We start from the raw sequence: 72,089 nt of genomic DNA, 5'->3' as shown, positions 1-72,089 counted from the left end.
GACACAGAGATTAGAATAGGAGCAAGAGTAGGCCATTCGGCCCACCGAGTCTGCTCAACCATTCAATGAGATCCTTGGCCGATCTACCTCAGCACCATTTTCCCACACGATCCCCATATCCCTCGATATCTTCAATATCTAGAAACCTGTCAATATTTGTCTTGAACATACCTGATGACTGAGGCTCCGCATTCTTCTGGGATAGAGAATTCAAAAGCTTCACCACATCCTCGAGTGAAGAAATCCATGATCTCAGCTTTCACTCTATTTTCCTACCTGTTCCCCATAACCCTGAACTCCAATGTCAATAAAATATCTGTCCAACTTGTGCTTCAATATATTCAATGGCCCCCAGATACAACTGGTCCCTGTGGAAGAGAAATCCAAAGACTAACAACCCTCTGAGAGAAGAGATGACTGGAAATCTACAACGTAGCTATATTCTTATATTACAAGAAGAGAAATAATAATATGTTTACTTTATTACAGAACGATAAATAATATATCTAATCTGTACCATATAACAACACGAGACATATCTCTGTTCATTATCAATTTACTTTCCCCTGAAATGTCAGCCATCTGCTGGGGAACCCATCCCTTTAATTGTGAACATTAGGAAAGAGACAATCCTTTTTTTAAATAAATTTCGAGTGACCAATTATTTTTTTCCATTAAGGTGCAATTTAGCGTGGCCAAACCACCTACCCTGCACATCTTTGGGTTGTGGATGTGAGACGCACACAGACATGGGGAGAATGTGCAAACTCCACACAGACAGTGACCCAGAAATGGGATCGAACACGGGTCCTTGGTACCATGAGGCAGCAGTGCTAACCACGGTGCGATCAAAGATCATTCTTTTAGTCAGACAAATAAATGTGTCAACCTGTTCAGGAGATGGGTCGGAGGGGTTGGAAACACTTTGTGGAGCTCCTAACCTACATGAAAATATTTGTTTTCCAATTAATGTGGTTCTAGTTTGGGCTAAAATCATCAATGAGGACTCTGATCTCTGGTAAAGAAGGGAACCCTGGCAGGTGGGCGGGGAGGATTCACAAACACCCGCTGGAGGCCCCAAACCCCCAATAAGACCCATTGGTTTTATTGTCAGTCTGCAGGCAGGAGCTGGAGAACTGAACCCAGGCAGACTGGGAGTGGATGAAAGAGATGGTGAGATGGGTTTGGATTTCAGCCCAGGGAGGAGGGAGTGTCTGGGACAGGGAAAAATGTTCCGGAGAAACTAGAATTCTCGGTTCAGAATTTCTATCCTGGATTGGCAGTTATGGCTTTTGCTTATTTTTAATTTTTCATTTTTTTTTTAGATTACCCAATTCTCTTTCTCCCAATTGAAGCGTAATTTTAGCGAGGCCAATTCACCGACCCTGCGCATCTTTTTGGATTCTGGGGCTGAGTCCCACACAGACACGGGGATTATGTGCAAACTCCATACAGACAGTGACCCGGGGCCGGGATCGAACCCGGGTCCTCGGCTAACGACTAAGCCACCGTACCTGCCCCTCGTGATGAGTTTTATAAATTTATTTTACAGGATGTTACAAGGGGAGGATTTACAGATGGAAACTCAAATCAAACTTCACATCAAGATTTAACAGTCACTCCATTCATCAGGACCTGAATATCATTGGCCTGTGAATGTGGAAGAAGAAATGTTTGTCTGTTCTGTCTGTAGGAAAAGATTTTCTTTTGAAAAAAATAAATTTAGAGTGCCAATTTTTTTTCCAATTCTGGGGCAATGTAGCCTGGGAAATTTAGCGTGACCAATCCAATAAAAGTTTATTGGATAAGCACATGGATGATAATGGCATAGTGTAGGTTAGATGGCCTTTAGTTTTTCACTTCCCATGTCGGTGCAACATCGTGGGCTGAAGGGCCTGTACTGCGCTGTATCGTTCTATGTTCTAATCCACCTACCCTGAACATCTTTGGGTTGTGGAGGCGAGACCCACACAGACACGGTAAGAATGTGCAACTCCACAGTGACCTGGGGCCGGCATCGATACAGATCCTCAGCGCCATAGGCAAGACTGCTAAAGTTCTCCTGACATGGGTCTCTCCGTGACTGAACAGAGCCGCACATGGGGTCAGATATCCATTGAGTTAGTGGGATCCATGGGGCACAATTTGCTTGTTTCTTTACTTCACTGTTGCTACTCTGATCAACAATTAGATATCTGCGTCTGTGCAAACCGGGGTAATGGGAGGTCAAGTACCCAGGACAAAAGTTAATGCAGTTTGCTGGCCAGTCTGTCTCCATTCTGAACAATGTGGAACAAGCTTCTCCCAGTCATTGAAAATGTTGCCCCCAACAAACATGGCGGCCGCACATGCGCTCTGTTGCTCATTGTCCCGAGTAAAGATGGCGGTCGTTACCCCGAACCGTTCACTGGACCCTCGCGGCCCCGCTCCATGAAATGGGGGAACTAGAAAGTGATTTTTCCGGGTATGGACTTTCACAACATGTTTAGAAAACGTCTCCACCCACCAGCCAGGTCCACCGCTCCCGCGTTCCACAATATTCCTCTTACCCTTTGTGAATCCGAAAGAACAGTTTCTCTCCGTCGCCATTACCCGCACTGCGCATGCTTCAGTCGAAGTCCCACCCACCCTCACTCACTCCGATTGGTTGGAGGACCAACCTCCCCTCCAGGTCCTCCAGCCCCACTCCCTCCTACTATTGGTCTGGAGCTGCTGTCAATCACTCCCCAGGCATTGTGATGTAGGGCATGCGCAGTGCGGCTCAGGTCCAGGGATAGACGCTTGTTTGTCTCATCTTCAGGCGGGAAGGAGGCGGATAAGCGGAGGCAGCGTTAGGGGCAGTGGGTGGGAGGGGAGGCTTCACACACCCAGTGGGGGCCTCAACACCCCCAATAACAAACTAGCCGCACCGCCTCAACACCCAACACAACGGCAGCTGCCGCTTTCTCCCGTGCCAGGCCCCAGTGGACAAATGTGGCTTCAGGAAGGAAATGCAGCAATGGATTTGTTCAGGAGAAATTATCTTTAACTCACTTTACTGATCCTGGAGCAGGAGGGGAGAATGGGGGCAATTTCTATCCTGCACTCACACAGATGGATTTGTTAATGCAGATGGTAGAATTTAAATTCAAGGGATAATCTGGAATTCAAAGCTGCACTCAGTATTAATGACCTGGAAACCATTGTGGTGAGTGTGTGGGAAGGGAAAGTGTGGGACTGGGATTGGCAGCTTTGGGAAACGAGAGAAACAATTATTCCCCAGAAAGTAGAATTATCTGTTCTGAATTTCTGACCTGTGTAAACTGATTTTACAGGGTTACAAGGAATGGATTGACAGAGTGGAAACTCAAATCAATCATCAAATCAAGATCTGACACTCACTCTGATCAGGGTCTGAATGTCATCAACTTTTGAATGTGGAAGGAGAAATGTTTGTTCTGTCTGTGGGAAAAGATTTCAAACATAAGTGTGACTGGAAAAGCACAAAGACACACACACACCCGAGTCAGAGTGTTCCAGTGAACTGACTGTGGAAAGAGCTTCAACCAGTTACACAGCCTTGAAAACACCACACCATTCACAGCGAGGAGAAACTGCACACATGTTCTGTGTGTGGAAGAAGCTTCAACTGATCGTCCAAAATGGAGAGACACAAGGGTGCCGGCACCATTGAGAAACCGTGGAAATGTGGGGATTGTGGGAAAGGATTCAGTTACCCATCTGAGCTGGAAACTCATCACCGCAGTCACACCGGGGAGAGACCATTCACCTGTTCCGAGTGTGGAAAGGGATTCACTCGACTAACACATCTGACTGCACACCAACTTGTTCACTCTGACATGAGACCTTTTAAATGTTCCGATTGTGAGAAGAGCTTTAAAAACAAATTTAATCTTCTGACACACCAGCGTGTTCACACTGGGGAGAGGCCGTTCACTTGTTCTGAATGTGGGAAGAGATTCGCTCAGTTATCCAGCCTTTTGACACACCAGCGAATGCACAGCGGGGAGAAACCATTCACGTGCACTGAATGTGGGAAGGGATTCGCTCAGTTATCCAACCTTCTGACACACCAGAGAATTCACACTGGAGAGAAACCATTCACCTGTCCTGAGTGTGGGGTAACATTCGCTCAGTTATGCAAACTTTTGGATCATCAGCGGGTTCACACTGGGGAGAGACCATTCCCCTGCTCTGTGTGTGGGAAGGGATTCGCTCAGTCATCCACCCTGCTGAGACACCAGCGCATTCACGCTGGGGTGAGACAGTTCATCTGCTCTGAATGTGGGAAGGGATTCACTCAGTCTGCCCAACTCGCCTCACACCAACGTGTTCACTCTGACATGAGACCTTTTAAATGTTCCGCCTGTGAGAAGAGCTTTAAAGGCAAAATGGATCTGCTGATTCACCAGCGCAGTCACACTGGAGAGAGGCCATTCACCTGCTCAGTGTGTGGGAAGGGATTCACTCAGCAGTCCCTCCGGCTGAAACACCAGCGCATTCACACCAGGGAGACATTATTCATCTGCTCTGTGTGTGGGAAAGGATTCACTCATTCATTCACCCTGCAGAAACACCAGCGAGTTCACAAGAGGTTGGATTCTGTTATTGCTGCTGTTAATCACATCCAGGACTGAGCCGTGTTCACTCGGACAGTTGGAGTTTGTTTCAGTTGATGTTAATCATTCCTGTGACTCAGCCGAAGTTTAATATTCTGGATATAGATTAATAAAATTAGCCTTGTGTAAACGACAATGTTCGAGTCCTTGATTTCTCTAAGATCGGGGCTGGTTTAGCACATTGCTGGCTTTGAAAGCAGACCAAGGCAGGCCAGCAGCACGGTTCAATTCCTGTACCAGCCTCCCCGAACAGGCGCCAGAATGTGGTGACTAGGGGCTTTTCACAGTAACTTAATTTGAAGCCTATTTGTGACAATAAGCAATTTTCATTTTCATTTTCAGATAGGAGGAGACTGATTGATGAACTGTTACCGATTGTTCCATTGTTGTGTCTTTTCTGATTTGTTCTGTATGATGTGGTAAAGTAAAGAGTAAGACCAGAGAGAAAGGTAAGAATATGGGAAATGATAAACAGACTGTGGCAGGAAGAGACGGAGAGAACACATTTAAAATTACATCAGATAAACGCTACAAAAATAATAAAAGAACAAAACCAAAGGCTCTGCAGCAAAACACAAGTAGCATTTGAAACAAAACTGATGAATTGGCAGCACCTATAGAAATAAGTAAGTACGATCTGATGGCCATTCAGAGAAATAGATTGGGACCTGAATTGTTTTATATTCATTCGTGGTATGTGGGTGTCGCTGGTCAGTCCAACATTTATTGCACATCATCCATTTCCCTTCAAAAGGTGGTGGTGAGCTGAATATTGTAGTGTATGTGAACTTTAGGAAGGACAGAAATCTCGGAAAAGGTGGAAGAGCAGCTCTGTTAATTATTGATGGTGTCCGCACATTAGACAGGGATGATCTAAGCTCAGGAAACCAGGATGTAGGAGTGGTTTGGTTTGAGATGAAAAATGGTTAAGGCAAGAATTTACTTCTGGGAGTGGTGTGCAGACCTACTACTTGTAACGGCACAGTAGGACAGAGTGTTAAGGAAGAGATAATGGGAGTCTGTCAGAAAAGGTACAGCGATAATCAAAGGGGATTTTACTCGACTTATAGACTGGAAACATCAGTTTGTTGAAGGTAGCATAGGTGAGTTCACAGAATGTTTTTTGCGATAGTTTCTACAATCAGCACATTTTGGAGCCAACCAGAGGTCAGGTAACACCAGGCTGGGTATTGTGCAACAAAGATTAATTGATAACCTCATGGTGAAGGCATCCCCAGGTAACAGTGATCATAATATGATTGAATTTGACATGCAGTTTGAGGGGAAGAAGATTGAGTCCAAGACAATAAGTTTAGCTTCAATAATTCGGTTGTGGGTAAAATGTTGGAAAAGGTTATAAGCGATAGGGTTTATAATCATCTTGAAAAGAACAAGTTGATTAGTGATACTCAACACGGTTTTGTGAAGGGTAGGTCATGCCTCACAAACCTTATTGAGTTTTTTGAGAAGGTGACCAAACAGGTGGATCAGGGTAAAGCTGTTGATGTGGTGCATATGGATTTCAGTAAGGCGTTTGATAAGGTTCCCCACGGTAGGCTATTGCAGAAAATAAGGAAGTATGGAATTGAAGGTGATTTAGCGGTTTGGATCAGTAATTGGCTAGCTGAAAGAAGACAGAGGGTGGTGGTTGATGGCAAATATTTATCCTGGAGTTCAGTTACTAGTGGTGTACCGCAAGGATCTGTTTTGGGGCCACTGCTGTTTGTCATTTTTATAAATGACCTGGAAGAGGGTGTAGAAGGATGGGTTAGTAAATTTGCAGATGACACGAAGGTCGGTGGAGTTGTGGATAGTGCTGAAGGATGTTATAGGATACAGAGGGACATAGATAAGCTGCAGAGCTGGGCTGAGAGGTGGCAGATGGAGTTTAATGTGGATAAGTGTGAGGTGGTTCACTTTGGAAGGAGTAACAGAAATGCAGAGTACTGGGCTAATGGCAAGATTCTTGGTAGTGTAGATGAACAGAGAGATCTCGGCATCCAGGTACATAAATCCCTGAAAGTTGCCACCCAGGTTAATAGGGCTGTTAAGAAGGCATATGGTGTGCTAGCCTTTATAAGCAGGGGGATTGAGTTTCGGAACCACAAGGTCATGCTGCAGCTGTACATAACTCTGGTGCGGCCGCACCTGGAGTACTGCGTGCAGTTCTGGTCACCACATTATAGGAAGGATGTGGAAGCTTTGGAAAGGGTTCAGAGGAGATTTACTAGGATGTTGCCTGGTATGGAGGGAAGGTCTTATGAGGAAAGGCTCAGGGAATTGAGGTTGTTTTCGTTAGAGAGGAGAAGGCTGAGAGGTGACTTAATAGAGACATATAAGATAGTCAGAGGGTTAGATAGGGTGGACAGTGAGAGTCTTTTTCCTCGGATGGTGATGACCAACACGAGGGGACATAGCTTTAAATTGAGGGGGTGGTAGATATAGGACAGATGTCAGAGGCAGTTTCTTTACTCAGAGAGTAGTAGGGGTGTGGAACGCCCTGCCTGCAACAGTAGTAGACTCGCCAACTTTAAGGGCATTTAAGTGGTCACTGGATAGACATATGGATGAAAATGGAATAGTGTAGGACAGATTGGCTTCAGATGGTTTCACAGGTCGGCGCAACATCGAGGGCCGAAGGGCCCCTACTGCGCTGTAGTGTTCTATGTTCTATGTTATAATAGGAGCAATTATGAGGGCATCAAAGCAGAGCTAGCTACAATGAACTTTAAAATGAGCTTGTGTGTCAGGTCAATAGAGATTCAGTAGCAGACATTGAAAGAGATATTTCAGTATAAACAGAATAGATACATTCTCATGAGAATGGAAAATTCCAAGGGGAGGACACAGCATCTGTCTTTAACTAAAAAAGTTAAAGACATATCAATGTTTTTTTACAAAGCATGCAACAGCGCAAAGGCAGATAGCAGGTCAGAACATTGGGCAGAATATAAAGCATCAAATATAAACACAAAAATATTAATAATGAGGAAATAATTAGAGAACCAGAGAAAGCTGGCTAGAAATATAAAGACAGATAGAGTTTCAATAGATATTTGTGATAGTAAATAATTAAATTCTTCTTTCTTCCTTCTTTCTTCAAGTGAGTGTTGATGCTCTCGCAAGCAATCTGGGAAATTAACAATGGAAAGTAAAGTTATGGCAAATGAATTGAACAGGTAAAAGCAAATTACTGTGGATGCTGGAATCTGAAACAAAAGGGAAAATGCTGGAAAATCGCAGCAAGTCTGGCAGCATCTGTAGGGAGTCCGATGACTCTTTGTCAAAGCTAACAGACAGAGTGAGAAATATTTAGACTGTGGGGTGAGAATTGAAGTCATAGCCACAGAAACCCAGGGAAACCGGGTGCTAATGGCCACAGATACCAATGAGAAAGAGTGCTAATGGCAGTCCCCAGAGAGGACAAAAGATGTGAAAGGTCAAACAGCAGGGAAACTAACATCAGAGGATGAACTGTAGGTGTGGGGGGAGGGGAAGGGGGAAGCAAAGAGGAGAAAGGTGCAGGAAAGAAAGAAATGGTAAAAGACAGTTAAAATGAAATGAAAACAAATGGGTTGAGGTGGGGCTGAATTCAACAGGTATTTGCATCAGCCTTCACTGTAGAGGAATCAAGTAACATTTCAGAAATATCTGTAAATCAGCAAATGCAAGGGACAGAGGAACTCAGAAAAATTACAATCACCAGGGAAGTGTTAATGAGCAATGTTTGAGTCTGCAGGCCGACAAAACCCCGGATTCGGGTCGACTTCACCATAAGATCTTGAAAGAAGCAGCTAATGAGAGAGTTGATGCACCCGTTTCATTTTTCAAAATTTGCTCGATATAGAGATGAATCCATTAAATTGGAAAATAACAAAAGTAAAAGGGGGGGGGGGCAGATAGCTGGAAACGACAGGCCAGTTAACTAAACATCTGTCATAGGGAACATGTTAGAAAAATTGACGGTAATCAGGCAGAGTCTACATGGTTTTGTGAAAGGCAAATCATGTTTAACCAATTTATCAGTTATTTGATGGAGTCACATGTACTGTGGCTAAAAGGGAACAGGTGAATGCACTGTCCTTAGATTTCCAGAAGGCATTTGACAAAATGAAATGAAATGAAAATCACTTATTTTCACAAATAGGCTTCAAATGAAGTTACTGTGAAAAGCCCCTAGTCGCCATATTCCGGCACCTGTTCAGGGAGGCTGTTACGCAAATTGAACCTGCTTGGTCTGCTTTCAATGCCAGTGATTTAGCCCTGTGCTAAACAGCCCCTATTGTAGAAAATAAAAACTCAGGATCCAACACCATAAGATATAGGAGCAGAATTAGGCCACTTGCCCCATCGAGTCTGCTCTGCCATTCAATCATGATATTTTCTCATCCCCATTCTTCTCCCTTCTGCCCGTAACTACTGATCCCCTTATTAATCAAGAATCCTATCTATCTCTGTCTTAAAGACACTCAGTGATTTGGCCTCCACAGCCTTCTGCGGCAAAGAGTGCCACAGATTCACCACCCTCTGGCTAAAGAAATTCAACCTCATCTCTGTTTTAAAGAATTGTCCCTTTAGTCTGAGATTGTGTCCTCTGGTTCCAGTTTTCCAACGAGTGGAAACATCCTCTCCACATCCACACTATCCAGGCCTCACAATATCCTGTAAGTTTCAATAAGATCCCCCCTGATCCTTCTGAACTCCCAACCAGTACAGACCCAGTGTCATCAAGTTCTTCATTCCAGGGATCATTCTTGTGAACCTCCTATGGACCCTTTCCCAAGGCCAGCACATCGTTCCTTCGATACGGGGTCCAAAATTCCAAATGTTATCTGACCAGAGCCTTGTACAGCCTCAGAAGTACATCCTTGCTCTTGTATTCTGGCCCTCTCGACATGAATGCTAACATTGCATTTGCCTTCCTAACTGCCCGTTGAACCTGCACGTTAACCTGAAGAGAATCTTGAATGGCATTGTCTTTAAGAGAGAGGGAGAGCCCTTGTCCAACCTTTCCAGAGTCTGCACCCTCACTGGATTCACTTCCTTTCCCTTCTGTTCCTGCAAGTCATAAATTTATCCCAGAACGAGAAAATAAATGATATGGAGATCCCTCCGCTGGACTGGGGTGGGCAAAGTCAAAAGTCTCACAACAGTCCAACAGGTTTATTTTAACTCACAAGCTTTCGGAGCGCTGCTCCTTCAAAAGCTTCTGATTTGAAATAAACCTGTTGTACTTTAAGCTGCTGTTGTGACTTGGAAAAGGGGCAAGAATGGATTTCCTCCGATACAATTTCCATATTGTGGCGTCATAATGTAACCTTCCTGAATCAGCCAATAGGAAACACCCTGTTCCGCGGTGACGTCTGCGCTTGCAGAGCGCAGGCCCGGTCCTCGGAGATAGGAGCCCCGCCCCTCTGAGACAGTGGCCTCGCCCCTCGGAGCCAGGAGCCCCGCCCCCCGCAGACAGCGGCCCCGCCCCATAGTTGCCCCGCCCCTTACACCTCTTCGCGGGGACTTCCATGCTCAGCGCGCAGCTGTGACGAGCATGCGCAGTGCTGATGCTGGAACTGGACAGAGTGGATGGGAGATGATCGCCAGCGCTTTGGATAATGCCGCCGCTAAGTGGGAGGAATGAAGTCTGCAGAATAACCTGAGAGAATTCATAACCACTCCGTGGAAGATTCAAAACCAGAATAAACAGTTAGTAGACCCGTGCTTGCGGCTGAGCGACCTTTCCTGCTGAGTATCCCAGGTAACGGCTGCCATTGTCTGGGGGCCATCAGAAAGGCGCATGCGCATTCGCCATCTTCCTATTGAACAATGTACATGAGGGCGCATGCGCCACCATTAAGGCTCAGTGATCAGAAAGAGAGAAATTTGTGAATTGATTCCTGGACATATTTTAAATTTGTTGATGGCATGTGGACGTCGCAGTCTGTGCCAGCATTTATTGCCCGTCCCTAATTGCCTTTGGGGGGGCATTTAAAGGTCAACCATATTGCTGTGGGTCTGGAGCCACATGTAGGCCAGACAAAGATGGCAGATTTCCTTCCTTAAATGGCATTCGTGTACCAGATTTTTTAAGAACAATTATCAGTGGTTTCATGGTCACCATTAGTCTTTTAATTCCAGATTTTTATTAAATTCAAATTTCACCATCTGCAGTGGCAGGATTTGAACCTGGGACCCCCACAGGGCATTGTTCTGGGACTGGGTCTCTGGTTAATTAGTCCAGTGACAACGCCACCACTGCCATTGACTAACATGGATTCTGGAAACTCCTATACAGGGTGAGAAGTGGAAAAGATGTGCACGCAGCAAACTGAAACCAAGAAGAATTTTGGTCTCTTCTGAATGTCTATCTGGGACTGACAGAAATTCCTTTTTCAGGGTGTTTTGGAGAACTGAACTCAGGCAGAGTAGAGAGAGGGAGAAAACTTGGAGTTGAGGAAAGAAATGGAGAAGATCGTGAGATGGGTTTGGATTTCAGCCCAAGAAGGAGGGAGAGTGTGTGGGACGGAGATTTACTGCTTTGGTGGAACAAGAGAGGAAAAAATATGCCTGAGAAATTAAAATTGTCTGTTTAGAATTTCTATCCTGGACTGACAGTGATGACTTTTGTAACACCTTTTACAGGATATTAGAAGGTGAGGAGAATTTGCCATCGGAAATCTCAAACAAAACATCAGATCAACATTCAACAGAATAACTCTATTCTTCAGGACCTGAATATCATCAACTTCTGAATGTGGAAAGAAGAAGGTTCTCATTTGGAAAAAGATTTAAAATATCAGTGTGACTTGAAGAACACCGAGAAACACTAACACCCGAATGTGTGCTCCTGAAAACTGACTGTAGCACTTACACAGCTTGAAAAAATATAACTTAATTGCTCTGGGAAGAAACTGTACACTTGTTCTGTGTGGAGAGACACAAGGACACTGGCACCATGGAGAAACTGTGGAAATGTGGGGAGGTATTCACCTTCCCCTCCCAGCTGGTAACTCATCGACGCGCTCACAGTGGAGACAGGCCGTTCACCTGCTCCGTGTGTGGGAAGGGATTCACTCGGTCGTCAAACTTAGCAATACACCAGCGGGTTCATACTGGGGAGAGGCCATTCACCTGCTCTGTGTGTGGGAAGGGATTCGCTCGGTCAACACACTTAGCATTACACAAGCGGGTTCACACTGGGGAGAGGCCATTCACCTGCTCTGTGTGTGGGAAGGGATTCATTAACTCATCCAACCTAGTGTCACACCAGCGAATTCACACTGGGGAGAAACCATTCAGCTGCACTGACTGTGGAATGAGCTTTAGGCTTTCATCCACCCTGCAGAAACACCAGCGAGTTCACACTGGGGAGAAACCATTCAGCTGCACTGACTGTGGAAAGAGCTTCAGGCATTCTAGCAGCTTCATCGTACACCAACGAATTCACAGAGGGGAGCGACCATTCACCTGCTCTTTGTGTGGGAGGGGATTCACTCAGTCATCTAACCTAGCATTACACCAGCGGGTTCACAGTGGGGAGAGGCCGTTCACCTGCTCCGAGTGTGGGAAGGGCTTCACTGATTCATGCCAGTTGCTGAGACATGAACAGATTCACACTGGGGAAAGGCCATTCACCTGCTCCGAGTGTGGGAAAGGATTCACTGATTCATCCCAACTGCTGAGACATGAACGGGTTCACACTGGGGAAAGGCCGTTCATCTGCCCCGAGTGTGGGAAGGGGTTCATTGATTCATCCCAATTGCTGAAACACCAGCGACGTCACAAGTGACTCAGGGATTGGATCTGCTGTTATTGCCGCTGTTACTGACAACTAGGCCCGAATAACATTCGTTCTGACAGATGGGGTTTGTTTCTGCTAATGTTAATCCACTGTTTAGCTGAGCTGGAATTAATTATTCTGGATCTATAGCTGATTGTGTTCTCGGGGCTGCAGAATTCTGGAAACGCTGTCTGTGATCTTTCCCCATAATTCAGAAACTCTCATTGGAAATTAGTTTACAACAATGTTCTGGACTTTTCCTTCAATCACAAAATGACCTTTGGTACAAAATCTACAATTCAGTGTCTGATTTGTTCCACTGATTAACATTTCCGATTAGAAAGTGCTGATCAGCCCTTGCTGCCAATTCTCACTGATTTGTACATTACACACAGTGAAGCCTCTGTTATCGCCCAGAAAGGGAATGGGAATTGGTGGAGAATTGAGAGTTCAGAATGTTATCTTTCCCATCTCCCATCTTGTCCAGAAATCCCCTCAGACCAGGAATGGAGACAAGTTCAATCCAAGTAATAGATTGTTAGAAATCACAGTTTAATCGACTTATGTAAAATCATCAGAAATGTATGGCATATTCCAGAAATAGCTCTCCCTCTGTATTCTGAAGAAAGCTTCTATGTCAACTTGCTGACTGACAAACACAGGACAGACCTGTTATCTCAGCCAAGGACAATGTCTTGAGCATAGCCCCTGAAAGAAGACATTTTTAACACTTATACAATTGGACATTATGAGCCAGTCGTAACCCAACTGTGTGCAACAATTAACAATGGCTCTCAAGAACAAGGAGATTTCAAAGTGATTGGCTTCATCCAAACATCGAAATCTGGCTCACACCAGTGAACCGTTCAGAGGACACTGCAGCCACCAGCCATGGACACCAACACCAGTGAACCGTTCAGAGGAGACGGCAGCCACCGGCCATGGACACTGACACCAGTGAACCGTTCAGAGGAGACGGCAGCTACCAGCCATGGACACCGACACCAGTGAACCGTTCAGAGGAGACGGCAGCCACCAGCCATGGACACCAACACTCACTCGGCACAATCCTTCTGTTTGTCCTCCAGGAGCCAGAAACCATCCTCACCTAAAAAAGTGTTCACTATTTCTGACCATTTAACTCCAGTTTGTTGCTTCCCAATAAACTGTTTTAAAATCACTCCTCAGCTCAATCCTCTTTTCGGGTAATGATTCCTCACTCTGGATCTTTCAAGTGGTGTTAAGAGTGGAATCACATCGCCTCTCGGCCTTTTGGCTAAGGTCAGCGTGAGGTCAGGTGTAATAAGCCCACAAGACATAGGAGCAGAATTAGGCCACTCGGCCCATTGAGTCTGCTCCGCCATTCAATCATGGCTGATATTTTTCTCATCCCCATTCTCCTGCCTTCTCCCCATAACCCCTGATCCCCTTATTAATCAAGAACCTATGTATCTCTGTCTTAAAGACACTCCGTAATTTAGCCTCCACAGCCTTTACAGCAATGAGTTCTACAGATTAACCACCCTCTGGCTGAAGAAATTCCTCCTCATGTCTGTTTTGAAGGATCGTCCTTTAGCCTGAGATGGTGTCCTCTGCTTCTAGTTTTCCTACAAGTGGAAACATCCTCTCCGCATCCTCTCTATCCAGACCTCACAGTATCATGTAAGTTACAATAAGATCCCCCCTCATCCTTCTAGTGCCTGGATCTGGGATGTCGCTCTCGTGGGGACCATGAATTGGATTCAATTTGAATTGGTTTTTGGAGCAGGCAAGGAGCTGGATTAGGGGTTTGCCCCTGTCCACACTCTGAGATCTGGCTTTGTAACTCTGATAAAGTAATAAAAAGAAAACAATTTAAAAAAAGGAGTGGGATCACAGTGGTCGGGATCATCGACTTGAGAAACAACAGCCTGAATTAAATGTAAATGGGAATTTGAGTCTGGACTCGTGGAGTTTACAAAGCAGATATTTCTGTAGGTGTGTAGATAGGAAGAGATGAGTGAAAGTAAACATGCCCCAATGAGAGACAGATAAAGGGGAAATTATAATTGAAATAAGGAAATAACAGAAACAAAACAAATACTTTTTATCTGTCATCATCGTAGGAAACAAAAACGTTCTAATTACAAGGGGGAACTAAGGGTTCAGTGCAGGGGGCGGACGGCAACATTAATACAAGGAAGAGTCAACTTTTAAAAAATTGGTCAACAATACAAATATGTTAATCAAATGCCAGTAATAATGAAAAACCAGTCAGACACACGTTTCAACATCATTTTATAGAATTTTACAGAAAAGTTGTTGATTGATGCTTTCTGACATTTATAATGTGAATAAAAGTTTAAAAAATGAAAAAGTCCATTTAATTCCCATTGAAAATGTGTTTGATTGATGAAGAGTGGAAGCTGCATGAATCCTGACTGAGCTGCAGACAGCTTTGCAGATGCAGGTTACAGATTCCCTTATCCAGTCCGAATGAGGAACCTATAGAAATAGTGTCATGTGAGACTACCTTTAAGAAATGGGTGATACTCCAGTGATGTCAGAGAGTGGGTGGAGCTAGGCTGTCTGTCTGCTTTTCACTTTCGTTTTTGAGCAGGCTGCAGGGTGTGTTTTAGTTTTGTTTTCAGTGTTGGAGCTAAAGCCAGACCAAGTAGGTGTTCTGCTGTTCTCTCTGCCATCAAAACACTATCTCTTGATCATTTGGTGAATTCAGAATTATAAATGTTTTCAGTAGTGACTTTAACCTGATCTTCTTTTAAAAGGTTGTTTTTTGTAAGTCTTCTAGATGTTAAAAGGACAGCGCAAGCATTACTTGGTGTTGTATTCTTTGGGGGTTGTATTTGAATTAATGGTTGCTAAGATGTTCACTATGTTTCAAAAAGGTTAACTTGAGTTCATAGAATAAACATTGTTTTGCTTTAAAAAAATACTTTTCCATTTCTGCTGTACCTTTAGAGTGGGCCGTGTGCTCCCCATACCACAATCTATTAAAAGTTGTGGGTCAGGTGAATTCCGTGATCCACTTTGGGGTTCTCTAAACCCTGGCCCATAACAATAGAGAGTGGAGAAATTAATGGGACTAAATGGTGACTATATCCTCTGGTCCAGACACCCTACTTCCTTACTTTCCAAGGACTGAAAAGTAGAAAACATACAAATTCTACACTCACTATTCCAGAAAGTAGAGAGAGATAAAATGGGAACCCATCGTCCAGTTAGCCAAACATCAAGTGTAGGCGAAATGCTAGAATCTATCCTTATTATTCGGGACTTGGTGACTGGGTGCTGATAAAATTAGACTAGGCCTAAATTTTGTGGTGGTTAGAAAAATGAGAGGTGATGCCATTAGTACATATGATTCATAAAGGTCTGGAGTGGTTAGACGCTGAAGATGTTTTATTTTCCTGACTGGGGAATCTGGGACACTGACTCGCAGTCTCAGAATAAAGGGTTCCCCATTTCAGATTGTGATGAGCAATTTCTTCACCAAGGTTGTGAATTTCTGGAATTCTCTCTCCCAGAGAGCAATGGATGCTCAGTCAGTGAGTGTCATTAAGACAATTTGATATATTTTTGTGTATAAAGGGAATTGAGAGCTATGGGGAGAGTACAGGGAGGTGGAGTTGGAGTAGACAATCAGTGATGATCGAGGAGGCGGTGGGGTAGTGGTATTGTCACAGTGTCAGTAACCCAGAGACACAGGGGACTGCTCCTGGGATCTGGGTTCGAATCCCACTATGGCAGATGGTCAAATTTGAATTCAATAAAAATCTTAAATTAAATATCTTATGATGACCATGAAAACAATTATCAATTGTTGTAAAAACTATCTAATGCCCTTCAGGGAAGTAAATATGCCACCATTATCTGGTCTGGCCTACATGTGACTCCAGACCCACATTAAAAAACCTCTGAAATGACAAATCAGTTCAAGGACAATTTAGGAATGGGCAATAAATGCTGGCTCAGCCAGTGATAGACATATCCCCATGACAAATAAAACAAGAATAGCAGGACAGGCTCGAAGGACCGAATGGCCTATTCCTGCTCATTATGTTCATTAAACCTCAGTCTGGTTCCCCTCAAGCTGCTGAGTGAGTGAATTAAATCTTTCCTCACAAATCACAAAGACGCCAGACTACAAGTCAGGACATAAACATTGTTTATCGGCTACAAATTACCAATTTATCTAGGCACATAGACCCTTTATTGACACAGAATCAGAAGGAGGCCATTCAGCCCATCAGTCTGTACCGACCCTCCAAAAGAGCACCTTACCTGGGACGACTACCCTGCCTTATCCCTGTAATCCCACCCAACCTTCACATCTTTGGACACTAAGGGACAATTTAGCATAGCCAATCCAGCTAACCTGCACATCTTTGGACACTAAGGGACAATTTAGCATAGCCAATCCAGCTAACCTACACATCTTTGGACACAAAGGGACAATTTAACATAGCCAACCCAGCTAACCTGCACGTCTTTGGACACTAAGGGACAATTTAGCATAGCCAATCCAGCTAACCTACACATCGTTGGACACTAAGGGATAATTTAGCATAGCCAATCCAGCTAACCTGCGCATCTTTGGACACTAAGGGATAATTTAGCATAGCCAATCCAGCTAACCTGCACCTCTTTGGACACTAAGGGATAATTTAGCATAGCCAATCCAGCTAACCTGCACCTCTTTGGACACTAAGGGACAATTTAGCATAGCCAATCCAGCTAACCTGCACATCTTTAAACTCAATCCAAATCATGTCTAAGTGCAATCCGAGTTATCCAGTAATTCAGCACTAATGAGGAGAGATATTTCACAAAACAAGTAACAAAGATCCCACAGAATAATCAGTGATTCACTGTAAATCAGCACTAATGGATGCTGAGTGTTCATTACAGCAGGACCAGAGTCTGAGGTTAGAAATCGGTGAGTTTACTTTCCGAGTAATTCCTTCAATATCTGACAAGTTAGGTGTCTATCAAATAGCTCGAACCTGATGATTACATTCAGAGCTTACACAGCCTTATCCTCGAGTTACAGAACAGGCTTTCCCCTGTCAATATACAGCTGCAGGATTGGACTGAGATCTGTTTATTGTTAATGTTCAGTTCAATGCAAATTTAAAACAAGGTTTGCAGAGATGATGTTCTATTCACGCATGAATGAGAGATGCTGTGGGACACACACCAAGTCCAATAAGGCTGCTTTACATCAGAAATAAACTCCCAACTATCAGAATAAACAGTCCTGGATGTGATTAACAGCAGCAATAACAGCAGAATCACACCCCTGTAATCACTGGTGAACTTGCTGGTGTCTCAGCAGGTTGTATGACTGGGTAAATCCCTTCCGGCAGGTGGAACAAGTGAATGGCTTCTCTTCGCTGTGAACCTGCTGGTGCCTCAGCAGAGTGGATGACCGGGTGAATCCTTTCCCACACTCAGTGCAGGTGAATAGTCTCTCTCCCGAGTGATTATGCTGGTGTGTGAGCAGAAGTTTTCTGCTTTTAAAGCTCTTCTCACAGTCAGAACATTTAAACAGTCTCTCAGTCATGTGAACATGTTGGTGTGCAGCGAGATGGGATAATCAAGTGAATCCTTTCCCACACACATGGCAGGTGAACAGTCTCTCCCCAGTATGGATTCGCTGGTGTACAGTTAGGTCGCCTTTTCTCCTGAACACAGTCCCGCAGTGAGAACATGTGAACGTTCTCTCGTCAGTGAACACGTTGATGACGCCGCAATTCCTCAGAACTTTTATAACACTTCCTGCAGTCTGGGCATTTAAACGGTCTCTCATCACTGTGAGCACGTTGGTGTTTCTGCAGGTTGGATGATCGATTAAATCCCTTCCCACATTCAGAGCAAGTGAATGGCCTGTCTCCAGTGTGAATGTACTCATGTGCCACAAGGTGGAAAGATGCCCTGAACCCCTTCCGGCAGTGAGAGCAGCTGAACTGTGTGGAACCGGTGTGAATGTACTGGTGCTCCCTCAGTATGCGTGGTCTTTTAAAACTCTTTCCACAATCAGTTTAATCAATTAAACTCTCTCTTGTTGGTGTGAACTCGCTGGTGTTTCTGCAGAGCAGAGAAATCAGTGCTTCCCTTCCCACACACAGAGCAGGTGACCGGCCTCTCCCCTGTGTGAATGTGCCAATGTATCAGCAGGGCCGATGACTGAGTAAATCCCTTTCCACATTAGGAGCAGGTGAACTGCCTCTCCCTGCTGTGAATGCGCTGGTGTATCAACAGGCCAGCCAACTGAGTGAATCCCTTCCCACACACTGAGCAGGTGAAAGGTCTCTCTCCAGTGTGAGTGTGTCGGTGACTTTCCAGGCCAACTGGGTAATTGAATCCTCTCCCACAGTCTCCACATTTATACGGTCTTTCCCCGTTGTGACTGCGCTTGTGTCTCATCGGGCCAGATGAACGGTTGAAACCTTGTCCACACGCACAACACAGATGCAGTTTTACCCCACTGTGAACAGTGCTTTTTCCTTCCATGTTCAAAAGCTGATGATATTCAGATATTCAGAAAGTGGCTCGTTGGTTTAGGGATATGATGCCCGCTTCGGGCTTTTCAGTGTTGAAGCTTGCTAGAGGTCCCGGGTTCAAATCCTGGTGGAGCCCTTTAGTGTTGTTTAGGGGCTTGTTTAGCACACTGGGCTAAATAGCTGGCTTTTAAAGCAGACCAAGGCAGGCCAGCAGCACGGTTCAATTCCCATACCAGCCTCCCCGAACAGGCGCCGGAATGTGGCGACTAGGGGCTTTTCACAGTAACTTCATTTGAAGCCTACTTGTGACAATAAGCAATTTTCATTTCATTTTTTTCATCCTGAAGAATCGAGTGACTGGGTCAGATCTTGACGTGGTCTTTGATTTATGATTGTCAGAAATTTCTCATCTTCTAATACCCTGAAAAATGAATTGAAAACAGAAAGAGGGAAACATGAGAGACAAGCCACAAAAACACAAAGGCAAATTGTGAAATTCAGCTGAACACATCTGGTAAATTGTGGGGTTGGAACTAAGGTGAAGTGGTAAGAAAGTTGCTGGAATTGTTCCAAATGTTCACTAACGTCCTTCCAAAGATTTAAAAAAAAAATCTATATTAAACCTGCTATAAAATAAAATCCACAACCGCTGCCACCGAGGATAAGGGCAGCAGACACTTGGGTAAAAACACCACCTGGAAATTACCCTCCAAGCCACTCACCACCCTGACAAGGAGATATATTGCCATTCCTCCAGGAAATTCCTGGAATTATCCCTAACAGCACCGTGAGTACTCCTACACCACATTTTTAATTTAAAAAAAATAAATTAGAGTACCCAATTCAGTTTTTCCAATTAAGGGGTAAATTAGCGTGGCCAATCCACCTAGCCTGCACATCTTTGGGTTGTGGGGGCGAAACCCACGCAAACACGGGAAGAATGTGTAAACTCCACACAGTCAGTGACCCAAAGCCGGGATCGAACCTGGGACCTCGGCGTCGTGAGGCAACAGGGCTAACCCACTGCACAACCGTGCTGCCCTCTCCAGCACCACATTGGCTGCAGCAGTTCAAGAAGGCAACTCACCAGCAACTTCTCAAGGGCAACCAGGGATTGGCAATAAATGCTGATGAAACCAGCCACACCCTCCCATGAATTAATTTTTAAAACTGACCTGGAATATCCACGCAAATACAATCCTGACAGTTACTAGGTGCAATAGAACCAAGAATTCCTACAGTGCAGAAGGAGGCTACTCGACCCATCAAGTCTGCACCTGCCCTCTGCAAGAGCACACTACCTAGGCTCACTTCCCTGCCCTATCCCCATAACCCCAAATAACTTGAACATCCCTGGACACAAAGGGGCAGTTTTGAACAGCCAGTCCACCTTTTTTGCACATCTTTGGACTGTGGGAGCAAACCTCAGCACCCAGAGGAAAGGCACGCAGACATGGGGAGAAAGTGCAAATTCCACACAGTCACCCAATGCCGGCATTGAATTCTAGTCTCTGGCACGGTGAGGCAATAGTGCTAACCATTGCACCACCGAAATGCTTCACTCAAGTCACCCCACCTTCTGTGTTTGCATTGGACTCTGTCATTGCTGCTGCTTTGGAAAACTTTGGGGCATTTGAAATTCTCCACCAATGACCACTCCATCTTACGGGAATTGAACCCACGCTGTTGGCCTTATTGTGCACCACAAACCAGCTATCTAGCACACTGAGCTGAACCAGTTATATAGCCCCTGTATAATCACCTGAGGAAGGAGCAGTGCTCCAAAAGCTAGTGTTTGAAACCTGTTGGACTTTAACCTGGTGTTGTCAGACTTCTTACTGTGCTCATCCCAGTCCCACATCTCCACATCATCACTCCATCTTTCTGATGGATAATGGAGGGTCTGTACACATGGGTTTATGTATTACTTGATTCCTAATTTTATAAATTTCCCATTTCCCCCCAATATCCATATCACAGCAAAAAAGATCACAACTAATTAGTATTTTCGATTAGTATTTACAGCTTTGACAAAGGGTCATCTGGACTCCAAACGTGAAATGAAAAAATGAAAACGTTAGCTCTTTCCTCTCCACATGCTGCCAGACCTGCTGACATTTTCCAGCACTTTCACTTTGGTTTTAGTATTTTCGATGGCAATTGTTTTACCCAGCATTCCCCGCGGTAGTGAATGTCCCCTATTCACACCAGCGTAATGTACTGCGCAGGCGCAGTATCGCCCAGTATGGGAGCATGCGCAGTGTAAGTAATGGCGATGGGCAGAGTTGCTCTTTTGTCGTCTCTGCAGCGGGAAGGATGAGGAAACTCTGAGGGATCGATGGGGACGGATCTGGATAGGGAGGGTTTCTAAATACCTGGTGAGGGCCTCAAACCCCGAATGTGACTCTGCAAGTCCCGCGTTTCCGTTTCTGGGGTTTTTTTTCCCCAGACACAGCTTATGGATAACGGTCGCCATTCTGGTTCAGCGCGGAGCGCATGCGCTGTGGCCTTTAGACGTGATAGAGAGTAGGCGGAGCTTCAGGTTTCTGTTCTCACCGGGTCCTAGTGTCCGGGTCAGACACCATCCAGGACAGCACGTTTTAAAACATATTCCCCACTTTCGGGTTGGGCATGATGTTGGGTCATATAATTTTAATTTTTTTAAATGAATTTAAAGCATCCAGTTCTTTTATTCCAATTATGGGGCAATATACCGTGGCCAATTCAGCTCCCCTTTCTTTTGGGCTGTGGGGGAGACATACACAGACACGGGGAGTATGTGTAAACGGCGCACGGACAGTGACCCGGGCCCGGGTCTTTGGCACCGTGAGACAGCAATGCTTCCCAATTTGGGTCTCATATTTATTTTCAATCATAGGTTACAGCCTCTAATAATAACCTTTTATTGTCACAAGTATGAAGTTTCTGTGAAAAGCCCCTAGTCGCCACATTCCGGCGTCTGTTTGTGTAAGCTGGTACGGGAATTGAACCCACGCTATTGGCCTTATTCTGCATCACAAACCAGCTATCTAGCTCACTGAGTTAAACCAGCTAGATAGCCCCTGGATAGTTATCTGAAGGAACTGCTTCTCCATTTGGTTTATACTTCAACCCCACACTCCTAATCACTGCCTGCCCAGTGTGGAGGGGACTGAATAAGTCAGAGGATCGGCTCCTGGACCTGCTCTTGGGCCTGATTAAAGCAGCAATTTACAGAGTGGCGGGGGGTTAACTCTGGCTGTCAGTCCCTCTTCTGTGGTCTTGTCAATCCCTGGGTGGTCCTGGAGAGGGGGGCGTACGGTGTCTACCGGAACTCGTGAGACCTTCCACACCGGTGGACACCTCAGGGTACAGGATGTCTCATAGACACTGGAAACAACATTCTGGTTTAGTTGAGAAGGACGTTTGATTGGACCACAAGTTTGGGGAAACAAGAGAGGAAAAAAATCATAGAAACTGGAATTGTCGGTTCTAAATTTCTATCCTGCACTAATGGTAATCCTGACACTGTCAATGTCTTTTACAAGGTACAAGAGGACGATGATTTGCAGATGGGAAACTCAAACCAAACATCATATCGAGATCTGACAGAGTCACTCAATTCATGAGCACCTGAATACCATCGGTCTTTGAATGTGGAAGGAGAAATGTTTGTCTGTTCTGTCCGTGGGAAAAGATTTCAAACATCAGTGTGACTGGAAAAGCACCGAGACACACACACACCCGAGTGAGAGTGATCCAGTGAACTGACTGTGGAAAGAGCTTTAACCAGTTACACAGCCTGAAAAAACATCACCCCATTCACTGTCGTGTTCTGTGTGTGGACGAGGCTTCCACTGACCATCCAAACTGGACATACACAACAACACCGACACCACGGAGAAACCGTGGAAATGTGAGGATTGTGGGAAGGGATTCAATTACCCATCCCTGCTGGAAATACATCGACGCAGTCACACTGGAGAGAGGCCGTTCACCTGCTCCATGTGTGGGAAGGGATTCATTCAGTCATCCCACCTGCGGACCCACCAGCAAGTTCACATTGATGAGAGGCTGTTTAACCAGTCAGACTGTGATAACAACTCTAAAAGCTCAGAGGACCTGGTCAAGCACCAGGTTGTTCGCACTGAGAGACAGTTCAGCTGCTCTCACTGTGGGAAGCTATTCAAACGATCACAGAATCTCATTGAACACGAACGCACTCACACTGGGGAGAGACCATTCACCTGCTCTGTGTGTGGGAAAAGATTCACACGATCATCCCACCTCGCTACTCACAGACTGGTTCACAGTGATAACAGACCTTTCAAATGTACTGAATGTGAGAAGAGTTATAAAACCACAAGTGATCTGCTGCTACACCAGCGAGTTCACAATGAGGAGAGGCCGTTCAGATGTACAGTGTGTGGGAAGGGATTTACTCAGTTATTTGGCCTCTAGAAACACCAGCGAGTTCACACTGGGGAGAGGTCATTCACCTGCTCCTTATGTGGAAAGGGATTCATTTATTTAACCAGCCTCAGATCACACCAACTTGTTCACTCGGATAAGAAACCTTTCAAATGTTCTGAATGTGAGAAGAGTTTTAAAACCACAAGTGTTTTGCTGAGACACCAGCGAGTTCACACTGGGGAGAGGCCATTCACCTGCTCTGACTGTGGGAAGGGATTCACTCGCTCATCCCACCTGCTGACACACCAGCACACTCACACCGGGGAGAGACCGTTCATCTTCTCTGAGTGTGAGAAGGGATTTACGTGGACAACTCATCTGACACAGCAACAGGTTGATAAATGTCTGCAGGGTTTGGATTCTGCTGTTGTTGCTGCTGTTAATCACATCCAGGACTGAACCATGGTCATTCTGACTGTTGGAGTTTGTTTTTGCTGATGTTAATAATCTCTGTAACTGGGCTGGAGTTTAATCCTCTGAATATATGTCAAGTGAACTAATATTATTTCAGACACACGATCGAAACCTTCATTTCACTGGGGTAGAGGCGATTAATTGATGTCCTGTTACTGAATGTTGCATTTTTGTGGCCTTTCCTCCTTTCTAACTCCAGACTATTTCAGTTCTTACACCTTCAGTTACTCTCAAAGCCATGTCCCAGCTCCCTATCGCTTCGTGTGTCTGTCTTAGTTTTGGCATCCAGGGGAGGTATTGGTAGCAAACCCAGGATCACTTAACACAAAACCCAGTCATTTGTACTGGGGACCTGGTCAAGCACCAGGTTGTTCGCACTGAGGGACAGTTCAGTTGTTCTCACTCTGGGAAGCTGTTTAAATGATCACAGAATCTAATTGAACATGAACAAACTCGCACTGGGAAGAGTCACATGAAAGTGGTCAGTACAAATGATACAAGGACATCCGAAAAAAGGATCCTTACAAACTTCTGCACTACGAACCACCTAGAATCATATCATATCTCTGGGAAAAGACGGCAGTCGACCAGCCCATATGGAGGCAGCACTGAAATTGGTTCAGTTTGTTTCAATTTGTACTGATATGCTTGTCTCCCCAATCACCGAAGATGGTGATGTTTGTAGAGCCTCCTCCTCCTGTGATTTGTTTAATTATTCACCACCATGTGGATGTTGCAGGACTGCAGCTTTGATCTGAAACGCTATGAGTGAGATCGCTTAGTCCTGCCGAGAGCTGCTTCTGCTGTTTAATACGTTTATCGTCTCCTGTTATAGGGTCACCAGATTGGAATGTGTTTCAGGGAAACCTGGTGCTGCTCCTGACATGTTCTCCTCCACTGCATGGTGAATCAGGGTTGGTCCCTTGGCTTGATGGTAATGGTAGAGTGAGGGATATGCCAGCCTGTGAGGTTACAGATTGTGTTTAAATACTGTGCTGCTGATGGCTCACAGCACCTCATGAATGCCCAGTTTTGATCTAGATCTGTCCAATTTTTTGTGCACTCCCAGAACTGGTTGATCTCCCTAAATGCATGACCTCACACGTTTCTGTGTTAAATTACCTATTGCCCCTGGATTGCCCACTCCACAAATCCATCTCTATTGTTTTGGAGATGATAGCTATCCTCTACAATGTCCAGAATTCGGCCAATCTTTGTGTCGTCTGCAAATTTCCTAATCATGCTCCCTTGGTCCAAATTGTTACTATATAGCCCACATAGTAATGGTCCCAACACCGAGCCCTGTGGCACACCACTTGAAACAACTTTTCCAATTGCAAGGGCAGCCAATGAACATTACCCTTTGTCCCCGGTTACTGAGCCAACGTTTTATCCAGTTTGCCACATTGCCCTGTGTCCCACGGGCTTTCAGCTTTTGCCACATGCGACTTTGTCAAATGCCTTGCTAAAATCTATGTGCACAACATCTCACTGCACTACCTTTATCAACACTTCTTGTCACTCCCTCAAAGAATTTGATCAAATTTGTGAGGCAAGAACTTCCTTTAACAAATCCATGCTGCCTATCCCTGACCAGTCGATGCCTTTCTATGTGACAGTTAATCCTATCTCTCAGGATTCATTCTACTAATGGTGAGAATCAGCTCACTACCACAGCGAGTGGGTGAAGTGAATAGATGTGTTGAAGGGGAAACTAGACAAACACAAGAGGGAGAAGGGAATAGAGGATTACAATGGGAGATTTAGATGTGGAAAGATGGGAGGAAGCTTGAGCGGAGCAGAAACTCCAGCAGGGACTGGATGGGCTGAATGGTCGGTTGCTGTGCTGTATATCCTGTGGAATCGAGCTCTGAATCCACAGCTCTGGAACTCTTCCAGCAAAGACTCCTGAGGACCATCATAAAAATTCAATAGCAGGAGAAAAATCTCAAAACAACCAGGTTCCCCATTGTGCTGGGCTCAACAGCATAGAGACCATCCTCCAGAACATTGAACTTGGCAGCCAGGTCATATCTCTCACATGTATGACTATAAAATCCCCAAGCAGACCTTCAATGGGGATTGTCTCAGGGCACACAACATCACAGTGGTCAGTACAAATGATACAAGGATATCCAAAATAGGATCCTTACAAACGTCTGCACTGCAGACCACCTCTCTGGGAAAAGACTGCAATCGACCGGTCCATGTGGAAGCAAGACTGAAATTGGTTCAGTTTGTTTCAAGGACCATCAACAACAAACTCATAACATCTGACATTCCCAGACAAAGACCAGAGGTGGAGCAGCTACAAAGGTTCCCCCTGAGCACCAACAACAACATAAACTGCCAGTTCTGTGGACGTCCATGTCGTCCCACATCAGACCCTCAGTCACAATAGGATCCACAGAAACCAATGTAATTAATGTCAGCTTGGGCATACTCGAACAATGAGGAGTTGACCCCAACATTATCCCTGTTCTCCGGATGGGATCACTGTACTCTGTCTGTATTATTGCAGAGCTGTTAATGAAGTCAGCAAAAGACAATCTGTTGTTGGGAGCTTGATGATAGAAATATAGAAAATTGAAGGAGTGGCCATTTCGCCCTTCGAGCCTGCTGCCTCATTCATGATGATCATGGCTGATCTCCCAATTCAGTAACCGATTCCTGCTTTTCCCTCTTTTTAAAAAAAAATAATTTTTATTGAAATTTTTACAAAATATAAACATCTCAACTCTATTAACAAAACAACCGCAGTAACACCCCAAGAACAACACCCACCTAACTTCAAAAACAACTACAAACAAAAGGAAAAAAAACACAAAAGAACACCCAAACAACAAAAGGGAAAGAGATAACACCCGGCACATCCCCCAAACCCATGTACACAGTTCTCCCTCCAACCAATCCAAACCCCCCCCTCCCTCCCCGGGTTGCTGCTGCTGCTGGCCTATTTCCCTACCGTTCCGCCGGGAAGTCTAGGAAAGGCTGCCACCGCCTAAAGAACCCTTGTACTGATCCCCTCAGGGCAAATTTCACCTTCTCCAATTTAATGAACCCCGTCATATCATTGATCCAGGCCTCCACGCTTGGGGGCCTCGCATCCTTCCAGTGGAGCAAGATCCTCCGCCGGGCTACTAGGGACGCAAAGGCCAGAACACCGGCCTCTTTCGCCTCTGCTTTTCCCTCATATCCTTTGATCCCTTTCGCCCCAAGCTCTATATTATCTGGTATCTGAAACCACAGGATTCAATATTTAGAGTCAACAAGATGAAGAAGGATGTGTTCATCAGGGCCCAATTCTCCAGCTGGATATTCACAGGGGAAAGTCAGTCTGTTATCGAACACATTGAGGGAATTGAACAGAGAAAAGTCCCGATTGTAAGAAACCCGCAAATAATTTGTAAATATCTGTCAAATGTTGGCAGGTTCCAACTGTCGATTTCCATCACACTGAAGTCAATGAGAGGCGGGAGGGTGGTTATTCTGGACCTAATAAACACCAGTTTAGCACAGCTAGAGTATGAAGTATAGTTCTGGTCACCATATTATAGGGAATAGCTCATTCTCAGCCAGTACAAACATGGTGGGCTGAATGGCCTCCTCTGTGCTGGAAACTTTTAGGATTCTGTGATGACAAGTGATCCTTGTGTTTTTATCCAAGATAGACCTCAGCCCAGTCATTCACTCCAAGTGCTGATGTGATGGTTCAAGCCAAGAGGTGTGTTTTGGAATCTTGTATTTTTAGAGACAGACACTCATTGAAAAGGGAAACGGAGAAAAGAAACTGACTCTCAGCTGCCAAGGAATCTAAGACTGAAACTGAGTAGAATCGTATAAAAGGACAAAGAAAGCCCTCAGAGCTCAGTTGCAGATTGTGGGTTCAGTGGTGCAGTACAGGCAGGTTGAGGAGCCTGAAATGAAATAAAAATCGCTTATTGTCACATGTAGGCTTCAAATGAAGATATTGTGAAAAGCCCTTGGTCGCCACATTCCGGCGCCTGTTCGGAGAGGCTTGTATGGGAATTGAACCGTGATGCTGGCCTGCCTTGGTCGGCTTTAAAAGCCAGCTCTTTAGCCCTGTGCTAAACCAACTCCTGGATTCAAAAGCTGAAAATAAGCAAAGATGCATTTTCGGAAGATAACATTGGTGGCGATACACCATCCAGACCATAAGATATAGGAGCAGAATTAGGCCATTTAACCCATCGGGTCTGCTCTGCCATTGAATCGTGGCTAATATGTTTCTCATCCCCATTCTCCTCATTAGCCAATCAGAGGGCTAGGTAGTGTTGAGGAAGCAGGGAGGCTGCAGAAGTGTAAAAGTGTGAGATTGTGCACTTTGGAAGGAAGAATACGGGCATAAACTATTTTCTACAAAGGCTTCGAAATCAGAAGCACAAAGGGAGTTTGAAGGTCTAGTTCAGGATTCTCTAGGTTAACATGCAGGTTCACTTGGCAGTGAGGAAGGCAAATGCAATGTTAGCACGCATGTCGAGAGAGCTCGAATACAAGAGCAGGGATGTAATGTTGAGGCTGTATATGGCTCTGGTCAGACCCCATTTATAATATTGTGAGCAGTTCTGGCCCCATATCTAAAGAAGGAAGTGCTGGCCTTCGAATGGGTCCAGAGGAGGTTCACAGGAATGATCCCTGGAATGAAGAATTTGTCACATAAGGAGCAGTTGAGGATTTGGGGTCTGTACTCGATGGAGTTTAGAAGGATGAGTCTTACAGAATACTGAGCAGCCGAGAAAGAGTGTACGTGGAGAGGGTGTTTCCACTAGTAGGAGAAACTAGATCCAGAGATGACTGCCTCAGACTGAAGGGACGATCCTTTAAAAGAGATGAGGAGGAATTTCTTCAGCCAGAGGGGGGTGAATCTGTGGAACTCTTTGCCGCAGAAGGCTGTGGAGGCCAAGTCACTGAGTGACTTTAAGACAGAGATAGATAGGTTCCTGATTAATAAGGGGATCAGGGGTTATGGGGAAAAGGCAGGAGACTGGGGATGAGAAAAAGATCAGCCATGATTGAATAGTAGAGGAGACTGGATAGGCTGAATGGCCTTATTCTGCTCCTTCTTTTATGGTCTTAATGTAATAAAACATCCCTCGGTGCTTCCGAAGTATCAGAAAGAAGAAAATGACATTGAGTCACGTCGGCTGTTATTAGGGTAAATGGACAAAATATTTTTATATATATATAAATTTAGTGTACCCAATTAATTTTTTTCGAAATAAGGAGCAATTCAACGTGGCAAATCCACCGACCCTGCACATCTTTGGGGTGTGGGGGCGAAGCCAATGCAAAGACAGAGTGTACAGACTCCACACGGACAGAGACCCAGAGCCAGGATCGAACCTGGGACCTTGGCGCTCTGAGGCAGAGTGCTAACCGTTGTGCCACCGTGCTGCCCTTAAATGGATACAATCTTGAATGGAGAGGGAGATTTTAACAAGTATCTTTGATCAGTGTCGAGAGGTGGAGACGGCAGACAGCTTGAGGGAGGCCTTCAAAGAAACTCGCGTGTCAAAGATATAAAAAAACTCTTACAACACCAGGTTAAAGTCCAACAGGTTTGATTCAAACACGAGCTTTCGGAGCGCAGCTCCTTCCTCAGGTGAATGGAATGAGGTGAATTCCTCATTCACCTGAGGAAGGAGCTGTGCTCCGAAAGCTCGTGTTTGAATCAAACCTGTTGGACTTTAACCTGGTGTTGTAAGACTTCTTACTGTGCTCACCCCAGTCCAACGCCGGCATCTCCACATCATAAAAAAATCAACAGACTACATTTAACACAAAACAGATGTTTGATTTTTATCCAGAATATATAACTTAGCTGAAGTTTATCAACATCAGCAAAACAGACTCCAATGAATATGGTTTAGACATGAATGTCATTCCCAACAAAATCCAATCATTGTTATTTGTGAACTGGCTGGTGTTTCCGCAGGTTCGATTATTGACGGAATCCCCAGAGTGAACTCACCAGTGTGTCAGCCGGGTGGGTAACTAGTCAATCGCTTCCCACAAACAGAACATAAAAATGGTCACTCCCCAGTCTGAATGCGCTGATGAATTTCCAACTGTACCTTTGCCCACAATCCCGACATTTCCACGTTTTTCCCCCCCGATTGAACACGCTAGTGTTTCTGAGTTTATGAATTAGCAAATCCCATTTTATACACAGAGCAGGTGAATGGTCTCTCCTCAGTGTGAATCCGCTGGTGTTTCTGTTGGTTTAATGACTGAGTGAATTCCTTCCCACACTCAGAGCAGGTAAATGGTCTCGCCCTGGTGTGACTCCGCTGTTGTTTCTGGAGTGTGAATGAATCAGCAAATCCCTATTTAGACGCAATGCAGGTGAACGGTCTCTCCCCATTGTGAACCCGCTGGTGTTGCCGTAAGTTGGATGAATCAGCAAATCCCTTTTTACACACAGAGCAGGTGAATGGTCTCTCCCCAGTGTGAAGTCGCTGGTGTGTCTTCAGGGTGGATGACTGTGTGAATCCCTTCCCACACTGAGAGCAGGTGAATGGTTTCTTCCCAGTGTGAACCCGTTGGTGTGTCAGCAGGTGGGATGAAGTGGTGAATCCCTTCCCACACTTGGAGCAGGTGAACGGTCTCTCCCCATTGTGAACCCGCTGGTGTTGCCGTAAATTGGATGAATCAGCAAATCCCTTTGCACACACAGTGCAGGTGAACGGCCTCTCTCCTGTGTGATGGCGCCGATGAAGTTTCAGGCGAGATGGGTAACTGAATCCCTTCCCACAGTCCTCACAGTTCCACGATTTCTCCCCAGTCTGACTACACTTGTGTTTTGACAGGTCAGATGATCGGCTGAATCCTCGTCCACACACAGAACATGTGTACGGTTTTTCCCCACTGTTAATGATACTTTTTCCTTTCATTTGTAAACTTTGATGATGTTCCGATGATATATGGGCGATGGTAAATTGTGAGGCTCCGTGTGATCTTGATGTGATGTTGGTTTGAGTTTCCCCAAATGCAAATCCTTTGAACCTCCTGTGAAATTGATTGAAAACAGAAAATAAGGAGTGAGAGAGAACGACAAAAACACAAAGGCAGGTTGTGAAATTGAGCTGAATGAATCTGGTCATTTGTGGGGCCGACACTGGGAAAAGTGACCATGAAAACTGCTGGATTGTTGTAAAAACTCAACTGGTTCACAGATGTCCTTCAGGGAAGGGAAGCTGCCAAACTTGAGTCCCACTCACTCACTCATCACCCCTGTGCTCACTGACCTACATTGGAACTCGGCTAAGCAACATCTGAATGAAACATTCACATCCCTGTTTGCAAATTTTGCTCTTCACTATTTCCAGCTACACAGGAGTTTAATTCTTGAACCGCAGATCAAACATAAATACTTACATTCAGGTCCCGATGAACTGAGTGACTGCCAGATTTTGATGTCAATCTTGGTTTTCCAGAGTGGGGTGGGGGAGGGGGAGAGAGCGAGAGAAAGAGAGAGAATTGGAGGTGCGTGATGACATCACAGACAGGAAGACAGAGCATCTGGATCTGTGCAAACCAGTGGTCACCACACATTATGGAGGATGTGATGGTCCTCGAGAGAGTGCAGGGGAGACTTACCAGAGTAGTTCCAGGAATGAGGGATTTTAGTTGCAATGTTAATTTGGAGAAACTGCAGTTGTTCTTCTTGGAGCAAAGGAGAATGATAGAGGTGTTCAAGTTTCTGATTGGTCTCAGTAAAGTAGCTAAAGAAACGTTGCTCCTACTAGCTGATTGTAAAAAGGATTCCAGGACACAGATTTAAGATTTGGAGCAAGATCTACAGGGCGATATGAGGAAGAAATTTTACAGTGAGTGGTAATGACTTGGAACTCAATGCTTACGCTGAAAGTGCGATAATATCCAGGACCTGATGCTGTCAGAGTTTGATGTCAGGTTTTCTTTACGTTTCCTGCCTGCAAATCCTTTTCTAATACCCTGAAAATGAAAGTAACAAAAGCCATCTGTCAGTCCAAAATCGAAATTCAGGAAAAAAATAAACCTATTGTTGGTTTGAGTTTGCTTTGTGTAAATCCTCCCTTTCTAACCACCTGTAAAAGGAGTTTTCAAAATTCATCATTGTCAGTCCAGGATAGAAATTCACTACATTCTCCCCTCCTGCTCCCTGGGCCAGGATGACAGCTCATACACCCTGCTGCACTTTACCCTCGTTGTCATCAGCCATACCTCAATTTCAGGATGACCTTTACTCAAGGTTGTGAGTTTCTGAGGTGGTTCTTGATATGACTGGACACGGTCGTAGATCTTTAGACACATGGAGGAGGATGTTCCAAGAGGTAGTGAGAACTGAAAAGCAGAACGTCTTTCTCTTCTTTTCCATCTCTGCCTCAACAATAAGACATTGGGACTCAAAGGTTTGATGGTTGTCTTGGGTAACAAACCCTTCCCAAACCATTGGATAAAATCAAATTACTGCGGATGCTGGAATCTGAAACCAAAAAGAAAATGCTGGAAATTCTCAGCATATCTGGCAGCATCTGTAGGGAGAGAAAAGAGCTGACGTTTTGAGTCCAAATGGCCACTCAAAACATTAGCTCGTTTAGAACATAGAACATACAGTTCAGGAGGATGCCATTCAGCCAATCGAGTCTGCACCGACCCACTTAAACCCTCCCTTCCACCCTATTCCCGTAACCCAATAACCCCTCTGAACCTTTTTGGTCACTAAAGGCAATTTTTCATGGCCAATCCACCTAACCTGCGCGTCTTTGGACTGTGGGAGGAAACCGGAGCACCCGGACAAAACCCACGCAGACACGGGGAGAACGTGCAGACTCCGAACAGACAGTGACCCAGCAGGGAATCAAACCTGGGATCCTGGTGTTGTGAAGCCACAGTGCTATCCACTTGTGCTACCGTGCTGCCCTCTTCTCTCCCTACAGATGCTGGCAGACCTGCTGAGAGTTTCCAGCATGTTCTTTTTGGCTCCTCCCAAAACATTCTCCTTCTTCAAAACATCCCAAAAGGGGCAGCATGGTAGCATTGTGGATAGCACCCCCTATAAAGATGGTGGCTCCGCATGCGCCCTGGTGCGCTACACCCCGCCGTTCGCCCAGACCGAACATGAGGAGCTGCAACTCCGCTCGGTACAAATTGGGTCCTGTAACCTCTTTTCCCAGATTTGCGGCTCACACAACATTTTCACGGAGCGTTTCCGCCCACCGCGCGGCTTCTTCGCTCCCTCCGCCCCGTCAATCTGAACTGGGAGCCGCTGTCCATCACCATTACCCACACTGCGCATGCTTGAATCACAGCCCGGCCCCGCCCCTCATTCACTCTGATTGGTTCGAGGACCAGCCGCTCTCGGCCGGTCCTCCGGTACAGCTTCTACTCTTATTGGTCAATCCACAAAGGGTTTCCAAATCCTCCCATCCCCCGCCTGACGCTGACTCCGCTTCTCCGGGACAAACAAGCGCCGACGTCACCCTTGCTCCAAACTGCACCTGCGCACTAAAATCAAGCAACTGCATTGCCCATGCGCCAGATCACAATATCGGTAAGTGAGTGACGGCAGCTCCGGACCAATGGGAAGAATCTGGAGGACTGAGCGGGAGCGGCTGACCCTCCAACCAATCAGAGTGAATGAGGGGCGGGGCTGAGTCCGGATCTCTCTCATTGGCTGACACTCTGCATCATTTTGAAGCTGATTTGTCTCAAACTCCAAGAGAAAACTGGACCTTTCTGTTTGTGGCTTTAAACAGATGAAACCCTGTGGGTCTGGAGAAAACGTTTCAACATTTGTCACTGAAATGAGGCAAGTCACCAGACAGGAGCTTCCAAACCCAGGCCACCACCGTCTGTAAAGACAAGATGTGACGGAGTTGGACTGGGGTGAGCACAGTAAGAAGTCTTACAACACCAGGTTAAAGTCCAACAGGTTTGTTTCAAATCACTAGCTTTTGCAGCACTGCTCCTTCCTCAGGTGAAAGACAAGGGCAGCAGACTCTTAGGGAGCAGCCTCCCCGGGGAGGCAGTGAACAAGCAATCCAGACAGCCAGGGACATGATTTTGGGATAATAAAAGCAAAATACTGCAGATGCTGGAAATCTAATAAAATCAGAAAGTACTGAAGGAGATTCAAAACGTTCATTATTTTTCTCTCTCCACAGATACTGCCAGACCCGCTGAGTTAATGCCACAAATCATCTTTTTTTATTATAATGGTACCGGAGTTTGAATCCTACCACGGCTGAATTTGATTTCAATAAAAATATTGTGATCATGGATCAATTGTCGTAAAAACACATCTGGTTCTCATGTCCTTTTGGGAAGGAAAACTGCCATCCTTACCCAGTCAGGTCTACACGTGACACAATTCACAAACAATTCAAGGGCTTAAAGGAATATGGGCTGCACGGTAGCAAAGTGGTTAGCGCTGTCACTTCACAACTCCAGGATCCCAGGTTTGATTCCCGACTTGGGTCACTGTCTGTGCGGAGTTTGCACGTTCTCCCCGTGTCTGCGTGGGTTTCCTCTGGGGGCTCTGGTTTCCTCCCATAGTCCAAAGATGTACCGGTTAGGTGGATCGGCCATGATAAATTGCCCTTAGTGTCCAAAAAAAGGGTAGGTGGGGTTACTGGGATGGGGTGGAAGTGTGGGCTTAAGTAGAGTGCTCTTTCCAAGGGCCAGTACAGACGCAATGGACCAAATGGTCTCCCTTCTGCACTGTAAATTCTATGATTCTCTAACTGGGCAGACAGGAAATGTCACCATCTGAACAAGGAGTCTCCCTGGTCAGCAGAAGGGTTAGGCTAGGTTAGGGAGAAAGTTGATACTGTCATCATTGTGAACAACACAAACTATCTGTTGTAGCTTGTTGAATCAGATTTAACGGGGTCAATTTCTATATGTTTTCTGGACTGGACAATCACATTTAAATCTGGGACTCGGGTGACGATATGAATTTGTGTTAGGTGACAAGATGTAGAACTATGTTTTATCCCAGGAAGCCTTACACCCAGAGTGATAGTATTTCAGAACCAGGTGTGAAGCATGATTTCATCCTCAAAAGGACCGCAAAAGTTCTAGCATGAGAGCATCCAAAGGAAGAGTAGCTGATCTCAGTGGGTGTAGTGAGATTATCGATGGGTTTTGAATGTAAATCCACACAATGAAGATCAGAATCGGGTGAGTTTTTCCTGCTCCACCGTCTGATCCAATAAACACTCGGCACCTGTTCAGTTACCTTGAGTCAAATAGTTTGAATTCTCATTTTGGAAATGGAGTAAGGGGGTTTTCCTTTTTAAATAAATTAACAAAAACATCTTATTTACAGATTCCAATTTAAAAGGTTTAATATGTACACAGTCTTTAGTATTTGTGCTATCTTATCCACAAAAATAAGTAAACTCAAAAAATACTCAACACAAATACAGACGGTAATGTGATTACGTGACTACATCACTTAATAAAGGTGTCAGAGTGGAAAAGAAGATCCTGGAAACCTAAATTTAACTCCTGAAAATCAGGTTAGCACACAGGGATAAATCGCTGGCTTTTAAAGCAGACCAAGGCAGGCCAGCATCACGGTTCAATTCCCGTACCAGCTTCCCCGAACAGGCGCCACTATGTGGCGACTAGGGGCTTTTCACAGTAACTTCATTTGAAGCCTACTTGTGAGAAAAAGCGATTTTCATTTCATTGAGCATCTCGCGAGAAAATCTCAAGAAGAGTCATTGAAAAAAATATATTTTAAGCCCTGCAGTCAGATCTTTCAGATACTGAATTGGAGATTATGCACCAAAGATTGATCCAGAATTGAAGCAAAAGTTCAGAAATTTATTCTAAACATGTTTCTGCTGAGAATTCCTGGATTAAGGGGAAAGAACACAGATGGTGCTTTTAACAATAGACACTGTAGCCCCAAAAATACATGCAATTTTCAGCTTATTAAGTTTCAGCAGTTATGGGGTTAACATCAGCAGAAAATATTGTCAGATGATCAAAACTAAACAACAGCAGAATCCAACCCCTGCAGTCATTGATGAACTTGCTGATGTTTCTGGAGGCATCGTGACTGAGTGAATCCCTTCCCACACACACAGCAATTGAATGGTTTCTTAGTGTGAGTGCGTTGGTGTGCCAGCAAGTTGAAAGATTTTGCGAATCCCTTCCCACACACTGAGCAGGTAAACGGTTTCTCCCCAGTGTGAGTGCGATGGTGAGCAGTGAGGTTGGACGACCGATTGAATCCCTTCCCACACACGGAGCATGTGAATGGTCTCTCCGCAGTGTGAGTGCGTTGGTGAGCAGTGAGGTTGGATGACTGCCTGAAACTCATTCCACAGGAGGTGCAGCTGAATGGTTTCTCTTCAGTGTGAATTCGCTGGTGTCTCAGAAGGGTGGGTAAAACTGTGAATCCTTTCCCACACACAAAGCAAGTAAACGGTCTTTCCGTAGTATGGAGCCGCTGGTGTACAATGAGGGAGGATGCCTGTCTGAAACTCTTTCCACAGGAAGTGCAGCTGAATGGTTTCTCCTTAATGTGAACTCGCTGGTGTGACAGCAAGTGGGATGATCCAGTGAATCCCTTCCCACACACAGAGCAGGTGAACGGCCTCTCACCTCTATGAACACGCTGGTGTGACAGCAGGTGAAATGACTGAGTGAATCCCTTCCCACACTCGGAGCAGACGAACGGCTTCTCCCCAGTGTGAGTGCGTTGATGTACAGTGAGTGCTGAAGAATGCCTGAACCTCTTTCCACAGGAGGTGCAGATGAATAGCTTTTCCTCAGTGTGAATCCGCTGGTGAGACCAAAGGCCAGATGACTGAATGAATCCCTCCCCACACACAGAGCAGGTGAACGGCCTCTCCCTAGTGTGACTGCGCCGATGGTTTTCCAGCAGGGAAGGATAACTGAATCCCTTCCCACAGTCCTCACATTTCCATGGTTTCTCCATGGTGCCAGTGTCCTTGTGTCTCTCCAAGTTGGATGATCAGTTGAAGTCTTCTTCACATACAGGACACGTGTACAGTTTCTCCTCGCTGTGAATGTCTTGATGTTTCTTCAGGCTGTGTAACTGGTTGAAGCTCTTTCCGCAGTCAATTCACTGAACGCTCTCACTCGGGTGTGTGTTGTGTGGGTCTCGATATCTTTCCAGTCACACTGATGTTTAACATTGTTTCTCACAGACAGAAGAGACAAACGTTTCTCCTTCAACATTCAAAGTCTGAGGATTTTCAGGTCCTGATGAATTGAGTGACTGTCAGATGATGTTTGGTTTCAGTCTCACATCTGTAAATCCTCCTTTCTAATATCCTGTAAAAGGAATTTACAAAGATCATCACTGTCAGTGGAGCATATAAATTCTGAACAGACAATTCTAGTTTCTCGGGAACATTTTTTCCTCTCCATTCCCCGAAGCTGTCAATCCTCGTCCCACACACTCTCCCTCCTCCCTGGGCTGAAATCCAAACCCATCTCACCATCTGCACCATTTCTTTCTTCCACTCCCAGTTTTCTCCCTCCCTCTCCTCTGCCTGGGTTCAGTTCTCCAGCTCCTGTCTGCAGACTGACAATAAAATCAATGGGTCTTATTGGGGGTTTGGGGCCTCCAGCGGATGTTTGTTAATCCTCCCCGCCCACCTGCCAGGGTTTCCTTCCTTGTCAGAGATCAGAGTCCTCATTGATTTGAGTGCAAAGTGTCAGCTCTTATTTATTATCCCCCCTCCCCCATCCTGTGATGTGAACCATCCCCCAGTGTGTGAAGCAGGATGGTGCCCGTTAACCTGGGCCTGTTCCCGGGAGGGAGGGAGAAGCTCCGCAGCTGCAAACCAGGGAGCTGACAATGATGGTGACGGGTTTGCGGATCCACAAAGTGTTTACAAATCTGTTTCTCCCGCCACAGGTGTAGCATGGTGGCACGGTGGTTAGCACTGCTTCCTCACAGCTCCAGCGACCTGGGTTCAATTCCAGGGTAACCGTGTGGAGTTTGCACATTCCCCGCATGTGTGCGTGGGTTCCCTCCAGGTGCTCCAGTTTTCTCCCACCGCTCAAAGCTGTGTAGGTTTGGTGGATTGGCTATGCTAAATTGCCCCTCAGTGCCCAAAAAAGGTTAGGTGGAGTTACTGGGTTATGGGATAGGCTGGAGTCATGAGCTTAAGTAGGGTGCTCTTTCCGAGGGCTGGTGCAGGCTCGATGGGCCGAATGGCCTCCATCTGCACTGTAAATTCTATGAATCTGCAGGATTTCTCAGTCACTCTGATCCAATGGGTCTGTCTGGTGGTATTTCCCTGGTCCTGTCCATGTGTTTGGGTATTTTAGGGAGCCGGTACAACTCCCTTGGTTCCAGCTGTTGTTTTTGGTTAATGTGTCTGGAATATTTGAGTTCTTCCAGTCTGTCTCCAATTCTCCTTCCTGTCTCGGGTAGATTGATCGAGGGAGCTTGGTGTTGTGATTTGTGTTGTTTAGTTGTCTGTCCGTCTCCAGCAGGTATTGTTGTCTCTCGATAATGACTGTGCTGCTACCCTTGTCTTCTGGTCTTATTAACATTTCTGTGTTGGATCTAAGTTCCCAAATTGTCTGTCTTTCTCTCTGGGTAAGATTCTGTTTGTCTCTTGTATTTCACTGTGACAGGGCAGAAACCTGATTGAAGGGATTCAAACATGGGAGTTCTGGGAAAGATGGGCAAGGATTTGGGAGGTGACAACATATTCAAAGCGTTTGGAGAGGAGAGGGAGGTTGAAGATGGGGCAGTAATTTGTAAGGATGGCAGGGTCAAGGGTTTGTTTTATTGAGGAGGGGGTGATGATGGCAGATTTGAAGGACAGAGGGACAGTACCTGAAGAGAGAGAAATGTTGACAATATCCGTGGACACAGGGTAGTTGGCTGATCAGTAGCTCAGTGGGAATAGGGTCGATGGAGCAGGAGCTGGGTCTCATGGACAAGATGAGCTCTGAGAGGGCATGAGAGGAGATGGGAGAGAAACTAGAGAAAGATGTGGGTTCAGGGCTCGGGAAAGGATGAAATTTAGAGACAGTTTGGTCCGGTGGGCATGTGGAAGGGAGGGAAGCAGCAGAGGCAGCTGATCGGATTGACTCAATCTCAGTCACAAAGAAGCTCCACAAGCTCCTCACACTTCATGTTGGGGGTGAGGATGGAAGAGACAGGGGAGAGCGAGAGTACTTCAAAAGGAACAGACTTGTGTCAGAGATATTAAAAAGTTTCAACAGTGCGCATTTAACACAAATTTAATTTTTTTGACTTTTAGCCAGAATATTAGCCCCTGTAAATGAGCAGAAAGAGACCCAAATGAACATGGTTCAGTCCTGAATGTGAGTAACAGCAAAATTCAATTACTGCAGTTATTTGTGGCACTGTTGGTGTCTCAGGAGGTGGGATGAAGTGCCGAATCCCTTCCCACAATTGGAGCAGGTGAACGGTCTCTCCCCAGTGTGAACTCGCTGGTGCTTCTGCAGAGCAGATGACTCAGTGAATCGCTTCCCACACTGGGAGCAGGTGAATGGCCTCTCCCCAGTGTGAATTCGCTGGTGCTTCTGCAGGTTGAAGGACTGAGTGAATCCCTTCCCACACCAGGAGCAGGTGAATGGTCTCTCCCCAGTGTGAATTCGTTGATGTACAGTGAGGTGAGATGATCGCCTGAAACCAGTCCCACAATGAGAGCACCTAAACAGTCTCTCATCGGTGTGAACATGTTGATGATGCATCAGTTCCCCAGAACTCTTATAGCTCTTCCCGCAGTCTGGACATTTAAACGGTCTCTCAACAGTGTGAATTCGCTGGTGACTTAGCAGGTCGGATGACTGGGTGAATCCTTCCCCACACTTGGAGCAGCTGAATGTTCTCTCCGCAGAGTGAATTTGTTGGTGCTTCTCCAGGTCAGATGATCGCAAGAATCTTTTCTCACACTTGGAGCAGCTGAATGGCCTCTCCCCAGTGTGAATACGCTGGTGCCTCTGCAGGTCAGATGATCGAGTGAATTTCTTCCCGCACTCTGAGCAGGTAAATGGCCTCTCCCCAGTGTGACTTCGCTGATGTACAGTGAGGTCAGATGATTGTCTGAACCCAGTCCCGCAGTAAGAGCACGTAAACGGTCTCTCGTCAGTGTGAACACGTTGATGGCGAATCAGTTCCCCAGAACTTTTATAGCACATCCCGCAGTCTGGACAATGAAACGGTCTCTCATCAGTGTGAACTCGCTGGTGACTCAGCAGGTGGGTTGAAAAAGAAAATCCCTTCCCACATTTGGAGCAGGTGAATGGTCTCTCCCCAGTGTGAACTCGCTGGTGTGTGGACAAAGTGGATGACTGAGTGAATCCCTTCCCACACTTGGAGCAGGTGAAGGGTCTCTCCCCAGTGTGACTGCGTTGATGAGTTTCCAGCTTGGAGGGGGAAGTGAATCCTTTCCCACAGTCCGCACATTTCCACGGTTTCTCCTCGGTGTGACTGCATTTGTGGCTTGTGAGGTCTGATAGAGCGAATCCTCGTCCACACAAACAAATCATGTACGGTTTCACCCCACTGTGAACAATGCTTTTTCCTTCCATGTTCAAAATCCGCTGATATTCAGGATATGATAAATTGAGGACTCTGTCAGATCCTGATGTGATGTTTGGTTTGAGTTTCCGGACTTTGAATCCTCGCCTTCGAACACCCTGTGAAACTGATTTAAAAACAGAAAATAGGGAATGAGAGAGACCCCACAAAAACACAAAGGCAGGTTATGAAATTGAGCTGAATGCATCTGGTCACTTGTGGGGGCAGCTCTGGGAAAAAATGACCATGAAAACGGCTGGACTGTTATAAAACCCACTGGCCTCTTTGGGAGGAGAGAGAAAGAGGCGAAGGTGGATTTTGTATATCTACAAGACATATTAACAGAGTATTTGGCAAAGCAAATTCGATCTGAGCTTCATCAAGAGTAATATTGATACTGAAACTATGCTTCTGGTGGCACAGTGATTAGCACTGCTGTCTCGCAGCGCCAGGGACCCGGGTTCAATTCTGGCCTTGGTGACTGTGTGGAGTTTGCACTTTCACCCCGTGTCTGCGTGGGTGTCCACCCGGTGCTCAGGTTTCCTCCCACAGTCCAAAGAAGGGAAAGTTAGGTGGATTGTCCTTGATAAATTGCCCCTTAGTGTCCAGGGATGTGCAGGTTAGGTGGGGCTATGGGGTGGCAGGAACAGGGGAGGGGTGTGGGCCGAGGCAGGGTGCCCTTTCAGAGAATCGGTGTAGACCCGATGGGCCGTATGGCCTCCTTCTGCACTGTTGGAATTCTATCGTTCTAATTCTATTCTATGAATCTTTATAAAGCTCTGGTCACCACTCTTCAGGAAGGATGTGAAGGTTCTTGGAGAAGGTGCAGAGGAGATTTACCAGAATGGTTCCAGCAAAGGAGGTTGAGGGGAGATTTGATTCAGGGACACAAGATTATGCCAGATTTCCATCGGGTGGACAAAGAAACTCTGTTTCCATTCACTGATCGTACAAGCAGCCCGGACACAAATTTAAAGTTTTGGGTAAAACCTGGATTGAACAATATAAGACCCTGAAGGGTTTTGACAGGGTGGATGTGGAGAGGATGTTTCCTCTTGTGGGAGAATCTGGGACACGGGGGTCACTGTGGCAAAATAAGGAGTCGCCCATTTAAAATGGAAATTAGGATTTTTTATTCTCTTGAGGGTTATAAGACTTTCGAACTCGCGTCCTTAAAAGGCAGCGGATGCAGAGTCCTTGAATAGTTTTAAGGCAGAGCGTGATGAGCAAGGGGGTGAAAGGTTATCAGGGGTAGGCAGGAATATGGAGTTGAGGTTAGAATGAGATCAGCCACAATATTTTTGAATGCTGAGCAGTCTCGAGGGGCCGAATGGCCTGATCCTAGTTTGTATGTAAAAGGTACAGGAGATATGAGGTGATATGAGATATGTTTTTACACAGCGAGCGGCAATTACCTGAAACTTGCTGCCTATGAGGGAGTTTGAAAATAGACACAATGAATCATTTGATTTCAAAAGAAAACAGGGATAGAGCAGGAGAATGGGACTCACGGGATTGCTCCAAAGAGCTAGCATGGATTCAATGGGCCAAATGCCATTCTCTGTGCCATCATGTCTAATATAACCCCGGGGGTTCAGATATCACTCAGGTAAATCTGTGCTCACTCCCTCCGAGACCATTCTATCCTTCCTCAGGTTTGTTGCCCAGAACTGAACACAGTTCTCTAGATTTGGCCTAACCAGGATTTGTGAATCTCGGGGCTTTTCCAGTCACACTGAGACCTGAAATCTTCCCACACAGACAGAACAGACAAACCTTTTACCTTCCACACCCAGATGCTGCTGATATTCAGGTTCTGATGAATCGAGTGACTCTGTCAGATTGCGATGTGACATTTGGTTTGCGTTTCCCGTCTGTTCAAACTCCACTTCCATTATCCTGTAAATTTGCAGAAACCTCACTGTCAGTTTAGGATAGAAATTCATAACATTCTCTCCTCACCAACTTTGATCAAATGTATTCCTGGAGATTTGATCATATGACCTGCCCCCATCCTCCAGCCTTTAATCGGTCAACACATCCATCCTTGTGACACACTGCCTTCCTCGGCCAAATGGGAAGCAAAAGGACTCATTACCTTACAGGACAGTGATTGACTGTCAGCCAAACGACGGGCGTATGTCGGAAGGGTCATGTAGCCGTTGACCGCGACGCTCCCGATCGCTCAAATTCCTGTGCAGCAGCCGGCTTTGAATAATGCCGGCTGCAAGGGACCGCAAACCTTTAAAAAAAGTTGGTGCACTGCGCATGCACGCACGATGACCGGCGCGCATGCATATTCTGCGAACATGTAAAAAAAAAAATCGGCTGCATTGCACATGCGTGCCTGATCATCGTGCGTGCATGCGCAATGCGGCCGATGTTTTTACATGCTCGCAGAATACGCATGCTTGCCGATAAACGGGCATGCATGCGCAGTGCTGCCTCTATTTTTTTTTAAACAGTTGCAACTTTTTCTTTTACAAGTTCTGGAGTGGTTTTTATTCATTTCATTTTTTAAAAACAAGTTCAGGGGGGATTTATTTGGTAAAAATTTACAGAAAAAACATGCAGAAGTTTGGACAGATGGAGACTCCATATTTTCCGACACCGGAAGGCTTCACCTTCATCCAACAGGTTCCATTGGAGGAACGTGTAAGAGGGCCAAAGGGACCCAAAACTATTTCCTCCATTTTTGTCAGCAGCAAACAAGGTAAGAGAAAATGGTGGGTCGTGCAGGTCGGCCGGCGTGCGTCACGAAGGCCGGCTGGTGTGCAGCGCGAATATCGGTTGGGTTGGGGCCCGAAGGTTGGCCAGTTGGTAAAAATGGATCCCCGGAATAAAAGTTTGAAGAACACTGCCGTGAATGAATGGAAAACAAAATTTCCATCCTTACCTGGTCTAGCCGACACGATTCCAAACCACAGCAATGAGGTTGACTCTTTAAATGCCCTCCGAGAGGTCTAGAAAACCACTCAGTTCAAGGAAAATCAGGGATGCGCAATAAATGTTGGCCCAGCCAGTGACTCCGAATAAAATAAAATCCTGGAGACTCCAGTCAGTCAATCCTGGAGAGTCGGCATCCGGTCCAGGCTCGCAGCACATGCATCCTGCAGCACCTTGTCCTCTGTAAAGATGGCGGCCGGTAACCCGGGCCTGTTACCAGACTCCTAAATGACACTCTTATGGACTGACCTCATTAACACAACACCATGTATGCTTCATACGATGCCGGTGTTTATGTAGTTACATTGTATACCTTGTGTTGTCCTCTTATGTATTTTCTTTTATTCCCTTTTCTTCCCATGTACTTAATGATCTGTTGAGCTGCTCGCAGAAAAATACTTTTCACTGTACCTCAGTACACGTGACAATAAACAAATCCAATCCAACATGCATACTTACAGCATCTTATATTACAACAGTGAATACGTTTCAAAAGTACTCCATTGTCTTTAAAAGACTTCAGGAGGTCCAGTGGCAGTGCAAGGTTTTATAGAAACGTAAATTTATTCCAATAGTCCGCAAACAAGGATATATCCGCTCTGGATCTGTAAAGACTTAATTACCTGCAAATGCTCACATTCAAAGCCTTGTCTTGCATCTTTGACTTTGTCTATATATATGTTTATAGAATATACCTCTTTATTCACCTGAGGAAGGAGCAGTGTCATTGATTTGAAACAAACCTTTAACCTGGTGTTGGAAGATTTCTGTCTGTGGGATGATTCTGAAAGGTTTGCTCCAGCCCAGGGGGCGGGGCTGGAGGACTGACCGATAATGGCTGGTCCTCCAGCCAATCAGAGTGAATGGGAGGCGGAGCAAAGCCAGGCCTCTCGCTCCCTACGCATGCGCCCAGCCATCGGGGCCTGTCTCGGGGAAAAGCCCGAGCCGCGTTCGCCGGTTCAACTGTCGTATCCGAGCTTCGTATTCGGGGATTGGGGCCCACACAGACTGTTTATGAAACCTCCCGACCCATCCACCGGCTTCACCCCTCCCTCATACCTCAGCGGGCGGGATATGACCAGCGGAGTATTTCAATCCTACTGCCTGAATCGTCAACTGTCATCGGCACTGCGCATGCTCCAATCACGTGGGAAAACCGGTGCCCAGCTCCGCCCCTCATTCACTCCGATTGGTTGGAGGATAAGCCACTCCGTTCGATCTTCCAGTCCAGCCCCTCTCTTCCTATTGGACAAGAGCTGCCGTCAACCACTCCCTGGGCATTGTGGGCTGAAGCATGCGCAGTGCCGATGCTGGGCTCGGCTGGGAGGTTTCACTGAAGCTGTTTTGGGGCTTCACTAATTTAGTTGATGTTCGGTTTTTTTTGTCAGTTTTGAGACCTGCACATTTATGTTCATATGCAGGATTAAGCCAGCATCTGCCTTAGCATGATGCTGGGTGTGAAAAGAACTAAGCAAAAGAAAATAAAGTAAATAATGGATAAAACAAAAGAAGGGAGTGCTGCTAAAACAACGAGTGGAGCACAACCCAAATGGAACAAGAAAGGGAACAGAAACTTATCTAAAACCCGTCAAATTAAAATGTGAAAACCGGGGTCGATAAAGCAATCCAACCCCTGCGGCGCCCACCGAGCACGGGAATCTTCCAGTGTGCCCGTGGACACCGCATGCTCCCTCTCCAGGGACAGCCGGCCGCGGAAGAGGGGCAGACAGTCGGGCCGGACGACCCCCTCGCACGCCCGCTGCCTGGACCGATAAATGGCTAGTTTGGCCAGGCCCAGGAGCAGGTTCACAAGGACGTCCTCCGCCTTCCCCGCCCCTCGCCGCACCGGATGTCCATAGATCAGGAGCGTGGGGCTGAGGTGCAAATAAAACCTCAACAACAACGTTGTCAAGAAATCAAAGAGGGAGTGCAGCCTGGGACAGACAACATAAACGTGCTCCACGGTCTCCACCAAGCCGCAAAAGGAGCAGGTCTCGGGCATAGCCGCGAAGTGGTGAATCCGATAGTTGTACGGCACTGCCATTTGCAACACCCTCCACCCCAGGTCCCCAAGTTTTATGGGGAGGATGCCTCTATAGAGGGACCCCAGCAGGGACCTCCGCCGCCAGACGGCAATGAGGCACACCAAAGGCGTCTCCGGACGGCGGGCAAGGGGAAGGAGGTGGAAGGTGTGCAACAGCAGGCCGTACAGGAAACCCCTCCGCTCAGTGCGAAATGCCACGGAGGGTATTTCCATGAGGTGGCTGGGGCTGTGGGGTGCCGGCGCCCAGCGGGTGCGCAGGGGCCTGGGACCAATGTGAAATTCTGTCCGAGCAGGGGTCCGCTCAGACGGGATGCCACCGCACAACCACACCGTCTCTAACTCCAGTATGCCCGCGGGACTGAGCACAGCCATTTTGAGGCCTTGGATGGCATTGGCCGTGTGCCGGACAGACACTGCCCCGCACTCGGCTAGCTCGTGGGGTGTCAGCCAGTCCGCCCCTCCGCCGCCCAGCGCGTCCCCAATCCTGGTCACCCCGGCATCCACAGCCCTCCGCTCCGCCAGCCACCGGAATGGAAATTGGCGGAGGTGCGGATTCCTGAGCAGCGGCTCCCTCGCGAGGGCCAGTACTCCTGACAGGGGAGAGCTGCGGTGCGTGGCGACCATGTTCCAGACTTTGAGGAGGTCCTGGTACAAGACGGGCAGCGCCAACATAGAGTTCCGAAGACCCTGCTGGTCAACAAACAGGAGCTGCACGTCATAGTTCAGGCCGTGCACCAGGCAGAAGAAATACGTCCCCAGGGCACACCATCGTGGAGGAGGCTCGACGTACAGGTATCACTGCAGAGTCTGAAGGGGGAAAGTCGCAATCTGGGTGCGAAGGCACACCAGCGCCTGTCCGCCATCAGCAATCGGGAGAATCAACACCTCCCCAGCGACCCAGTGCAATCATTTGTCCCAGAAGAATCAAAGCAGGGTTCTCTGGATGCGTGTGACAAAATCAGGGGGAGGGGTCAAAGTGACCAGCGGGTACCACAACATGGAGTCAATCAGCTGGTTTATGACGAGAACTCGACCCCTGTATTGACAGCACTCGGAGCCGTCCTGTCCAGCATCCCAGGCAAGCGGTAACCTTGGTCTCCAGCTCCTGCCAGTTCACCAGCCAGGCTTCCTCTGCCGGGCAAAGATGGACTCCCAAGTACAGGATATTGGTCCGACTCTAATTGAAGGGCCTGAGCTCCTCTGGGAGGGGGTCCATCTGCCACGGACCGACCAGGAGTCCAGAACATTTAGCCCAGTTGATACGTGCAGAAGACGCGGAGGAGTACACAGCCTGGCACTCTCGCATCCTCCGCAGGTCACCGGGGTCAGTGAACATGAGAAGCACGTCATCAGCGTAAGCTGAGAGGACCACCTCCACGTCCGGCTCGCGCAGAACCAGCCCCGTTAACCTCCTCTGCAGGAGGCACAGGAAAGACTCCAAACAGAGAATAAAGTTGGCCGGACAGGGGGCAGCCCTGACACACTCCTCTCCCAAAGCGAAGGGGCTCCATCAGGGACCCGTTAACCTTAATCAGACACTCCAAGGCGGCGTACAGTAATCGGATACGGGCGACAAAATGCATCCCGAACCCGAAATCTCGCAGAGTCCCGAGCAAATACCCGTGCCCCACCCTGTCGAACACCTTCTCCTGCTCAAGAGATAAGAAGGCGCCCGACATACCAGTCCTCTGGGAGAAATGAATAATGTCCCGGACCAGGTGGATGTTATCAAATATTGTGCGGTCTGGGACTGTGTAGGACTGGTCAGGGTGGATCATGTGGTCCAGCACGGGGCCAAGGCGTAAAGACAGCACCTTGGCAAAGATTTTGTAGTCCGTGCTGAGGAGGGAGACCGGTCGCCAGTTCTTAATTTGGCGGAGATCCCCCTTCTTGGGCAGCAGGGCAATGACGGCCCTGCGCCACGAAAGGGGCATCTCCCGGGTCACATACATTCCCCCAGGACCCCCGCGTTGTCGCTCCCCAGGACATCACAGAATGCCCTGAAGAACTCCATGGTCAGCCCGTCCAGCCCTGGGGTTTCCCCCCGTGACAGACTGTCCAGGGCGCCGGTCAGCTCCTGGAGGTTGATGGGATCATAGAGCTTCCCGGCGCCCTCCGGGCTGACCTGCGGCAGGTCCTCCCACAGAACTCTGCAAGCGTCCACCTGGACGGATCCGGAGAGAAGAGGTTGGAATAAAAATCCCTAATCAGGGTCCTGACCCCCTCCGGATCCGAGACGAAGGACGCGTCGTCGGCCAGCAGCATAGATATCTGCCGAAGGGCCCCGCGTCACCTTTCCAGCGAGTAGAAGAAGTGGGAGCCGCGGTCCATATCCATCAGGACACGGATCCGCAACCTCACCTACGCGCCCCGGGACCCGGCAGGTTGCAGGTCCCGCAGTGGCCCCTCTTCTCTCTGTACACCAGCCCCAGGGCCGGGTCCTCATCGGGCTGAGTAAGACGTGACTCCAGATCGAGGAGTTCCTCAGCCAATTTGGTGATCCTGGAGTTCCGCCTCGCCGTAGACCCCTTCGTGTATCCTGACACAAGGCGCGGACGTGAGTCTTGCCCACGTCCCACCATAGCCTCAAGGAGGGGAAGCCACCCCGCTTCCTTCTCCAGCCGGCCCAGAAACAGTGGAACGAGTCCAGGAACCGCTCGTCCTCCAGCAGCAGGTTGTTAAAGTGCCAGTGCGCGGACCGTGTCTGAGCGTGGGACGGGGCGAACCCCGCCCACACCAGGTGGTGATCCGAGCACGGCACCTGGACGCTCTGAACGGAGGCCGCACATAAGTGTACGCCCGCAATTCAGGATGGAGAGTCCGCCAGACGTCCACCAAGTCAAAGGACCAAACCAGGTCCCTCAACTTCACCACCGCCGGCGAGCTGCGCTGGACTCCACCACGGTCCTTGTCCTGGAGGGTGCAATTAAAATCTCCTCCGAGGACAATGCACTCGCCCACCGGGATGGTGGCAAAAAGAATGGACACTTATTGAAAGAAAGTCGCCTGCTGCGGTCCTTCTGCCGGAGCGTACACGTTTATAAAGTGGATCAGCACGGCCCTGTCACGGACCTTCAGGTGCAGCAGACGGCCTGGCACTGGCTCCTTGACCCCCAAGATCTCCGGCTGAAAATGTGGAGCCAACAAGATAGCCACCCCGCCCGAACGTGGGGCCAGGTGACTCATGAAGACTCTTCCTTGCCACTCCAGGGCCCACTGAGCTTCGTCATCCGGAATGGGTTTCCTGCAGGAAGCACAACCCGTACTTTCCATCCAGAAGGATAGAAAAGAACTGGAAACAAAGAACAAAGAAAATTACAGCACAGGAAGAGGCCCTTCGGCCCTCCCAGCCTGCACCAATCCAGATCCTTTATCTAAACTGGTCTCATATTTTCCAAGGTCTACTTCCCTCTGTTCCCGCCCATTCATATACCGGTCTGGATGCTTCTTAAATGATGCTATCGTGCCCGCCTCTACCACCTCCACTGGTAAAGCGTTCCAGGCACCCACCACCCTCTGCGTAAAAAACTTTCCACGCACATCTCCCTTAAACTTTCCCCCTCTCACTTTGAAATCGTGACCCCTTGTAACTGACACCCCCACTCTTGGGAAAAGCTTGTTGCTATCCACCCTGTCCATACCTCTCATAATTTTGTAGACTTCAATCAGGTCCCCCCTCAGCCACCGTCTTTCCAACGAAAACAATCCTAATCTACTCAACCTTTCTTCATAGCTAGCACCCTCCATACCAGGCAACATCCTGGTGAACCTCCTCTGCACCCTCTCCACAGCATCCACATCCTTCTGGTAATGTGGCGACCAGAACTGCATGCAGTATTCCAAATGTGGCCGAACCAAAGTCCTATACAACTGTAACATGACCTGCCAACTCTTGTACTCAATATCCCGTCCGATGAAGGCAAGTATGCTGTATGCCTTCTTGACCACTCTATCAACCTGCGTTGCCACCTTCAGGGAACAATGGACCTGAACTCCCAGATCTCTCTGCACATCAATTTTCCCCAAGACCCTTCCATTGACCATATAGTCCGCTCTTGAATTTGATCTTCCAAAATGCATCACCTCGCATTTGCCTGGATTGAACTCCATCTGCCATTTCTCTGCCCAACTCTCCAATCTATCTATATTTTGTTGTATTCTCTGACAGTCCTCCTCGCTATCTGCAACTCCACCAATCTTAGTATCATCTGCAAACTTGGTAATCAGACCACCTATACCTTCCTCCAGGTCATTTATGTAGATCACAAACAACAGTGGTCCGAGCACGGATCCCTGTGGAACACCACTAGTCACCCTTCTCCATTTTGAGACACCCCCTTCCACCATTACTCTCTGTCTCCTGTTGCCAGTTCTTTATCCATCTAGCTAGTACACCCTGAACCCCATACGACTTCACTTTTTCCATCAATCTGCCGTGAGAAACCTTATTAAACGCCTTACTAAAGTCCATGTATACGACATCTACAGCCCTTCCCTCATCAATTAACTTTGTCACTTCCTCAAAGAATTCTATTAGGTTTGTAAGACATGACCTTCCCTGCACAAAACCATGCTGCCTATCACTGATAAGTCTATTTTCTTCCAGATGTGAATAGATCCTATCCCTCAGTATCTTCTCCAACAGTTTGCCTACCACTGACGTCAAGCTCACAGGTCTATAATTCCCTGGATGGTTCGACTACACTGGGAGCTGTGTCAACGTTGGTGATCTCCATTTAGAAAAAGGAAATAGAGGCACTAGATAAGGAGCAACAAAGATTAATAGAACATAGAACAGTACAGCACAGAACAGGCCCTTCGGCCCTCGATGTTGTGCCGAGCAATGATCACCCTACTCAAACCCACGTATCCACCCTATACCCGTAACACAACAACCCCTCCCCCCCCCCCGTAACCTTACTTTTTAGGACACTACAGGCAATTTAGCATGGCCAATCCACCTAACCCGCACATCTTTGGACTGTGGGAGGAAACGGGAGCACCCGGAGGAAACCCACGCACACACGGGGAGGACGTGCAGACTCCGCACAGACAGTGACCCAGCTGGGAATCGAACCTGGGACCCTGGAGCTGTGAAGCATTTATGCTAACCACCATGCTGCCGTAATGTACAGAACTGAGAGCATTTAACTCGCAGGAAAGGCTGGGGCTGCTTTTTTCTGGAAAAGAGAAGACTGATGGGTGACCTGGTGGATGTCTTTGAGAGGCTAAATCGCTGGCTTTTAAAGCAGACCAAGCAGGCCAGCAGCACGGTTTGATTCCCGTACCAGCCTCCCCGGACAGGCGCCGGAATGTGGCGACTAGGGGCTTTTCACAGTAACTTCATTGAAGCCTACTCGTGACAATAAGCGATTTTCATTTTCATTTCATTTTCATTTCATTATGAAGGGATTCAATAATCCAATAGGAATTTCAGTGGAAACCTCTTTACCCAGCGAGTGGTGAGAATGTGGAACTCGTTACCACAGTGAGTGGTTGAGGTGAACAGCATGAATCCATTGAACGTAACGCTAGATACATACATGAAGGAGAAAGGAATAGAAGGAGATGCTGATGGATGGAGAGCTAACCGATCCCCATGTAAATCTGTAATAATAGTGGATGCATTGGTGGTCATCTTCCAGGATTCTATAGACTCTGGAACAGTTCCTGCAGATTGGAGGGTGGCTTATGTAACCCCACTATTTGAAATGAGAGAGAAACAGGGAATTATAGGCCAGTAAGCCTGACATCGACAGTGGGGAAAATTCTAGAATCCATTACCAAAGGTTTTAAAGCAAAGTACTGAGAAACCAGTGGCAGGATCGGACAGAGTCAGCATGGATTTATGACGGGAAATCATGCTTGACAAATCTACTGGAATTCTTCGAGGGTGTAACTGGTAGAGTTAACGAGGGAGAGCCAGTGGATGTGGTATATTTGGATTTTCAGGTAGCTTTTGACAAAATCACCGAAAAGAGATTAGTGTGTAAAATTAAAGCACATGGGATTAGGGCAGTGTATTGAGATAGATAGAAAACTGGTTGGCAGACAGGAAACAAAGAGGAATTAATGGTCTTTTTCAAACTGGCAGGCAGTGCCTAGTGGGGTACCGCAGAGATCGGTGCTGGGGACCCAGATATTCAGAAGATAGATTAGATTTTTTTAAAAATTTAAAGTACCCAATTCTTTTTTCCAATTAAGGAGCAATTTAGCGTGGCCAATTCACCTACCCTGCACATCTTATTAACAATAACAATAATAATCTTTATTGCCACAAGTAGGCTTGCATTAACACTGCAATGAAGTCACCGTGAAAAGAGTTGGATGATAAGCCATGATCATAATGAATGGCAGAGCAGGCTGAAGTTAAAAACTCACCACTATTCTTAGAACTCCCCCTCTACCAAAGAGGGTCGATATTCTAAATGGTGAACAGGGATTCTCACTCCCTGACTCCGATGCAGGCTTCGGTGGGTGCTATTCAGGTCAAACTATATTTTCAAGTTATCCCCGGGTATAACCCATACCTTCACCGAAGAATTTTACCTATTTACCAGTTTAGTAGCATCCTGGGTCCTGCATTGCTAAGTAAAGTAGGCTTTGTAATAACCACTGTGTCAGGTTAAAACTTTTAAGTTATTTTATTCTTATATTTCTTCTTTTAAAAGATGCAATCACTGCCTTTACAGAAAAGTAAAAAGATCTTGCTTCTGGATTCTCCTGGTTGGGTGAAGGGACCTTCAGGCCGACCTTGACAATCACTCTTCTTTAGCTTTTGGTCTTCCTCAGATTTATTAGCTGTTCTGCTCGGTTACTGTGCTCCATCTTTCCCATATACTGAGCTATGAGAGCTGGTTCTGAGCTGACTCCGCCTCCTCTTTAAATTCTGGTCTTCATTAGATATATTAGCTGTTTTAGCTCGGCTGCTTTGCTCTGTCCCTTTCCCATGACCGAGCTATGAGAGCTGACTCTTGTTTCTTCTCTGCTCCTTTCTCAGCGTTTATATATCTTTCTAACAGTTAAAGTTTTTATTACTTTATTGTAAAGTAACTTTTATTTCACTTGGATTGTAAAAGGTACCTATAATCTAAATGTTTCTAACACGACTAAGTATTCATTTTGAGCATGACCTCATCTCATAGATCTTTAATTACATTGTTTCCTTTGTGATGTTCAAAAATGCTTTGATTTCAATGTGGTGTGACTTTTGATGCTGCCATTTCTATAGTTTTATTAACAAATTGTGTCCCCAGCTCATAATTTTGACTTTGATTTGGGTCTAATTTATGTTTTCGTAGACACGTTGTCTCCAGCTTTCCATATTCACCTGTCAGCAAAATTTCACACCTAGAATTGTCACCTAATTCAACTGAACCTCATCCATTCTTTTCCAGCTGCTTAACTTCAATGAAGGTGTGAAATATTGCTTTTAGCTTTATACTAAAGATTCAATTGGTGGGGAGTTTAAAAGATTTGCCTCACATTTAAACACTTGTCACCTAATTCAGCAGAACCTCATCCATTCTTTTCCATCTGCTTACCCAACTTCAAAAGGAGGTGCAAAACATTGCTTTTAGCTGTACACTAAAATTCACTGATTGTGTCTTGAAAGACCTGCTTATTTTGTTTGCTACGCCTGCTTGACCAAAGCTATCTGCATTTTACAATCCTCTCCTGGCAGCTGCTGTTAACCCTTCGTGGGATTTTTCCCTACCTTCTCTTATGTTTCTTAAATCAGGTATTACCAGACTTCCATGTTTCAAATGACATATCTTTCCATATTTTCAATTACAAGGCGCAAAGGGCCAAATGGCCTCTTCCTGCTCCTATTTTCTATGTTTCTATGTAATCCCTTCCCACACTAAGAGCAGGTGAATGACCTCTCCTCAGTGTGAATTTGCTGATGTCTCTGCAGACTGGATAACTGTGTGAATCCCTTCCCACATTGAGAGCAGGTGAATGGCCTCTCTCCAGTGTGAACTCGCCGATGTTTCTGCAAATTGGATGAATGTGCAAATCCCTTCCCACAGAGGGAGCAGGTGAATGGCCTTTCCCCAGTGTGAATTCTCTGATGTTCCCGCAGGTTGGATGAATCACTGAATTCCTTCCCACACAAAGAACAGGTGAACGGCCTTTCCCCAGTGTGAATTCGCTGGTGTCTCTGTAGGGCGGCTGAATCACTGAATCCCTTCCCACACTGAGAGCAGATGAATGGCCTCTCCTCAGTGTAAACTCGCTGGTGTGACTTGAGGGTGGATAACTGAGCGGATCCCTTCCCACACTGAGAGCAGGTGAACGGCCTCTCCCCAGAGTGATTGTGTCGATGAGTCTCCAGCCGAGATGGGAGTCCCAATACCTCCCCACAGCCCCCACATTTCCACGGTTTCTCCATGTTTTGGGTCTCCTCGTGTCTCTTCAGATTGGACAATCACTGGAAGCCTTGTCTACACACGGAACATGTTCACTGTCTCTGCTCACTGTGAATGGTGTGATGTTTTTTCAGGCTGTGTATCTGGTTGAAGCTCTTTCCACAGTCATTTCACTGGAACTCTCTCACTCAGGTGTGCATTGTGGGGGTCTCGGTGCTTTTCGTACTTAAAAACTTTTGAAGCCGACAGATCGGACAAATATTTCTCCTTCTCGCCGATGATATTCAGAGCCCAATGATATTCAGATGAGAAGGAATCGAGTGAGTTTGTCACAACGAGACGTGATATTTGAGATTTCTGTCTATAATTCCTCCTCTTGCAATATCCTTTAACAACAATTTGCAAAAGTCATCATTGTTAGTACACGATAGAAATTCAGAACAGACTATTCTAGTTTCTATGAAATATTATTTCCTCTATTGTTCTCCAAAAGCTGTAAATCTCCATCCCACACAATCTCCCTCCATTCTCACTCTGCTGTATCTAATATTCACCCTCCCAATTTTCGTGAAGGTGCTGATTCATGTTCATTGACAGATCCAAGCTCAGCTCCTGCTTCCTGACCACGACACAGAGATTATAATAGGAGTAAGAGTAAGAGTCATCTCAACCATTCAATGAGATCCCTGACCGATCTACCTCAGCACCATTTTCCCACTCGATCCCCATATCCCTCAATATCTTCAATATCTAGAAACCTGTCAATATTTGTCTTGAACATACCTGATGACTGAGGCGCCACATTCCTCTGGGGTAGAGAATTCCAAAGATTCACCACATCCTCGAGTGAAGAGATCCCTCCTCATCTAAGCTTTCACTCTATTTTCCTACCTGTTCCCCATAACCCTCAACTCCATTGACAATAAAATATCTGTCTAACTTGTGCTTCAATATATTCAATGGCCCCCAGATACAACTGGTCCCTGTGGAAGAGAAATCCAGAGATTAACAACCCTCTGAGGGAAGAGATGACTGGAAATCTATAACGGAGCTGCAATCTTATATCAAAAGAAGAGAAATCATAATAAATATACTTTATTACAGAACCGTAAATAATATATCTAATCTGTACCATGTAACAACACCAGACATATCTCTGTCCATTATTAATTTAATGTCCCCTGAAATATTAGCCATCTCCTGGGGAACCCACCCCTTTAATTGTGAACTTTAGGAAAGAGACCATCCTTTTCGCCAGACAAATAAATATGTCAAGCTGAGGGAGAGACCTGGACCACAAGGGAGAATAATAAATCAGAGGTCTCTCCGATGGCAAGGAAGGAAACCCTGGCAGGTGGGCGGGGCGGATTCACAAACACCTGCTGGAGGCCCCAAACCCCCCAATAAGACCCATTGATTTTATTGTCAGTCTGCAGACAGGAGCTGGAGAACTGGACCCAGGCAGAGGAGAGGGAGGGAGAAAACTGGGAGTGGAGGGAAGAAATGGTGCAGAAGGGCAGCATGGTGGCACAGTAGTTAGCACTACTGCCTCATGGCGCCGAGGTCCCAGGTTCGATCCCGGCTCTGGGTCACTGTCCGTGTGGAGTTTGCACATTCTCCCCGCGTTTGCGTCGGTTTCTCCCCACAACACAAAGATGTGCAGGGTGGGTGGATTGGCCATGCTAAATTGCCCCTTAATTGGAAAAAATGAAAAGGGTACACTAAATTAAAAAAAAGAAAGAAACGGTGCAGATGGGTTTGGATTTCAGCCCAGGGAGGAGGGAGAGTGTGTGGGACAGGGATTTACAGCTTTGGGGGAACAAGAGAGGGAAAATGTTCTGGAGAAACTGGAATTGTCTGTTCAGAATTTCTATCCTGCACTAACAATGATGGCTTTTGTAAACTCTTTTTATAGGGGATTAGAAGGGAAGGATTTACAGCTGGAAACTCAAATCAAACATCACAACAAGATTTAACAGAGTCAATCCATCCAACAGGACCCGAATATCATTGGCCTGTGAATGTGGAAGAGGAAATGTTTGTCTGGTCTGTCCGTAGGAAAAGATTTTCCAAGATCAGTGTGACTGTAAGAAAACCCGATACACACACACTCAACTTAGAACATAGAACATAGAACAGTACAGCACAGAACAGGCCCTTCGGCCCTCGATGTTGTGCCGAGCAATGATCACCCTACTTATACCCACGTAACCCAACAATCCCCCCATTAACCTTACACTACGGGCAGTTTAGCATGGCCAATCCACCTAACCCGCACATCTTTGGACTGTGGGAGGAAACCGGAGCACCCGGAGGAAACCCACGCACACACGGGGAGGACGTGCAGACTCCACACAGACAGTGACCCAGCCGGGAATCGAACCTGGGACCCTGGAGCTGTGAAGCATTGATGCTAACCACCATGCTACCGTGAGGCCCTTGAGTGAGAGTGTTCCAGTGAACTGACTGTGGAAAGAGCTTTAACCAATTACACAGTCTGAAAAAACACCACTCCATTCAGAGCGGGGAGAGACCGTACACATGCTCTCTGTGGGGACAAGGGCGCCACGACAGCACAGTGGGTAACATTGTTGATTCTCAGCGCCAGGAACTCGGGTTCGATTCCCGGTTTGGGTCACTGTCTGTGCGAAGTCTGCACGTTCTCCCCGTGTCTGTGTGAGTTTCCTCTGGGTGTTCCTGTTTCCTCCCACAAGTCCCAGAAATCGTGCATATTTGGTGATTTGGACATTCTGAATTCTCCCTCCGAGTATCCGAACAGGCGCCGGAGTGTGGCGACTACGGGACTTTCTCAGTAACCATTGGAGTGTTAATGTAAGCCTATTTGTGACACTAATAATGTTTATTATTTATTATTCAACTGATCGTCAAACGTGGAGAGGGACAAGGACACCAGCAGCATGCTGAAACCGTGTAAATAGGGGCTGGTTTAGCACAGGGCTAAATAACTGGCTTTTAAAGCAAGACCATGGCAGGCCAGCAGCGCGGGTTCAATTCCAGTACCAGCCTCCCCGAACAGGTGCCAGTATGTGGCGACTAGGGGCTTTTCACAGTAACTTCATTTGAAGCCTCCTTGTGACAATAAGCGATTTTCATTTCATTTTTCATGTGGGGACTGTGGGGCAGGATTCAAGTCCCCATGTGAGCTGGGGACTCATCACCGCAGTCACACCAGCGACAGACCAGTCACCTGCTCCAAGTGTGGGAAGGGATTCAAAGCGAAAGGGACAATGCTGGAAAATCTCAGCAACTCTGGCAGCATCTGTAGGGAGAGAAAAGAGATATGAGTTTCGAGTCCGATGACTCTTTGTCAAAGCTAACAGACAGAGTGGGAAATATTTATACTGTGGAGTGAGAATGAAAGATGAGTCACAGCCACAGAAACCCAGGGAAACCGGCTGCTAATGGCCACAGAACCCAAGGGGAAAGACTGCAAATGGCAGTCCCCAGACAGGACAAAAGATGTGAAAGGTCAAACAGCAGGGAAACTAACATCAGAGGATAAACTGTAGGTGTGGGGGGGGGAGGGGAAGGGGGAAGCAAAGAGGAGAAAGGTGCAGGAAAGCGGAGGCAAAGGAGTTGAGAGAAAGGGATGGAGTCCTTACAGGGTGTAGGGTGTGAAGAGCTGTAGTCCAGATAGCTGTGGGAGTCAGTGGGCGTGTAGTGGATAGTCTATTGCCGGAAATGGAGACAGAAAGATCAAGGAAAGGAAGGAAAGTGTCTGAGATTGTCCAGGTGAAAGTGATGGAGGGGTGGAAACTGGAAGCGAAATTGATGAATTTTTCCAGGTCCGGGCAAGAGCACGACACGGCACCAAAATAGTCATCAATGTATCAGTAAAGGAGTTGTGGCAGGGGCCCCAGATAGGCCTGGAACAAGGAATAGAACATAGAACAGTACAGCACAGAACAGGCCCTCCGGCCCTCGATGTTGTGCCGAACAATGATCACCCTACTTAAACCCACGTAACCCGTATACCCATAACCCAACAATCCTCCCATTAACCTTACACTACGGGCAATTTAGCATGGCCAATCCACCTAACCCGCACATCTTTGGACTGTTCCATATACACCATAAAAAGGCAAGCGTAGCTAGGACCCATGAGGGTACCCATTGCTACATCTTTGATTTGGAGAAAGTGAGATGAGTTAAAGGAGAAGTTGCTGAGAGATAGAACGAGTTCAGCCAGGCGGAGGAGAGTGGTGATGGATGGGAATTGTCCGGGTCTCTTTTCGAGTAAGAAGTGAAGGGCTCTCAGGCCATCCTGGTGTGGGATGGAGGTGTAGAGGGATTGGACATCAATGGTCAATAGAATGCAGTTAGGGCCCACGAACTGGAAGCTGTCAATATGACGCAGGGCATCAGAGGAATCCCGGATGTAGCTGGGGAGGGAATAGACCAGAGGAGTGAGGATGGAGTCAAGATAAGAGGAAATAAGTTCAGTGGGGCAGGAGCATGCTGACACAATGGGCCTGCCGGGACAGTCCTTTTTGTGGATTTTGGGAAGTAGGTAAAAGCGGGCTGTCCGGGGTTGGGGGACGATGAGATTGGAAGCCATAGGGGGAAGGCATCCGAAGGAAATGAGGTCACTAATGGTGTTGGAGATAATGGTTTGATGTTCAGTGGTCTGGTCATGGTCCAGGGGGAGGTAAGAGGAAGTATCGGAGAGTTGGCGCTCAGCCTTTGCGAGGTAGAGGTCAGTGCGCCAGACGACAACAGCACCCACTTTGTCGGCAGGTTTGATGACAAAGTCGGGGTTAGACCTGACAGAGTGAAGAGCAGAAAGTTCAGAATGAGAGAGGTTGGAATGGGTGAGGGGGGCAGAAAAATTAAGACCGGGGGGGGGGGGGGGGGGGGTCCACTTGGAGGCAGAATGTTGGAGGAACATGAAAGGATCAGCGGAACGGGGGAAGGATTCTTGCCCAAAGATGTGGGCACGGAGGCGAAGGCGACGAAAGAAGAGTTCAACATCATGCCGAGCCCGGAATTCATTGAGATGGGGATGTAAGGGTACAAAGCTGAGTCCTTTGCTGAGAACAGCATGCTCAGCCTCAGAAAGGGGAAGGTCAGTGTGTATGGTGAACACGCGGCAAGGGCTGGGGTTGGGAGAAATGGGGTACGAGGGATTGGGACTGGTGGAGGGCCTGGGATGGACAGCAGTGTTGATACTGGGAGAAATGGAGTACGAGGGTTTGGGACTGGTGGAGGGCCTGGGATGGGCAGTGGTGTTGATACTGGGAGAAATGGGGTACGAGGGATTGGGACTGGTGGAGGGCCTGGGATGGGCAGTGGTGTTGATACTGGGAGAAATGGAGTACGAGGGTTTGGGAGTGGTGGAGGGTCAGGGATGGGCTGTAGTGTTGATGAGTTGTTGAAGCTTGCGTTCCTTACCATCTGTAAGAAAGTCGTTAAGACGTCGAATGATGCGAAGGATGAAATTAAACTGGGGACAGGGCCAGCTTTGAGAGAGAGTAAGACGGTGCTGCTGGAGAGATATGTCGAGTGTCTTCATGTGGCGCCGCATGGTACTGAGTGTGGCTTTCAGGGTGCGGCGGGAGCAGCGGTTGGAAGAATGTTGTATATCCTGGAGGTACCCTGTAATTATGGGAAGGGATTCACTCAGTTATCCAAGTGAGGATTTACCAGGATGTGGGAGCCGAGCTGGTGAGGAAGTGAGTGGCCTTTAATAAGGTTCAGGCTGCTCTGTGTAAGAAAGGAGTTTGATTCGGGGTGGTATACCCGGCAAAGCTGCGGGTTACAAATGAGTCCAAAGATTTCCATTTGGAGACACTGGAGGAAGCGAATGCCTTTATTGTAAAGCATGGACTGGGGTCCAGTTATCTGTATTGGACAAGATCTACATTCCTGTGGGGTGGGATGGGTGTTGTGATATCCTCGATATAGTTTTTGACATTTTCTGATAGAATCTGTTTTTCTGTGTGGGGATGAAGCGAGATTTTCTTTACAAAGCACAACGTAGATCTATGGGGAGGGTGGGGGGATGGCCCCCGTTGGAAATTGAGTCTATTAAGGGACTGCATTCTGAAGTATGTTTGATCCTCAAAGTAGGCAATATTGGTGTTTCTATTTTCATGTTGTCCTGAGAGGAGCTGCCCTGTCAGCAGTCAGCTGGTGAATGGGAGTGAGATGGGGGGGGGGGGGGGGGGGGGGGGTGTTGATTCAATTTGTGTGTCTCGGTGAGGCGTTGATGATAAATGGGGGAGAGGGGTTACTTTGCTGATGATGACTATAAACTGTTTTTGTTTTACTCTGAAGATGTGTGCGTGTGGCGGCCATCTTGGGTGGACCATTGGCCTGTACTTTTTGAAGATTTGCTGGATAGTCCCTCACATTTGAAATGGCTGATTCCGTGATGGGGGCTGGTGCGGAGACCCTTGATTCAGCTGCTCACCTGGAACGCAAGGGGATTGGGTGGACCAGTGAAGGTCAAGGGTTGTCACTCACCTAAAGAATCCAAATGCTGGTGTGGTGTTCTTGCAGGAGACTCACTTGCGGGTTAGAGATCAGACCAGACTGCGGAGCGGGGAGCCAAGTGTTTCACTCGGGCTTTGACGGAAGGGCTCGATGTGCTGCAATTCTAATCAATAAACAGATCCCTCTTTCGGTCACCAGGATCATTGCGGACACTAATGGGAGATACGTGGTGGTCAGTGGGTCACTGGCAGGTACATTGGTGGTGTTGGTGAATGGCTAAGCCCCTAACTGGGACGATGTGGCATTTGTAAAAAAAATTGTTGGGATCCATCCCAGACCTGGATACACATCAATCAATGCTTGGCAGAGACTTCACTTGTGTACTGGATCTGGAAATGGACTGGTCCAAGCCCCTTCAACCGCTATAAATACACAATAACGGAGTGGAATCTGGACGGTCCATCTGGCATGACCCAGGCACCGGGAACGACAACAGCGAACCCGGAAAAATGATAAATAAATCTGTTCACATCAGTAGATTGTAAAAGGATTATGGGACACAGATTTAAGATTGTGAGCAAGATCTACAGGGGAGATATGAGGAAGAAATTTTACAGAGTGCGTGGTAATGATCTGAACTCAATGCCGACACACAAATTCGATAATCTCCAGGTCCTGATAACCCGAATCGTGCTGTCAGAATTTGATGTGAGGATTGGTTGTGAGTTTCCTGTCTGCGAATCCCTTTCTAAGTCCCTGTGAAAGAGGTTTACAACGGAATCACTGTCAGTACAGAAATAAAATTCAGGAAAGATAAACATTTTTCCCGGTTTGAATTTGCTGTGTGTAAATCCTCCCCGACTAATCCCCTGTAAAAGGAGTTTCCAAAAGTAATCACTGTCAGTCCAGGATTCACCACATTCTCCCCGGACCAGGATGACCGCTCATGCCCCCCGCTGCACACTGACCCTCTTGTCATCAGCAGTCCCCTGATTTGAGGGTGATGTTGACTCAGGGTTGTGAGTTTCTACCCTGGGTCTTCATGTGGCTGAACAGAGCCGCAGAGCTTTGGACACATGGGGCAGGACGTCCAATGGGACAGTGAAATCCGGAGAGCAGGATTGGCTTCCTTTTCTTTCCATCTCTGCCACCGCTTTGCATCATCAATAAGACATTGGGACTGAAAGACGAATCCAGTTTGATGGACAAGTTGTCTCCATTCTGAAGAATGGGGAACAAGCTCCTCCCACTCATTGAAACATCGCCCCGACAAAGATGAGAAACGCGCATGCGCCCTGCACATCCAATAAAGGTGGCGGCCGTTAACCCGAGCCTAAATGAGGAGCTGCAGCTCGCTCGGTACAAACGGGGTCCCGGCAACTTTTCCGAGGATTGTAGCTTACAACAGTTTTACACGACGTTTCCGCCGGCTCCCACGATCTCTTGCTCCCTCCATATTGTTTTTTTTTTAAAATTTTTTTTAAAATTTAGAATATCCAATTCATTTTTTCCAATTAAGGGGCAATTTAACGTGGCCAATCCACCTAACCTGCACATCTTTGGGTTGTGGGGGTGAAACCCACGCAGACACGGGGAGAATGTGCAAACTCCTCACAGACAGTGACCCAGGGCCGGGATTCGAACCCGGGTCCTCAGCGCCGTAGGCAGCAATGCTAACCACTGAGCCACCGTGCCGCCCCTCCCTCCATATTGTTAATCGCCTCTCACTGATTTCAGATCTGAACAAGACGCTCTTCTCCATTGCCATTACCCACACTGCGCATGCTTCAATCACAGTGGGCCCCGCCCCTCATTCATTCCGATTGGTTGGAGGTCTAGCTGCTCCTGGTCTGTCCTCTAATCCCGCCCCTCCTCTTCCTATTGGTCGGGAGCTGCCGTCAATCTCCCAGGCATTGTGACGGTTCCAGATGGTGAGAGCGGCCACAGGCTCAGGCTGACTCGCTGATTGTCCAATAATAACAGTGAGAGTCTCAGTGGGACAATCAGACAATAATAGTGGAGATGGGGCCCTGAGGAGAAACAGCAAAGGATTCACTCACTTTGAGAGTAACAAACACAGTGTCTGCTCCAACAAGTCAGGCTGCAGTGTGTGCGAGTGAACACATCATTGCATCCAATGTAGAATCATAGAATCCCCTCAGTGCAGAAGGAGGCCATTTGACCCATGAAGTCTGTAGCAACCCTCTGAAAGAGCACTCTACCTTGGCGAATTCCCCACCCTATCCCCGTAACACCTCCCGGGGACAATTTAGCACAGCCAATCCACCTAATCTGCACAGTTTTGGACTGTGGGAGGATACCAGAGCACCCGCGAAGGAAATCTACGCAGATGCAGGAAAATTCGACAGAGACAGTGACCCATGGTCAGAATTAATCATAAAATCTACAGCGCTGAAGCAGACCATTCGGCCCATCAAGTCTGCACCAGCATTACCTGATCTGGCCAACTCACTGAAATGTCGTTAATTTTGAATTGCCTAGTAAACCACTCAGTTTAAGGACAATTAGGAATGGGCAACCAAGCTGGTTTGCCCGTGACACTCGCATGCCATAAAGAACAGAGAAAATCAAAGGGCTGTTTCCAGTGCCGGTTTCCAAGGAATCGGTACTGGGCCCTTCACTCCTGGTTTACATCATTGATTTGAAATTAAATGTAGGAACATGAAGAAGAAGTTTACCTGTGACACAAAAATGATTGAACACTTGAGGAATAAGGAAGAAAGCTACAGGGAAAACAAGGCAAAGGATTACATGATAAATGGCAGGACAGGACTAGGTAGGCCAGAGCTAGATTCCTGTGCACAGGAAGATTGCACCAGAGAGAGCACAGCGGGGATTTAAGAACATCAGCCAGAAATTGACAATGTTTGCTCTGAGGAAAGTTTGGATAAACTGGAGCTGTTTTCTTTGGAACAGAAAAGACTGAGGGGAGACCAAAATTAAATTTTGAAAAGCAGCCCAGCTAGCTCAGTCGGTAGAGCATGGGACTCTTCATCCCAGGGCCGTGGGTTCAAGACCCACATTGGGCGCTTCAGCTTCTTTAATCTGAGAATGAACTGAATGAGCTGAACTGTTTATGGTAGCACTGTTGCACCAGGGTGCTGGGTTCAATTCCCACTGGGGACGCTGTCTGCGCAGTCTACATGTTCTCCCAGTGTCTGTTTGGGTTTCCTCTGACAAGTCCTGAAAGACATGCTTGTTAGGTGAATTGGACATTCTGAATTCTCCCTCTGTGTACCCGAATAGGTGCCAAAGTGTGGTGACTAGGGTATTTTCACAGTAACTTCATTGCAGTGTTAATGTAAGCCTACTTGTGACAATAATTAAGATTATTCTAAATGTATAAAATTCTGGGGGATCATGGTGGCACAGTGGTTGTGTGCCTGCATGCTGGGGACCCAGGCACGATCCTGGCCCCAGGTCACAGTCTGTAAGGAGTTTGCACATTCTCCCATTATCTGTGCGCCCCAACCCTAACCCCCACAACCCAAATATGTGCAGGTCAGGTGGCTTGGCAAAACTAAATTGCCGCTTAATTGGAAAAAGATATAAACGTATGTATTTTTTTAATTCTGAGGGATCTATATAGATTGGATAGGAAGGTCCTATTCCCTTTGGTTGAGGGATACATATAAAAGGGGGCAGAGATTTAGGGAAGGACTAGGTGGTTTAGAGGGTGGTCAGGATCTGTGACATGCTGACAGAAACCCTCAGAACATTTGTAAAGTATTTCGATAGACATTTTAATTGATGTAACTTAAAAAGCTACAGACCACAATCTGGAAATTGAGATTAGGCTGAATACCGACTTTGCAGCCCCGGTGAGCTAAATGAAATGCAACAGGAACAACAAACTTCAATAAAAACCCGGATAGTAACTCTCACTACTAACAAGGTCAACAGTTTGCCCAGTTTAGCTGCCAAGTATGCTAATGAATGAATGAAATGAAAATCACTTATTGTCACGAGTAGACTTCAATAAAGTTACTGTGAAAAGCCCCTAGTCGCCACATTCCGGCGCCTGTCCGGGGAGGCTGGTATGGGAATCGAACCGTGCTGCTGGCCTGCTTGGTCTGCTTTAAAAGGCAGCAATTAGCCCTGTGAACTAAACCAGCCCCTAATGCGGACATTTCCAAATTTACCTGCATACAAATGAGTACAACAGCAAATTATTTAACATCCCCAATGTGATCGGTGTAATTAATCTCAAATTTAACCCGGAATGGTCATTTAAATTTTCCCAGTCACTCTGATATCTGAAATCTTTGTCCTCAGGCAGAACAGACAAACCATTTTACCTCCCAATGATATTCAGGTACTGATGAATCGAGTAACTCAGTCAGAGGATGATGTGATGTGATGTTTGGTTTGAAGTTCCCGTTGGCAAATCCTCCTCTTTCTAAATGAGTTTCCAAAGGAATTTCATTCTCTGTCCAGGAAAGAAATTCACAAGATTCTCTCTTCCGGCTTCCGGTTCCTGGATGCCCGCGCATGCGCCCTGCTGCACATGTCCGCTGAGAAAGATGGCGGCCGCGCAGGCGCCCTGCTGCATATCGCCCCCGAAACAGATGACAGCCGTTAACAGGGGCCGATCAGAGAGAAAATCACCGATGCGGCTGGCACATTCGGTACAAACAACGAACGTAATCAAAAGTGCCGTAACCAATTTATCACCCTGAGGAATAAAATGGAATAATGGCAGATAAGGCTACCCGGAATGCCCGGCGAGGCCGAATGCGCCCTATTTCCATCTCAGGAGTCAGAATGCTCAGGAGTCAGAACGCGCAGGCGCAAGTTGCCCCATCCCCGGAAGTGGCCTCTCTGTGTGGAGCATGCGCGGTGCTGCTCCGGGCTGAGCGCAGCCGCAGTGAGAGTGAGTGTGGCTCCCAGAGGTTGAATGAGAGCCGCCGCGAGCGGGGACAATGGTGAGAACCCAAACCCCCCAATAAGACCCATTGGTTTTATTGTCAGTCTGCAGACAGGAGCTGGAGAACTGAACCCAGGCAGAGGAGAGGGAGGGAGAAAACTGGGAGTGGAGGAAAGAAATGGTGAGATGGGTTTGGATTTCAGCCCAGGGAGGAGGGAGAGTGTGTGGGACGGGGATTTACAGCTTTGAGGGAACAAGAGAGGGAAAAATATTCCAGAGAAAGTAGAATTGTCTGTTCAGAATTTATATGCTTCACTGACAGTGATGGCTTTTGTAAACTCCTTTTACAGGATATTGGAAATGGAGGATTGGCCAACAGAAAACTCAAACCAAACATCATATCGAAATCTGACAGCCACTCAATTCATTAAGAGCTGAATATCTTCAATCTTTGAATTTGGAAGGAGAAGGGTTTGTTCTGTTTCAGCAGTGTGACTGCAAAAGCACCGAGACCCACCCCCATTGAGAGTTTTCCAGTCCACTGACTGTGGAGAGAGTTTTAACCAGTTACACAGCCTCAAAAAGAGTATCACATCATTCACTGCAGGGAGAAAGTAAACGCTTATTTGTGTGTGGACAAAGCTTCAACCGGGAGAGACATAAAGACCCCTCAACATGGAGAAACTGTGGAAATGTGCGGACTGTGGGAAGGGATTCAGTTACCCATCACAACTGGAAGTTCATCGTCGCAGTCACATTGGGGAGAGACCGTTCATCTGCTCCATTTGTGGGAAGGGATTCACCCATTCATACAACCTTCTGACACACCAACGAGTTCACACTGAGGAGAGGCCTATCACCTGCCCTGTTTGTGGGAAGGGATTCACTCGGTCATCCCACATTGTGACTCATCAACTTGTTCACACTGATAAGAGACCATTTACATGTCCTGACTGTGAAAAGAGTTTTAAATGTAAAAAGGATCTGCTGACACATCAATTTATTCACACTGGGGAGAGACCGTTCTCATGCTCCCTGTGTGGGAAATGATTAATTCAGTCATCCCACCTGCAGACACATCAACTTGTTCACTATGATAACAATTTTTTTAACTGTCCTGACTGTGAGAAGAGCTTAATACAAAAAGGATTTACTAACACACCAATATGCTCACACTGGGGAGAGACCATTCACCTGCTCTGTGTGTGGGAAAGGATTCAGCCGTCCATCTGCCCTACTGAACCACCAGAGAATTCACACTGGGGAGAGGCCATTCACATGCTCTGACTGTGGGAAAGGATTCATTAATTCATCCAACCTTCTGATACACCAGCAACTTCATACAGGGGATAGACCGTTCACCTGCTCTGAATGTGGGAAGGGATTCACACGTTCATACAACCTTCTGACACATCAGCAGGTTCACAGTGAGCAGAGACCGTTCACTTGCTCAGTGTGTGGGAAGGGATTCACTCGTTCATCCAACCTATTGAATCACCAGCGACGTTCACACTGGGGAGAGGCCATTCACCTGCTCTGTGTGTGAGAAGGGATTCAGTCAGTCATCCACCTGCTGACACACCAGTGAGTTTACAGTGGGGAGAGGCCGTTCACTTGCTCCATATGTGGGAAGGGATTTTCTCATTTATCTTATCTTCTGAAACATCATCGCATTCACACTGGGGAGTGGCCATTCACCTGTAATGTCTGTGATGGGATTTACTCAGTCATCCCACTTGCTAACACACCAGCGAGTTCACAAGTGACTACAAATTTTGGATTCTACCTTATTGATGCTGTTAATCATGTTCAGCAGTGAATCAGTTTCACTGTGACTGTTTTCATCTGTTGATGAGGTTTAATATTCTGAATAAATGTGAAATAAATCAGCTTGGTTTGAAACGTTGCAGGTTTTTGTCTTTTCCACCTGTGTTTAACATCACCTGTCTGTAGCTCAGAAAGGACAATCTGGGGAGAATCATACGGCAGGAACAGAACTTCAGCCTGGACACAGTCCTTCAGGGTCACACTGAGAGGGGCTGTTTAGCTCACAGGGCTAATCGCTGGCTTTGAAAGCAGACCAAGGCAAGCCAGCAGCACGGTTCGATTCCCGTAACAGCCTCCCCGAACAGGCGCCGGAATGTGGCGACTAGGGGCTTTTCACAGTAACTTCATTTGAAGCCTACTCGTGACAATAAGCGATTTACTTTACTTTTACCATCAACACTTTGGTCTATCTCATCTCTCTTCACTGTCAGCAAAGTCCTCGTGTGGGTTAATCCTGAGGTGTGAGTGGAATATATCCCCGCTGTTCTCTTCCATGGTTCAGAGTTCCTGGGCATGGAACAGAAGCTCCCTTACAACTGTGTTTAGAGTCAGGAAGAACAATGGTGAATGATGGAAACGTGCTGTAAAATCAGAGATTGGTGTAAAACTGTGATGTTCCTGATTGAATGTAAAGTAGCTCCTTTAAGTTTCCAGACTGCAAATGTGGTTATGTGACAGTCACAATGAAATAATTGAATAGAAACCTACTGAAAATAGATTGTTGAAGTCTGCATTTAAATAGCAGCTGGAGTACTTCACGGGAGCCTGGTAAATGCTGGGACAATTAGACAACAGTTTGATTCCCAGATAAAGAAGGATTGCCCAGCTAAAGAATTCCACAGATTCTCTACCCTCTGATGGAAGAAATGTCTCCTCATCTCGGTTCTAAATTTGAGACCCCTTCCTCTGAGATTATGCCCTCTGGTCCTAGACTCTCCCACAAGAGGAAACAGATGATTTTTCAGGCTGTGTAACTGGTTGAAGCTCTTTCCACAGTCAGTTCACTGGAACACTTTCACTCAGAGTGTGGTGTGTGGGTCTCGGGGCTTTTTCCAGTCACACTGATGTTTGAAATCCTCTTCCCACAGTCAGAACAGACAAGCACATTGACAGTTTGTGATATTTATACTCCTAATGAATTGAGTGACTGTCAGATAGAACATAGAACAGTACAGCACAGAACAGGCCCCTCAGCCCTCGATGTTGTGCCAAGCAATGATCACCCTACTCAAACCCACACATCCACCCCACACCCGTAACCCAACAACCCCCCCTTAACCTTACTTTTTAGGACACTACGGGCAATTTAGCATGGCCAATCCACCTAACCCGCACATCTTTGGACTGGTGGGAGGAAACCGGAGCACCTGGACGAAAACTCACGCACACACGGGGAGGACGTGAAGACTCCACACAGACAGTGACCCAGCCGGGAATTGAACCTGGGACCCTGGAGCTGCGAAGCATTTATGCTAACCACCATGCTACCGTGCTGCTCAGATCTTGATGTTATATTTGGTTCGAGTTGCTCAGCTGCCAATCCTCCCATTCTAATGCCTGAAAAAGAAGTTTACAACAATGATCACTGTAAGAATAGGATAGAAATTCACAACAGATCATTCTAGTTTCTATCAACCTCTTTCCTCTCTTGCTTTCCACTAGCATGTGGTCCAGCCAAAATAGAAGACCAAAATCAGCTAGAAGCCCCAACAAAAGTGTAGGGAACCTTCCTACTGAACCAGAATATTGTTCCCAGTGTCTCTGAAACACTCTGTCCGCTGAGGTATCCACGGGGTGTGGAAGGCATCAAGCATTCCGGTGGATACCGCATGCTGCCTCTGCAGGGCCACTGGGAATAGACAAGGTCCACGAACAGAAGTCGGACTGCCAGAGTAACCCCCCCCCCCCCCTCCCACCGCTCTAAGTCTCTTCACCAGCTACAATGTACTGTTTTAATAAGACCCCAATAGTAGATTCAGGATGTCACGTTCAGCACAAGGGTACTAGATGTGATAGACTAAGATCCACAAACTCTGTCAAGATGGCTGCAACTTAACAGGTTATTATGGACAATAACCTGTGGGCAATATTCGATGCTGGTGACCAATAATTAGTTAATACGGACCTGAATAAGGAAACTTTGCAGCCACCTGTGAAGTTTAAATGTCTCCTTGTGTCCGGATGAACCAGCATTTGAGGAATATGAAATCTCAGGACTGTTGGTCTCCAAGTGCCGTATTGAACACAGGAGAATGACATTGAATTGGGACAGAGATAAGCGTGAGTGAGCATCGTAAACTGCTATTGTATCGGGGTGTCCTGGGTCTCAGAGTTTTTAACCCTGCAGTTAATTGTCAGGGATTGCAGTATAATAAACCCTGAACAAAACAAATGTGTGTGTAAGAAGCATCTGAAGCACCAGGAACCAGCTTAACCAGCAGAGCTGAATGTCTCCCAGTGCAGCCACAGGACCTGAACTTATTCCAGCTTCCAAGCCCACTGAGAACCAACCTCCTGGCTATTCATCTACAAGAAGCTTCAGAGCCTCATGAAAATTATTTGTTTCTAAAAACCCTTCACTCCAACTAAGAATCAGCTAACAAGAGGACAACAAGGCCTGCAGCGATATAAAGATTGCAGTCTACATTCATTTTCATCATTATAGCTTCAACTTGACCTTTACCTAATTCCTGTGTATGTGTCGTGAGTGTGAAAGGGACGACGAGAACTGAGATGTTCAATATCCAGGGAAAGGGTGTGATAATAAATAATCTCCCATCCGTTAAAAATCACCATTAAGCTTGCTGCTGAATGTATTTTAAATAAAGAAAAAACACTGAGGGTAAGAAAATATCACACAAACATCCTGATAATGAACTGGAAATGACCACGAAATGTAATCAACATTTGGAAAACCCCCTTCAGGTAGCTATATAGAGGCTGCAGCCTCTCACATTGAATGTCTACGCAATCCAGAGATACCTACAGGCAACAAACATCTATCAGCTTCAGCCTGGGAGTGGGGTAAACGTTTTAAAACCTATTACAATGTGTTCGAAGTAGATGAAAAACCTGTTTTCCCTTTGATAATTTTGCCACCGGCACTAGGACCCGGCTTGGGAACAGAAACCCTTCAGGTCCCGCCCACCAGGTGTTGCGTCACCAAGACGCCAGCGCATGCGCTCTGCTTCCCCAAGCTGGTGGCTGTGACGCAGGGCCTGGTCCCGGGACAGAGAGCTGACCGGCGGTGATGTGACCTGAGGATCACCACACCTCAGGCAAGGGGCCAGGTGGGAAGCGGTGCCTTCAGGAATAACTGGAAGGTGATGTTTGGTCAGTTGCTGCAGTCTGTGTAGTGAAGGTGCTGTCACAGTGGTGTGAGGTAAGGAAGTACAGGATTATCACCCAGCAATTGATGAATTAAGGGGAATGTAAATCCAGCTCAGGCTGCTTTCAGATTGGAAAGGGAGCTAAGGTGTCCTTAGAGCTGGTGAATGTTGTGGCTTTGGCAGTTTCTCTAAAAGTCATTCCCTCCCTCCCTATACCACCTCTATCTTTAGAGTCGTAGAATTTTACAGCACGGAAAGAGGGCCTTTGGCCCATTCATTATAATCTTTATTAGTCTCACAAGGAGGCTTACATTAACACTGCAATGAAGTTACTGTGAAAATCCCTAGTCGCCACATTCCGGGCCTGTTTAGGTACACAGAGGAGAATTCAGAATGTCCAATTCACCTAACAAACACGTCTTTGTTTGGGACTTGTTGGAGGAAACCGGAACACCCGGAGGAAACCACATAGACACAGGGAGAACATACAGACTCTGCACAGACAGTGACCCAAGCTGGGAATTGAACCGGGGTCCCTGATGCTGTGAAGCAACAGTGCTAGCCATTGTGCTACCATGGCGCCCAGCATGGCAGCCGGTCCTCAAAGACCCTAATGGGAGCCTTACCTCCACACCTTCTGACAGGCCAATGACTCAGATGTTCTTTCTCTGACCCTCGGTTCTCCAAATCCTCCAGTACCTCCGCCAGCCACTCGGCTGGTTTTCAAAGGATTGAATTTCGACGGAGGCATCTTGCTGAACGTTCAGGATTCTCTCTGGTTCATCGAGACTTTTTTTCTTTTTTAAAATAAATTTAGAGTGCCCAATTCATTTTGTCCAGTTAAGGGGCAATTTAGCATGGCCAATCCACCTAACCTGCATGTCCTCGGACTGTGGGAGGAAACCGGAGGAAACCCGCGCAGACATGGGGACCTGTGCAGACTCCGCACAGACAGTGACCCAAGCCGGGAATCAAACCTGGGACCCTAGAATTGTGAAGCAACAGTGCTAACCACTGTGCTACTCAACGGCGATACACCAGAATGAGAATGGAGGGAGTGTGTGGGATGGAGATTTACAGCTTTCAGGGATAAGAGAGAGGAAAAAATGTCACATAGAAACTAGAATTGTCTGTTCTGAGTTTCTATCCTGTACTGACAGTGATGAATTTTGTAAATTGTTTTTACAGGATATTAGATGAGGAAGAATTACAGACAGAAATCTCAATCGTCACGTCTCAATCTGACAGTTACTCGATTCCTTGGAACCTGAATATCTCCAACCTTTGAATCTAGAAGGTGAAACCTTTTCCGAACTGTCAGCTAAAGATTTCAACCATCAGTGTGACTGGAAAAGCACCAAGACCCACACAACAGACACCCGAGTGAAAGTGTTCCTGTGAACTGACTGTGGAAAGAGCTTTAACCAGTTACACAGCCTGAAAAACATAACAACATTCACAGCTGGGAGAGACCATACTCGTGTTGTATCTGCGGACAAGGCTTCAACTGATTGTACAACCTGGAGACACACAACATGGAGAAACCATGGAAATGTGAGGACTGTGGGAAGGGATTTAGATTCCCATCTAAGCTGGAGATTCATCGACGCAGTCACACTGGGGACAGGCCGTTCACCTGCTCCAAGTGCGGGAAGGGATTCACTCAGTTATTCAATCTGCAGACACACCAGCGAGTTCACACTGGGGAGAGGCCATTCACCTGCTCTCAGTGTGATAAGCGATTCAGTGATTCAACCACCTTGCAGATACATCAGCGAGTTCACACTGGGGAGAAACCATTCACCTGCTCTCAGTTTGGGAAGGGATTCACTCGGCTATCCACCCTGCAGTCACACCAGCGAGTTCACACTGGGGAGAGGCCATTCACCTGCTCTCAGTGTGGGAAA

At 46.8% G+C, this 72,089-nt stretch overlaps 3 protein-coding genes and 1 non-coding gene across 6 annotated transcripts; 2 read left to right on the top strand and 2 right to left on the bottom strand.

Annotated features, from left to right (window-relative positions):
* The first annotated feature begins 11,466 nt into the window (after nt 1-11,466).
* Nucleotides 11,467-12,933, top strand: LOC119959533 (zinc finger protein 79-like). Its single transcript, XM_038787755.1, has one exon. It carries the CDS (start codon nt 11,569-11,571, stop codon nt 12,400-12,402), a length of 834 nt encoding a protein of 277 aa, XP_038643683.1. The 5' UTR covers nt 11,467-11,568; the 3' UTR covers nt 12,403-12,933.
* Nucleotides 12,934-34,402: 21,469 nt separating this feature from the next.
* LOC119959532 (zinc finger protein 180-like) lies at nt 34,403-44,409 on the bottom strand. Of its 3 annotated transcripts, none has more exons than XM_038787753.1 (3): nt 44,326-44,409; nt 42,097-42,219; nt 34,403-37,082 (listed from the first exon to the last, which is right to left on the bottom strand). In XM_038787753.1, exon 3 carries the CDS (start codon nt 36,721-36,723, stop codon nt 35,800-35,802), a length of 924 nt encoding a protein of 307 aa, XP_038643681.1. In that variant the 5' UTR covers nt 36,724-37,082; nt 42,097-42,219; nt 44,326-44,409; the 3' UTR covers nt 34,403-35,799. The 3 variants fall into 3 exon arrangements, with proteins under 3 accessions (XP_038643681.1, XP_038643680.1, XP_038643682.1); XM_038787752.1 differs by having other exon boundaries at nt 42,104-42,219; XM_038787754.1 differs by lacking the exons at nt 42,097-42,219; nt 44,326-44,409 and adding an exon at nt 39,124-39,266.
* Nucleotides 39,297-47,324, bottom strand: LOC119959537 (zinc finger protein 239-like; the record flags this gene model as incomplete). Its single annotated transcript, XM_038787761.1, has 2 exons — nt 47,261-47,324; nt 39,297-39,904 (listed from the first exon to the last, which is right to left on the bottom strand). Coding segments are annotated over exons 1-2 (672 nt in total), but the record flags the coding sequence as incomplete, so codon positions are not given.
* A 15,791-nt stretch (nt 47,325-63,115) lies between these two features.
* trnak-cuu lies at nt 63,116-63,188 on the top strand. The gene has a single exon. It is a non-coding gene; the product is annotated as a tRNA-Lys (tRNA).
* Nucleotides 63,189-72,089: the final 8,901 nt, after the last annotated feature.

This window comes from Scyliorhinus canicula, unplaced genomic scaffold (genome assembly GCF_902713615.1).
Source record: "Scyliorhinus canicula unplaced genomic scaffold, sScyCan1.1, whole genome shotgun sequence".
Lineage (NCBI taxonomy): Eukaryota > Metazoa > Chordata > Chondrichthyes > Carcharhiniformes > Scyliorhinidae > Scyliorhinus > Scyliorhinus canicula.
Note: the sequence above shows the minus strand (reverse complement) of the source record. Positions and strands in the feature narration are given on the sequence as shown.

Excerpts from the sequence above, each read along its gene's own strand:
- LOC119959533 (XM_038787755.1), top strand. The coding sequence starts at position 11,569 with ATGGAGAAACTGTGGAAATGTGGGGAGGTATTCACCTTCCCCTCCCAG.
- LOC119959532 (XM_038787753.1), bottom strand. The coding sequence starts at position 36,723 with ATGGAGAAACCATGGAAATGTGAGGACTGTGGGAAGGGATTCAGTTAT.